Source organism: Antechinus flavipes, chromosome 4 (genome assembly GCF_016432865.1).
Source record: "Antechinus flavipes isolate AdamAnt ecotype Samford, QLD, Australia chromosome 4, AdamAnt_v2, whole genome shotgun sequence".
Taxonomy (NCBI): domain Eukaryota; kingdom Metazoa; phylum Chordata; class Mammalia; order Dasyuromorphia; family Dasyuridae; genus Antechinus; species Antechinus flavipes.
In genome coordinates this window covers 362267084-362339172 of record NC_067401.1, presented here as the reverse complement: position 1 = coordinate 362339172, position 72089 = coordinate 362267084, and the positions used below count along the sequence as shown (strand labels likewise).

Below are 72089 nucleotides of genomic sequence, written 5' to 3'. Positions count from 1 at the left end.
TTAGGGTAATCTTTATATTTATTAGGTGATAAAGAAATGTTTTGTTGAACTTCAGGTTAAATGTCTTTATGACCACCAAGAATGTAAAAATCAGGAATGGCTTACAGGAAATTAAATATAAAGGAAATGTCTCTTCTATTTATCTTGGGATTCTATATTTATCAGTGCAATCCAGAGTAAATACCTTCTCTATGTGGATGCTTATGTTATCTTAGTCAACTGATCCCTGGCAGCAGGACAAGATGCCTTGGAGGGAAGAGAGAAGCATGGGTTGACAGTGATTAGTGTGGGCAGTATCAATATGAACATTGTGTATAAACAAGTTTTGTGGTTGTATTCATCTTTGAAAACTATTTCAAGGCCAAAGATTAACTGTGGCATGAGTATGCAAATTAATTCTCTCTCATTTAAATGCTTACTTGACATTTGGTTGGGTTAATTGATTAGTTAAAAAGATAAAACTTAACTTCAATTAGTTTATGTATTTTAATTTTTGCAAATGTTTTAAAATGTCAACTATTTAAAATATTTTAAAGCAATTTTAAAAAATATTTAAAGTTATAGTATTATACATTTTTAGATTTGGAAGGAATTTTAGAGATCATCTAGTCTAATCCTTTTGTTTTATGGAAGAGGAGTTTGAGGTTTAACAGGATTAAGCATTTTTTCCAAAATCTTACAGCTAGTTAGTGGCAGTGTTGGGGCTGGATTTCAGGTCCCTTTACTTCCATGCCAGTAGTATTTCCACTGTACCAAATAAGCTGAAATATTTAGAAAATAAGCTTTATAAGTATTTAGATGTATCTGGAAATACATTTTCTCTCTATTTGTCTTTGTGGAATAATTCTTCTTTACTGTACTTTGAGTATTTTTTTTTTTTTTTTGAGATTAGGAATTATACATCTTACTTTGAGGATGCTATAAGCCATGCTTTTTAAAGAGTGAAAATTCCTTTAAGACATGAATTAGACTATTTTGAACAAGGCTGATGGCATGCCAGGAAACATCTCTTGTGTCTGGGTCAAGACAAGAGGCAGAGATTAAAGAGTACTTGAATGAAAAGCTATAAAAATACTTTTCTAAGGCCATATTAAACTCAAAGATCCAGGACTAGTTCTCTACTCATTATACTACCTAGGTTGAAATCGGAAGATATGGGTTCAAATTTTGTTATTCGCCACTTCTGTTAAGGTAAGCAAGTCAATTTGCCTATCTTCCATTTTGTTCTTTAAAATGGAAAGAATAATAGCACCCATTTATCAGATTTGGGCAGGTAGGTGGTTCAGTGGATAGAGTGCTAGTTTTGTTAGAAATCATCTTTGTAAGCTCAAATTTGGTTTCATACACTTACTAGCTGTATGATATATATATATATATATATATTTTAAATTTAAATTTTATTTTATTTAATAATAACTTTGTATTGACAGAATCCATGCCAGGGTAATTTTTTACAGCATTATCCCTTGCACTCGCTTATGTTTCGATTTTTTTCCCCTCCCTCCATCCCCCCACCCCCCCGCTCCAAGATGGCAAACAGTCCTATAAATGTTAAATATGTTGCAGTATATCCTAGATACAATACATATTTGCAGAACCGAACAGTTCTCCTGTTGCACAGGGAGAATTGGATTCAGAAGATAAAAATAACTCGGGAAGAAAATCAAAAATGCAAATAGTTCACATTCGTTTCCCAGTGTTCCTTCTTTGGGTGTAGCTGTTTCTGTCCATCATTTATCCATTGAAACTCAGTTAGGTCTCTTTGTCATAGAAATCAACTTCCATCAGAATCCTCATACAGTATCGTTGTCGAAGTGTATAATGATCTCCTGGTTCTGCTCATCTCACTTAGCATCAGTCCATGTAGGTCTCTCCAAGCCTCTCTGTATTCATCCTGCTGGTCATTCCTTACAGAGCAATAATATTCCATAACATTCATATACCACAATTTACCCAGCCATTCTCCAATTGATGGGCATCCATTCATTTTCCAGTTTCTAACCACTACAAACAGGGCTGCTACAAACATTTTGGCACATACAGGTCCCTTTCCCTTTTTTAGTATCTCTTTGGGGTATAAGCCCAATAGAAACACTGCTGGATCAAAGGGTATGCATATTTTGATAACTTTTTGGGCATAATTACAGATTGCTCTCCAGAATTGTTGGGTTCATTCACAACTCCACCAACAATGCATCAGTGTCCCCGTTTTCCCGCATCCCCTCCAACATTCATCATTATTTTTTCCTGTCATCTTAGCCAATCTGACAGGTATGTAGTAATATCTCAGAGTTGTCTTAATTTGCATTTCTCTGATTAATAGTGATTTGGAACACTCTTTCATGTGAGTGGTAATAGTTTCAATTTCATCCTCTGAAAATTGTCTGTTCATATCCTTTGACCATTTATCAATTGGAGAATGGCTTGATTTCTTATAAATTTGAGTCAGTTCTCTATATATTTTGGAAATGAGGCCTTTATCAGAACCTTTAACTGTAAAGATGTTTTCCCAGTTTGTTGCTTCCCTACTAATCTTGTTTGCATTCGTTCTGTTTGTACAAAGGCTTTTTAATTTGATATAATCAAAATTTTCTATTTTGTGATCAGTAATGGTCTCTAGTTCATCTTTGGTCACAAATTTCTTTCTCCTCCACAAGTCTGAGAAATAAACTATCCTATGTTCCTCTAATTTATTTATAATCTCGTTCTTTATGCCTAAGTCATGGACCCATTTTGATGTTATCTTGGTATATGGTGTTAAGTGTGGGTCCTTGCCTAATTTCTGCCATACTAATTTCCAGTTATCCCAGCAGTTTTTATCAAATAATGAATTCTTATCCCAAAAGTTAGAATCTTTGGGTTTTTCAAATACTAGATTGCTGTACTCAACTATTCTGTCTTGTGAACCTAACCTTTTCCACTGATCCACTAATCTATTTCTTAGCCAATACCAAATGGTTTTGGTGACTGCTGCTTTATAATATAATTTTAGATCAGGTACAGCTAGACCACCTTCATTTGATTTTTTTTTTCATTAATTCCCTTGAGATTCTCGACTTTTTATTGTTCCATATGAATTTTGTTGTTATTTTTTCTAGATCATTAAAATATTTTCTTGGAAGTCTGATTGGTATAGCACTAAATAAATAGATTAGTTTAGGGAGTATTGTCATCTTTATTATATTCGCTCGGCCTATCCAAGAGCACTTAATATTTTTCCAATTATTTAAGTCTGACTTTATTTGTGTGGAAACTTTTTTGTAATTTTGCTCAAATAATTCCTGACTTTCCTTTGGTAGGTAGATTCCCAAATATTTTATGCTATCAACCGTTATTTTGAATGGAATTTCTCTTTGTATCTCTTGCTCTTGGATTTTGTTGGTGGTGTATAAAAATGCTGAGGATTTATGGGGATTTATTTTGTATCCTGCTACTTTGCTAAAATTATGAATTATTTCTAATAGCTTTTTAGTAGAATCTCTGGGGTTCTCTAGGTATACCATCATATCATCTGCAAAGAGTGATAGTTTGGTTTCCTCATTACCTATTCTAATTCCTTTAATCTCTTTCTAGACTCTTATTGCAGAGGCTAGTGTTTCTAATACAATATTGAATAATAATGGTGATAGTGGGCAACCTTGCTTCACTCCAGATCTTACTGGGAAAGGTTCCAGTTTTTCCCCATTGCATATGATGCTTACTGAAGGTTTTAAATATATGCTCCTGACTATTTTAAGGAAACGTCCTTTTATTCCTATGCTCTCAAGTGTTTTTATTAGGAATGGCTGTTGGATTTTATCAAATGCTTTTTCTGCATCTATTGAGATGATCATATGATTTTTGTTTGGTTGGTTATTGATACAGTCAATTATGTTAATAGTTTTCCTAATATTGAACCAGCCCTGCATTCCTGGTATAAATCCTACGTGGTCATAGTGTATTATCCTGGGGATGATTTTCTATAATCTTTTTGCTAATATTTTATTTAAGATTTTACTAGCTGTATGATATTGAATAGGTCATTTAACCACTGTTGTCTCAGTTTCTCATGTGTAAAACAACTAGGAGAAAAGCAAACCATTTCAGTATCTTTGTCAAGAAAACCCCAAATGGGATTACAAAATGTCAGATACAACTGAACTATCTGTTTTAAGATTTAAAAATCAAAATAACAATCTGCAGAGCTGAGTTTATCAATTAAGGAAACTTCTTTTTTTTTTTTTTTTTTTTTTTTTTTCCAAGCAAATGCTGAACTGAGTTGAGCAAATAAAGGGAAAAACAGAAACCAAATATGTTCGACTCATATCTCCTGATCAGCTGGGTGAAATACTACAAAGCCGGGTTGCTATTGAGTCAATCTGTTCTGTAAGCAAAAGTTCATGAGTTCCTTTCAAAAGGATTCAGGTTGTTGGTCACTTCTGACTCAACGTTTTAAAGGAGTCGTAGCATAGACACTTAGAATTCTGACAAAAATGTCCTAATTTTCTGATCAGAAAGATAAAATAATAGATTTTGGCATAATTTAAGGCGTTTTCCCAAACCACTGGAATTACTTTGTCAATCAAATAATTTTTTTTTGAGGAAAATAGTCAATTTTTATTTTTTTTCTCCTTTCTTGACAGTTGAACAACAATCTCAAAATGAGCAAGGGAAAGGGAACTTTTTGTTTCCTTTGGCAAAGTTCAACAATTGAGATCCCAGTATTTCTTTTATTTTGTACATAGCTTTCTATCCATTTATTTTGTCACAGAATAAAATACATCTGGAGAGTACTGCATATCTCATGTCCAACTCTGGAAAAAATACTGCTTTGTTCTTCTCTGTTACTATCATATCTCATCAAAGCCTTCTATTGCTTTTTAGGTACTTGGCCAACAGGTTCTAGGAGAGGTGATGGATTACTATCCTAATTCAATAATGTTCTATAAAGTTCCTTTGGCATACCTTTACTATTTCCACTTTTCAGAAACATGCATCTTTTGATCCTTTTACATTTCATCTTGTATCATTGTGTTAGACTTTCTTAACTTCTTGAGAGAATGGAAGGTGGTATATTTCATTTAACATCACCAGCATTTACTAACACTGCCTTGCATGTAGTAAAGCACCTAAATGTTTAGGTAACTCAATTATTGAATTTTCAAATATAGCACAGTGAATTCTTAAAATGTCAATGTGCTTTTGAGTTGCTTTGGAAAAAGAAAATGTTACATTTGAAAATTTAAAATTATTCTAGTGGAAAATTCAAGTGCATCCTTTGTTCTCACCAAAAAATTATGTTTTTTAACCAGTTAAGTAATTTGTTGTAGTTCAATTGTGTCCGATCTTTCATGACCCTATTTGGAGTATTCTTTGACAAAGCTACTGGAGTGATCTGCCATTTTCTTCTCTAGATCATTTTACAGATATGGAAACTGAGGCAAACAAGATTAAATGATTTGTTCAGGGTCACACTGCTAGTGCATTAAACAGGATTTGAACTCAGAAGATTAGTATTATTGACTCCAGACCTGCCACTGCCACTCTATACACTGTGACACCAGCTGCACCAATTAAATAATTACTTTTCATTTTACTGAATTGTTAATCAGTTAAACATGGGGATACTTTTAGTTCATTAATTTAAAATCTAATGCTGACTAATTCAATTATTCATCAAATTGATTCACTAAATGACTTCTAGAAACATTTAAAAATACTATTAACCAAAGAGATGAATTTCTGTCGCCCCCATTCTCCCCCCAAAACTCAAAACACAATAGGATGGATTTTCCTTCGATTAAGCTCATCACTTCTAAACTCAACACCAGTTTTCTAACTCAAGCTTTGATTAACCCCCACTTTCTTAGCCTTCTTTTCCTTCTGATTGGAGACAGGATCAGAAAGGTGAAGCAGAATATCAAACTCCTTCCAATGTCTTCCTTTATAGAGGGCTTATCATGGACTCTGCTCACTCTACATTGCAGTGTCAGTCTTCCTGATTTCAACTTTACTGAACAAGATATCCTTCTCAGAGAGTACCCCATCTGTTTATCTCTCATCCATTCTTGCCTCTTTTTATGTGTTATCTCTCTTTATTAGATTGCAAGCTCCTTGAAAGTAGAGATTGTCTTTTTTCAAAAATTAAATTATATCCCTAGTATTTAGTACAGTTCTTGTTGTATAGTAGCTGCTTAATGAATGATTATTGGATTGGATACAGGGATTTCTGCTAGTTGCAGATTTGTAGCTTATACCTACATTAAGACTTTTGCACACATAACTGATATGTTCTATCATATATTCTCTATGTAATACCACATAAATGAAATCACCTCTTATAAGGTCATTTGAGTTCTTTATTTGCTGATGCCAGATGCAAGATTCACTCAAATCCTACAGAATTATGGTCTATATTAGATATTTAATAAGATTCTAGTATATTAAACAAATCCCATGACTGACCATTTTTTCTTGCAAAATATGCCACATGGATATTGAAATTGATTCCACATGAAATATATCTTCTAAACTGGGATTGAATGTTCCAATTAAATAAATATTCAACTAAGATTGAGAGCACATGTTATTTTTTTGATTTATGCAACATATGCTGTCAAATATATTTGTAACTGTGGAGACCTTTGTGTAGATTTGCTATTCTGATAGTAACTTTAGAACTATTCCATTGTGTCAGCTCAGGATTTGGGGCAGGTTCCATTTCAATTGTCTACATGTTGCAGAAATTCCTTTGTTATGCTTTGTGGTCTTGATTATTGATAACATTCTTTCACTAATGTAAGGGTATTAACACAACTGTACTAATGATAAGACTCAGGCTTTGGAGTTTTGGATATATGTTTTCAGGTGATTTCTCTATTATGATCCAGATTTGTTTTGGTATAGCTATAATTTCACCTGGTTCCTCTGTGATCTGTGTGGTTTAGGCTTTAGTTTTGGTTGTGTAGATGCATCTTGTAGATGAAGGACAGACTTTAGGTGCCTAGAATGAAACATTGGGACCTTGGACTCTGCTCTGTTTTTCAGTCTTTAGGCACGCAGTGCACTATTGTCAGTGTTTCATGTGTGTTGGTGTGGACTGTTACTTTCCGGCTTCAATTCATCAAATATGTATTAAATACTCCCTATGTACAAGGAAAGAGGCTCTGTGGTATTATAGGGAGTAGGCAAATCTTGAATTCAGGAAGACCCGGAATTAAGTCTTGCCACTGAATCATATTGGTTGTGAAACCACAAGCTATCATTTAAACTCTTACTGATCCATTTCATTCTGAAACTTCAGTTATATATCTTAGAGAAATGTCCAGAATTTCTGATCACTTTGCACTGGTGTAGAGATTGTTCACCTGAGAATGCCCTGTATAGGTGAATCAGACTTCTGTATTATACCCTCTTCTCATCCCAAATATGTAAGGAACCATGATAGGTCCTATACATACAAATTGGAGAATAATACAGTCTCTGCCTTCAAGGGCTAGAAGGAAATTAAAAAATCATCTAATAAAGTAAAATCAAGTTGAGAAGCATTTATAAAGCTCCTATTTTGTATCAATCATTGAACAAAGCACTACAAAAAAGGTCAAAAAATAAATTATGTGCTCATGAACCTAACAATCTGATGGCTGAGACAACACACTCCAGGTATCTAGTTCAATTGCCTTATTTTTAAGATAAAGAAAATGAAATCTATAAACTATACAGTAAAATGGAATATAGACAGGATTCAAATCTAGGTCCTTTGACTCCCTACTTAGTCAGTGTTCTTTCCACCTTATTGTCTGTTTATAAAACTGATTTCTGAGCATATTTAAGATTATAAACTCCTTGAAAGCAGAGGCTGTCTTTCATCTCTTTTTGTATCCCCAATCCTTAGAATAATGTCTAGTGTATAGTAGGTATTTAATAAATGTCAATTAGTATATTTTATCATCTTTTACTGAGCATTCAGAAGACTGGACTTTTTTTCCTTTTGGTGCTATTTTTAGTTTGTGCTTGGTCAATTCATTTACTCTATATGAAAGTGTTTGTCCTGAAACCATGGCATTGTTATGAGCTCAGGCTAATCTATACAGGGTTCAAAACTGATATGAACTTTCTTTCTCACTCAGAGATCTCTCTCCCCCTCCATTTTTATAACATAAGGCTATCCAAGGAAGAGCATGGAAAAAATTCTGCTTAATTTCTCTGCCACTACCATGCATTTGCCTCAGGCACATAGTTTTGATCTGAAATCATGTTAATGTGGGCTTCAGGTATTGTTGACATATATTTTATGTCCATTGGAGGAAAGGACTGTCTGGTTTGGCCTAAGTACGCCTTGGGTTTATGTGCTCAGAAAAAGATGCTAAAAGCTCCATCTGTCATTTACAGAGGAAAAAACACAGACACCCAGAGGGAAATTTAAGGAATCTGTGGGCAACCTCAAGTAGACACCATTAAACATGGTGCATACTGTACATTCAAAGCTGTCATCAAATCAGCAGCTGTGACTCCCCATGTGTCTTAACCAAGAGGCCCTAATGAAATCTTTTGATAATGCTGAGCCTTCAGGATTTAGTACTTTCTGTTTGTATCTCAGAGCTGACATTTTAGAGACCACCAAGGTCTGACATCATGCCCTATCCATGCTCAAGAGAGATTTGAGACTGGAATAAAATTTGCTGCCTATGGAAAAGTCTTTAGCATGGAAGTTAATACCTGGGTACTATTATTTGCTTTGCCACCACCTTTCTAAGCTCTTGTGGTAAGTCATTTAATCTGCCTAAGCCTCAGTCTTCTCATCCATAAAATGAGAGATAATAGCTGATTTCTAAGGCTCCAGCTAGCTCTTATAGTCTGTGGTTCAATAAGAATAGAGGGGATTTTGCCAAAAGGTAAGTTTATAAAACATTATAATGTCCCTGACTAGATTATCACTAAAAAAAAAACCAAAAAAAAAAAAAAACAAAAAACCTATTAGTGATTTTCTCATTGCTAAAATGGAAATGATAATGTCTACATTATCAAAACCACTGCATTCTTATAAGAAAAGGATTTGCACACTATTAAGTGCAATATAATATGGACTCTTTATACCATTATCTTTAGAGCAAACTTCATTACAAACTCCAAATCAGTCAGTATGTGGTGCTTTGCTAAGTATCTACTCTCTAGAATGTCTTTACTAAAATTGGGCATACTCTTTCCATTACTTTCAAGCTTACTACTTTGAACATTTAACAAGTTTTGTACAAATGAGAGCAGGTTCTAGACAGGATTATAAAGCTGATCCTTTTCATATATGAACATTCTGCTTGCTAAAAAAAAGACAGAAAACAGGACTAGCAATCCTAATCTCAGACAAAGAAAAAGCAAAAATAGACCTAATTAAAAGAAACAAGGAATGAAACAACAATTTGCTAGAAGATGTTATGGACAATGAAGCAATATCAATGTTAAGCATAACATAACATATACCAAGAGGTACAGCATCCAAATTCTTAGAGAAGTTAAGTGAGTTAGAAAAAGAAATAGACAGCAAAACTATACTACTGGGGGACATCAATTGGTTCCTCTCATAACTTGATAAAGCTAACTGAAAAGTAAACAATAAAAAAAAAACCAAGGAAGTAAAAAAAAATTACAAAAAATTAGATATGATAGATGTTTGGAAAAACTGAATGGGAACAGCATTTTTCTCAGCAGCATGTGGCACCTACAGAATAATTGACTATGTAATAGATCAAACAATCTTAAAATTAAATAGAAAAATGAAGAAATATTAAATGTATTCTTCTAAAATCATAATGCAATAAAATTACATTTAAAATGCAATGAAAAATGGATTAAAATTAATTGAAAACCAAATAATTTAATTTTAAAAAATAAGTGGGTCAAAGAACAAATCATGGAAACAATAAATTTACTAAAGAGAATGACAGCAATGTGAAAACATGCCAAATTTATGGGATGCAATCAAAGCAATACTTAGGACAAAATTTATCAATCTAAATTCTTAAATCAACAAAGTAGGAAAAGAACAGATCAATGAATTAGGCATGCAATTAAAAAACCTTGAAAAAGAACAAATTAAAAATCTGCAGTCAAACACCAAATTAGAAATACTGAAAACCAAAGGTGAGGTTAGTAAAATTGAGAGAAAAAAATATCTACACTGAGATAATAAATAAACCTAGGAGCTGTTTAATGAAAAAAAAATAGATAAGCCATTGATTAAATTAAATTAAAAAACCCAAATATCCAGTATCAAAAATGAAAATGGTGAAATTACTATCAATGAAGAGGATAAAATAATTATTAGTAAATATTTTACCCAAATATATGCCAATTAACCTGACAATCTGAGTGAAATCGATAAATATTTGTAAAAGTATAAATTACCTAGATTAACAGGTAAGGAAATAGGAAAAATATGAATTATTTAGATTAACAGGTCAGGAAACAACAACTCCATCTTAGGAAAAAAAATTGAACAAGCCATTAATAAACTCCCTAAGAAAAATTCTCAGGGCTAAATGGGTTTCATAAGTAAATTCCAACAAACTTTTAAAGAACAATTAATTCCAATGATATGTAAACTGTTTGGAAAATTAGCACCCCCTCCCCAAATAGCCCTATCAAACTCCTTTTATGTCATAATTATGGTGCTGATATTTAAACCAGAAAGAGCTGGAGGAGAATTACAGACAACTCTCCCTAATGAATTTTGATACAAAAATTTTGAACAAAGTACTAGGAAGGTGATTACAACAATAAGGAATGCAAGGTTCAATATTAGGAAAACCATTGATATAATGAAAAAACCCAACAAAAATCATATAATTATTTCAGTGGGTGCTAAAAAAAAAAGCTTTTGGCAAAATACAGTACACATTCTTATTAAAATATGAGAGAATATGAATAAAGGGAATGCTTTTTAAAATGATAAGCAGAATTTCTCTTAAAATATCAGCAATCATTACCTATAATGGGAATAAACTATAAGCCTTCCCATTAAGAACAGGGTGAAGCAAGAATGGCCATTATCATCTCTATTATTCAGTATAGAACCAGAGATGTTAGCTTTGAAATAACAGTAGAATAAGAAATTGAAGAAAGTAGAATTGGCAATGAGGAAACAAAACTATCACTATTTACAGATGACATTATAATAGAGAGTTCTAGAGAATTAAATAAAAAACAACTTGAAATATTTAGCAAATTTGCATATTATAAGATAACCCCATACAGATCATTAGCATTTCATTATTTGACCAACAAAGCCAGAAAGAAGAGATAGAGAAATTCCATTTAAAATAATTGTAAACAACACAAAATATTTGGGAATCTATCTGCCAAGACAATCTAAGAACTTTATGAGCACAATTACAAAACACTCTTGACAGAAATGATGTCAGATATAAAAAACTGGAAAAATATCAGTTTTTCATGGGTAGGACAAGTCAACATAATACAAATGACAATTCTGCCTTAACTAATATATTTATTCAGTGTCACACCAATTAAACTATCAAAAATATTTTACAAAGCTAGAAAAAAGTAAAACAAAAAAAAACAGATGGAGAACAAAAGGTAAAAAATATCAAAGGAATTAATGGAAAAAATATAAAGAAATATGACCTTGAAATACCAGATCTCAAACAATATTATATAACAGTAATCATCAAAACTATCTGATACTGGCTAAGAAACAGAATTGTGAAGCAGAGAAATAGATTTGGTATACAAGACACAATAGTGACAAAATTAATCTAGTATTTGGTAAACCTAGAGATAAACCTAAGGTTTGATAAACCAGGTCCTATGATAAGAACTCACTAATTGAAAAAAAACCTTCTGGGAAGACTGGCAAATAAGGACATACACTAGGCATAGATCAATATTTCATACCATATATCAAGATAAATTCAAAATAACTGCATGATTTAGACATAAAGTATGATGTTGTAAGTAAATTAGCACAGCAAGGAAAAGTGTAACTGTGAGATCTATGGGAAGGGCAAAAATTCATGATCAAACAAGAGATAATATTATAAAATGCAAAATAGTTAATCTTGATTATATTAAATTAAAAAGTCTTTGTACAAGCAAAAACAATTCAATCAAGATTAGAAGGAAAATAAAATGCTGGGAAGCAATCTTTACAGTAAGTATCTCTTATAAAGGCCTCATTTCTCAAATATGTAGATAATAAAATCAAATTTATGAGAATATAAGCCATTCCCCAATTGATAAATGATCAAGGGATATGAACAGGCAGTTTTCAGCTGAAGAAATCAAAGTTATTTATAGGCATAGGAAGAAATTCTCTAAATAACTTTTGATTAGAAAAATACAAATTAAACCAATTCTGGGATACTATCTCACATCTATTATATTGGCCAATATGACAAAAAAGGTAATTGATAGATGTTGGAGAAGATGTCGGAAAATTGGGACATTAATAGAGTTAGTGGAGTTGTGAATTGATCCAACCAATCTGAAAGGTAATTTTGGTCCATGCCCAAAGAGCAATCAAATCGTGCATCTCCTTTGATACAGAATGCCCCTACTAGATTTGTTTCATAAAGAATTTTTTAAAAAAAAGAAACAAGGACCTAGATGTTAAAAAAAAATATTTATAGCATCCCTTTTCATAGTGGCAAAATGTTTGAAATTGAAAACATGCCCATTAATTGGGGAATGGATAGACAAGCTGTAGTATATGAATGCAATGGCATATTATTGTGCAATATGAAATGATGACTAGGCAGAATTAGCAAAACCTGAAAAGATGTGCAGAAAGTGATACAAATGAAGTGAGCAGATCCAATAAAACACTGTATACAGTATCAGCAACATTGTATTATGATCAACTATGGTTGACCAAGCTTTTCTGAGCAACACAATGATCTAAGACATGTACAAAAGACTCACATAGGAAAATGCTATCTATAACCAGATAAAGAACTGATAGTCTTGGAATGTAGACTGAAGTATATATATATTTCACTTATTTTAATCTTTCTTTTTTTTTTTTTGATCTTCCTTCACAGTTGTGACTAATATGGAAATATGTTTTACATGCTAGTGCATTTATAAACTATATCAAATTGCCTACCAACTTTGGAACAGGGAATAGGAGGGAGAAAAGGAAGATGAAAAATTTGGAATTAGAATATGGTAAAGATGAATGCTAATTTTTTTCTTGACATGCACCTGGGGGGGGAACTATATAAAATTTTTTAAAAAGAGGCAGACAATTTTGAATGTGTATGGTAACTGATAAAATCATATGAAAAGGAAATCCAACCACTCAAATAAAATATCAAAGTGTGCCTCTCAGATGGATGCATTGAGAGGATATATTTGAAGAGAGGAAGTTTATTAAGTAATCATGACTGCAGGAAACTGTGATCAATTTATTTGTATGCAACTTTTCAGGGCTTCATAGGATATAGTTAGAAAACTTGAAGTCAGATAATAATTTATAAAAAATTGTATCAGAAATGTTAATGACATACATACAGAAAAATGGAATTTTTGAGTTTCATATCATAATTAGAGCTGAGAGGTACAAATTCAGGATGCCAGAAGGAACTGACCCTTGTGGCCTAAAGCTATATTGAATGGAAGAGAGGTATTACACTGTTGATAATCCAGCATAAGTAGAGAGCATGAACCCTGAGGATTGAAAGAAACAAGATATTCTCCAGACCCTATCAAGGCTAGATATGTGAAAAAAAAGATATCACTGCTTCAATGGCCTATCAATCAGAAGAGCAGAGAAAAAGCTTTTCCTAATAAGTAGTGTGGAATAGTCATGTCACTAATATGAAATTTGCAGTTTTAGGGATATTCTTTTACTTTTCTCTACAATATCTTGAGCCCTCCATATATGTACTTATTTATACAAAATAATCACAGTATTTTTCCCCATTGAATCTTAAATATTAAACAATTATCAGAGATGAGACAAAAATAGAAATAATTATAAATTAAAATTATAGAAAGAGAAAAAACAAGCAAGCAAACAACAACAATAGGTGAAAAAGCTATGTTGTGATCCACATTCAGTCCCCATGATCCTGTTTGTGAATGCAGAGACTCTCTGCATCAAAAGTCTATTGGAATTAACCTGAATCACTCATTGTTGAAAAGAGCCAAATCTATCACAGCTGATCATCACATAATCTTGTTTTTGCTGTGTACAATATTCTCTTGGTTCTACTTACTTAGCATCAGTCCATGCTTTTCTGAAACTATCCTGCTGATCATTTCTTATAGAAAAAAATAATACTCCATAATGTTCATATATCAGAATTTATTCAGTCATCCACTCAGTTTCTAGTTCCTTGCCACTACAAAAAGGGCTACTACAAACATTTTTGTACATATGGGTCCTTTCTTTCTTTCTTTCTTTTGCTGATGATCTCTTTGGGATACAGGCCCAGTAGACACTGCTGAATCAAAAGGGTATGAATGGTTTGACAGCTTTTTGAACACAGTTCCAAATTGCTTTTCAGAATGGTTAGATCAATTCACAACTCCACCAACAATGTATGTGTCTCCCATTTTCTCACATCCCCTCCAACATTTATCATTATCCTTTCTTGTTATTTTGGTCAATCTGAGAGGTGTGAAATGGTATCTCAGAGTGTCCTTGAGTTTCTCTAATTATAAGTGATTTAGATTTTTTAAAATATGACTAGAAATGTCTTTAATTTTTTTATTTGAAAATTGTTCATATTCTTTGAGCATTTATCAAGTGGAGAATTATATATATTATAAATTGGAATCAATTCTTAATATATTTTAGAAATGAGGTCTTTATCAGAATCTGTGAATGTAAAAATCTTTTCCCCATTTTTCTGCTTCCTTTCTAATTTTGGCTGCATTTGTTTTGTTTATACAAAAACTTTCCCCTCTATGGATGTTAAAATGCAATTTTATTATGAATGTAAAAACTTTTAAAAATATTCAAATCAGGCCATGTACAGTCAATTATCAAACCACTTGTACAAAATGCATCAAATTCATGTCATCTCATGGGCTTTTTTTTTTTTTTTCAAAACATATGCAAGGATAATTTTTCACCATTGACTTTTGCAAAACCTTGTGTTCCAATTTCTCTTCCCTTCCTCCCCTCTCCTCCCCTAGATGGCTGGTAATCCAATATATTATGATAAATATATGTAAATCCAAAAAGGTATATACATTTATACAATTATCTTGCTGCACAAGAACAATCAGATCAAAAAGGGAAAAAAAAATGAGAAAGAAAATAAAATTCAAGCAAACAACAACAAAAGAAGTGAAAATGCTATATTGTGATTTACACTCAGTTCCCATAGTCCTTTCTCTGGGTGTAGATGGCTCTCATTATCACAAGATCATTGGAACTGGCCTGAATAGTCTCATTGTTGAGAAGAGCCATGTCCATTAGAATTGATCATTGTATAATCTTATTATCACCAGTATACAAACCCTTTTTAATTTAACATAATCAAATTATCCATTTGGCATTTTATAATGTTCTTGAGTGCTTTTTTGGCTATGAATTTTTTTTTCCACAGATCTCCTAATTGGCTTATGATATCTCTCTTTATGTATAAATCATGAACCTATTCCAACCTTATCTTGGTAAAAAGTGTTGTGTTGGTCAGTATTGTTGCCATACTATTTTCCAATTTTCCCAGTATTTTTGTCAAATAGTGAGGTTTCATCCCAGAAGCTAGGGTCTTTTAATTTATCAACACTAGATTGCTATAGTCATTGGCTACTATGTTTTATAAACCTAACTTATTCCACTGATGCATTAATCTATTTATTAGTCAGTACCAAATGATTTTTAATGACCACTGCTTTATAATATAGTTTTAGGTCTTATATAGTCAGATCATCTTCATTTTAGTCTTTTAATTTCAATATAGAAAGACCCAAGTCTTTTAAAATTAAATGAAGAAGGGTGTGGGGTATGAGCTATGAGAAAAAGATTGACAGAGTCCTGCTCACTAGCCTTATTTTAAAATGGCTCATTTCCTGTTCTTGGCTTATTACCTGTTTTTAATCAAGGGCAAGATCCAGGTAGAGAGATTACATGCTTGAAGATCTGGAGCAATAACAAAACATGGGAAATGAGAGCAATAAAGTGAGATTCTATAAACCTGTGACTATGCTTAGACTCAGGACTTTAAATTCAGCTCCTTTTCTTATGTTGCCAGCCAACAAGCTTATTGTGAAAAATAGGCAATATTTTCTTATGTCGACAGGGAAAGCTGGTAGTGAAAATCCAGCAAGTAGCTTCTTCCTTCTGCCATTTTTGGTCTGCCAAAGGATTGAGCCATCCTCATGAGAGCCTGCAGTTCTGAAATTCAATATTAACCTAATAATATAGTCTGGGAGGAGGAAAATTAGAAAGCAAATGTTTATACTCAGAAGCTGAGTGATGTGTCAGCAGTTCTACCAGTCTACTCTATATTAGGCAGATGACAGTTTCTCTTAGAAATGTATTCCTTTTTTTATTTTTTCACAAGAATTTATATTGGTTACAATTTTCAGAACTGGGAACTAAAATCTGATTTACAGTTTCCTGCTTTGCTTTTATGAGGTCCAATTTTTTTTTTCTTGCCTGTCATCTTAGCACTGTGTGTGACTGAATGCATACTACTTTCTTAGGCATGTCTGTCTCCTAGTAGAAACCTTTGGGAAAAGGCTGTCTTTTTCAAATGCCATTATAGTAAGACCAAGTACATTTAGAAAGGAAGGGGCCTAATTTTTGGAAGCCAAGAGTCCACTGGAAATTATTTTCTTCTTGGAGTTCAGGTATCTTAATATAAAGCAGCTGTACCTAGGCACTGTTATGGAGATATTTTCAGTTTTAGCTCTTTACCCTTTCTTATAGAATATAGGTTTTCAATGGTCTAGTCTCCACATTGTGCTGAACTGGAAGGTAGTGAAAAATATTCCTTTCTTACCATGTGTGTGGTTTGAGGGGGAAAAGAAATCACATTTGAAAAAAAAAAGTCACAGCATTTCTTTGAGTTTGTTGAAATGGGAGTTTTTCAGAGGCTGAAAACACGTTGGATGTAATTAGAGCCTCCAAATGTTAGACATTAGGAGAGATGTGCCTCAATTTCCCTTACCATGCCATTTTTCCTTCTTGAAAATCAGATCCAGGAGGAAACTCTTAATTGGCATTTTCAACTCTTTTCACATTGTTTGCTGTCTTCCCCTCAGAATATGTGCTGGCAAAAAATATAATTGCCTTCTTTTCCTCTATTTGTTCAGATGCCCTTAATTTAGTTCCCAGACCATAATTCAAAAGCAAATCAATACAATGATGTTTCCATTAGTTGATACACAAATATAGTCTGGTGGCCTCTAAAATAAAATGTAAATTGGTCCATATACTGAAGGCCTACAGATTTTCTTTCAATAGGATTAGTTAGTTATTTCTTCAGCACTGTATTTTGCCATTATTCATTGTCAGTAGTATCTTTAAATATGATGCATATACATAAGGAAGAGAAGTATGTAAGAATAAACATCCAATAAAAAGAAAAAAATGCATTATGTCAAAAAGGATGCCTCTTAGCCATCTTATCTATGTCAATATGAGAAAGCCATTAGGGGATTTTCCCCTTGTCATCATGAACACAATCACAAACAGTTTAATTGAGTCATATTACATTGTGCCCTTTTTTCTTTTAACTTCTACAGGCTCTTTGAAAAATGGTCATTAGACATACCATTTCATGGATTTGTTATATTCTAGAGGCCAAAAGCAAATAAACAAAAACTGCAATGATCAATAAAAAGGAGGAGACACATACATTATCTTTTAGACCAAATCTTTCAAAGTCTCTAAGCAATGAGTTAAATTCTTATGCCTGGGAAAATGCCAGCCACAATAACCAAAGAAAAGTTATTTTTATCTTGATGCATATGAGGTGAAGCTATAGTAATTATGAAACAAGCTCATTATCTTTCCTCTTAGACCTATTTCTGCATCTACCCTCCTTGTGAGTTGAAGCATTCCACCCCCTTTTCTACTGTAGGCCCTTAGCATCTTAGAAGATCTAAGTGCAATAATGAGCAGCAACCAATGTTTCATGTGTACCCATTCTGGCCATTGGCCCTGGAATACCCTACTGGAGGAGGCTCTGACTGAGGAATGAGGAGCCATGATAGAGATGATTTTACCTCAGCAATGGGTTTCCAGTTTGTTTCTTCATTTCTTTCAGACATCTGTTATCTGTGGTGAGTCTGGTCATCTTGCCAAGGATTGTAATCTTCAGAAGAATGCCTGCTATAACTGCGGTAGAGGGAACCCAAGAGAGAAAGAGAGTAGTGTTGCTACAACTGTAGCAAAGCTGGCCATTTGGCTCATCACTGTGACCAAGCAGATAAGTACAAGTGCTATTTGTGTGGAAAATTTGGGCACATTCAGAAAGATTGCACCAAAGTGAAAGGCTATATGTATGGTGAAACTGGTTGTGTAACCATCAACTGCAGCAAGACGAGTGGTCAACTTAGTATTGTGGTGAGTCAATGCATCTTGCACTGGAATGCACAATTGAGGCTATAGCTTAATTATCTTCCTTTGTCACCCTCCTTTTCCTGATTGATTATTTTTATTTATTTTCTCTGAAATTATTTTATCTTAATCCTCCTCACTGGCCAAAGGTTGGCAGATAGAGATTACTTCCAGGCCAGTGGGCTTTACTTGCCCTGTAAGGAGAAAAGGGATGGAAAAATCAACTGTCTGAATTTAACTACTAAAAAATGTTTATGTTTAGTTTGGTAGAGGTGTTATATATATAACTTTTGATTTGTTAATGCTTTGTTAAATACTTTGTTAAAGAACCCCCTTTCCACAATAGGGATTAATGAAAGGGAATAGTTGAGTCAGACTAGATCCCATGCAGGAGGTAAAAAAGATTCTGGAAGTATCTTTGAACTTCCGTAAATAACTTAAATTATATCGTAATGGCCTTGGGTTGTCTGACCTCAGTAGCTGTTAAATTGCATCAAATAACATCTGTATCAGGCCCTACAAAGACTATCTAATCAAGTGGAAGTAAAAACCTGTATTTGCTTGTTAATGTCCATGAAAGAGAGAGAAATTAGGATAAAAACCTAAACAGTAACAACTCTGTAATGTTCTTCATTTCTTTCTTGGAGATACAGATAGTGAAGGCAAGGTTTGGAATAAATTTTTCCAAAAGCTAAATCTAAAACCCAGAGTAAATGTCAATGCTCAGAGCAAGCTCAATTTGGAACTATTCAGAAGTGGCAGAGAAATGCATTTTTACAGAAATCAAGATGTTATTTTTGTATACTATATCACTTAGACAACTGTTGAGTTTCATTTGCTGTTATTTTTTAAAAGTCTGATGGTAAAAGCAACTGAAGTCCTTTAATATAGTAATAATTTTAAACGATCAATAAACCTGGAGAAGGAGGAGGAGTTTGGCTAAAAAAGAAAAAAAAAGTATTTCTTTGACTTCCTTACTTCTGACGTAAGTACTTTTGTTTACCACCAATCCTTCAAGTTCAAAATCTCAATATTACCTTGTGGTGCTTCCTTCTTTTTCATCATTTTACACATTTAAACAATTAGTAGTTCTGCCAATTTTATGTCTACAATATTTTTCTCATCCACATCTTTCTTTCTATTTGTACTATTATTACTCTACGATATAATCTTATTATTGCTTATCTAGTTTATTGCAGTAACCATAAAAAATATCTTCCCAAATCTATTCTCTTTTTCATTCAGTTCACTCCTTACATGGTTAGCCTCCTTTATGTATTTATATAAAGACATGTTTCATCAGTTTTCTCCTCTAAACTTGCCATGACTCCCTATTGCCCAATGAGTAAAGTTAAACTCTTTTGCTTGGTATTCAAGACCTATTATATCTATATCTCTATATATTTTTTGGTGGTAAAAAGGTAAGGTTGGTATTTTATCAATTATCAGAATATAATTATATTTTAAATCAATATCTTCTTTTATTTGTGATGGTACCCAAATCCCTTTTCTGAGATTAATGTTTATTTTGATGGGGTATGAGAACTGAGGGCTGAGAGATCCCCTCTGATCAATGTTGCAGATTCTTTGGAGAAGAATTCTCAAACCCGAAGTTTGTGTTAAAAGGGGATTTATTTACATTAAGAAGACAGCCTTCTTAGTGGGCAAAATCCTGGGAGGAAAATTTTTGGGAAAGTCTAGGTATATAATATGATTTTATGGGGTCCCTTTGACTCCATGCCAAGGGCCAATTTCCATATGTGAATAAAGGACTTATCTTCAACTCAATAGAGGGACTTGGCTATGCCTCAGGCTGAAATTGACAATTGAATGAGATTACTTATCCTGTTTTTTTCTTATAGGGTGTGCCCCTCCCAGAGGCCAGCAGGATTTGAGACCCAATCTCGAATCACCCTTCCCCCAAAGATTCCTTTCAGACCATTTACCCACAGATTAAAGGGGACACAATTTACATCAACTTTTTATTATGTAGTTTGGCTATATATTTTCTATATACCATTGGACCTCATGAGGTTCAGTTTCTTTATGTGTAAAATGAGACTATTATTATTAATATATTACTATGATCACAAATAATCTAAATTATTTTCTGTAAAGATTTCAGAGAGGATTACTTTTATTCATTTGTGTTCATTCTTGTTAGTTGCCATTTCAGTGATGTTTTTTGAAAAGGGGCCCAAGTTCTCCTTTACTTGAGTAACTCATAATATGCACTAAACATTTAAATCTATTGGCATTTAATTTAATTGGCATAATTTAATACTTACTAAATAAGAATTAGATGTAATGCCTGCTTTTAGGGAGCTTATAATATTAACTGGTTAGTCAATAATACACATGAAAGAATTAGAGAAACACATGGTATACATATAATCACATAAAATATGTATAAATTGATTCATAATTTAATGATTTGTGATCTCATTGAAATGCATATTACTTTTACTCTTATACATCTCAGTCCAACCATACCTTCTCATCCTGTGTATTTTTGTCCATATTCTCCTATAAATTCTCCATAGATAGCTATCAGACATATTAGTTGTTTTTGTTTTGTATCTTAACATTTTTTGATACTATGCCATGTTGTGATTATCCATCTGCTATTCTATAATTTATATCCTATAAGTTCCAAATAACATAGGGATTCAGAGAATGGAGAGTTTAGTTAGAGCCAGAGAAATGAGGAAAATCTTTCTGGAGAAAATGATATAAGCTTTGAAATACAGTCAGTTTGGGATAGATGGAAGAGAGACAGAAGATCATCCTAAGTAAAGAAAACAGATTGGCAGAAGCAAGAAAATGGCAATGAGTATGATGCTTCCAAGATGCTGAACAGATCAATCTGTTCTCATGAAGTGGAACATTTGGAAAGTATAGTGAAATATGTTTATAGTATTAGCATACGTAGTGATGAGGTTTAGCTCCCCTGCAACCCCTTAGGATTTGGCACAAGGATAGGGAGTTTTGGGGACTCCCTTCTGGTGGTGCAGAGGTTCTCTGTAAAGGAATTTACAAACCTGAAAACCTAGATTGATAAAAGAGATTTATTATGGGGATTGGAAGCTTAAAGTCTGGTTAAGGAAATAGGTGAAGATAAACAGAGGATAGCACTGGAAAAGAATATTATTCCAGCAGGCAGATCTATGGAAAATGGAGTTTTGCATTGAGAATGCAGTTCTCAGTGGGCAGAAAGTCCTGGTAGCTGTGTAAGCCACCAAGGCCCTTAGTTGATAGAAGCTCATTATATTAGTTGTCTCGGTGGGGGTTGGGAAACCTGAGCAAATCATCAGAATGGGCACTGGGACTACTAGAGCAGATCAGAACCAGTCAGGGCTAAGAGACCAAGTTGGCTCGATCCAGTGGAAGCTGGGACAAGCTGGAATCTCCTATTGGAATTCAAAGGGTTGCTTTTGACCAGGATTTGTGAATCAAAGGCCCTGGCTTCCTGGACTGATATATCTCAGCCAGGAGGGCCTGGGAATCTGGAAGGAATCACAGATCAAAATGAAAGGAATCACAAATCAATAGAAAATACAGGGACCACAACCCGCTTCAGTAGGACCAGCTTTTTGAAGCCCTATAAGTCAGAGGAGTTTGGAATGAATATACTTAGCACATAGAGTCAATGAGGATTTTGGAAATAAAATGGTGAAAAATAGTATTTAAGGAAAGAAAATAGTAATGTGCAGAATGATTTGAAAAGGGAGATCCAGGAGATAGTTAAATGGCAAAACAGACAATTCTCAAAGTAAAAGCAAACTCTTAATCATTTGAAAATACTTCAGATGACTAATGACAAAAAAGTACATGTCATTGTTTTGAAGTGATGGAAGCCTAGGCTACAATGGTTGATTACTAATGGAAGGAAAAAAAAAAGAGAGGTTTTTTTTTTTTTGGAAGTTAATCATTAACCAAACAGATCCAACATTCATTCATTCATTCATTCACTCATTTATAGGAGGTAGGTGATATAGGGAATAAAATGCTAGACCTAGAGTGAGGAATACCTGAGTTCAAACTTGAATTCAAAGACTTCCTAGGTGTGTGATCTTGGACAAGTCATTTAATTTCTTTCCTCAATTTCCTTATTTGTAAAATGGGGATGACAATTATATTTCCATTCCAAGATTGTTGTAAGGATCAAATAAGATAACATTTATGAAGTGTTTAGCATCGTGCTTGGCACATTGTAGGTGCTCTTTCTATAAATGTTAGTTATTATTAATGTATTAAGCAACAATATTTGGTTGTTTTTTTTTTTAATATTTGGTTGTTAATGTTTAATAGTAGACACCATTTAGTTCATTAAACATGAGGATTTATCTAGTCAGGCTTTAGGATCATTAAAAATGAACCATATCTTCATGTATCCCTTTCCTCCCCTGTCTCAAGAGCCAACAATATGACAAATAATATTTTTTTTAACTAAGAAAAACAATCAGCACAACTGATTGATACATAAAGAAAGCCTAAAAGTATGTGCAATGTCTAATACCTGTGGACCTCTCACTTATATGAAGGCATGAGTTAGGTTTGCCTTCTCATGTCCCTTTATATGAGTTCCATTTCATCTTTATAATTTTGTTACATTTTCTTTTTAATTCCTTTTTCAGTTTTTTATTTTAAATTTAAATACAAAATAGGAAAAGGAAAAAAAATTGCCATATACATAGCAGAACAAAAGAGAGGGTTCAAAGTATCAAACAATACATTTTCATTTCAAGAAAAACCTATATAATAAACACTACATATTATGTTTCCAGCTGTTTGTCATTTCTTTGCTTCAATGTAGGTTTTCTTTTGCTTTCTGCTGTCTACTTTTTACTTTATTCTTTTTTCCCACTTCCAGCCTCCTCCTTCTCCAAGAAAGTTATAATTAAGTGGGGACATGTAAATGTGTATATACATATATTTATTTATACATACATACAGAAACAGATAGACACACATACAAATATATCTATAATCACACACACACACACACACACACACACACACACACACACACACATATATATATATATATGCATATATGAATTCAAAAACATCTACATAAGACTGTACTATGCTTGGTTTTCCTCTTTTTCTTTGAAGGTGAATGTCTTCTTTTATAAGTCCAAGTGTTTCTATATTTTTCTAACTCCACCAACTCATCATTTCCTATACCACAACAATATTCTAACCGCATACTCTCTAGTTATTTCAAAGTCTAAAATATTGATTAATATGGGTTAACATATATTGCGGTTTTTCTACTTTTCTCTTTGATTAAAAACTTAGTTTAAAATCACAATTACTTACCCTGCTTTTTCTATAGAACAAATTCTACTCTTGATTTTTATTTCATGTTTGTGTGTCTCTTACTTTCTAACTCTTCTAACCTCTTCTGCTTTACTTCTACCTATTACATTGCCCTCCTATTACTTAATCTCTCTGCTTCCAAGGATTCTTTACTTATCTTCTCCCTGAACTTATCACTTACTCTTTTGTTTCTATCTGAATTTAGAAGACTTTTATATATATATATATATATAGTTTCCTCTTTGTCTTATACTACCCAATCCCATCCTATTCTCTCACCCTCTTATTTCTTTATAAATTTAGAAAACTTGTATGTATTGTTCTCTCTTTAATAATAGGTCGAAAACCTATGGATCATGTATGTGTGCTCATGTCCTTTATTTGAGTCCCATCATATCTTTATAATTTTGTTATATTTAATTTTGATTATTAGGTTTGTCACTTCTTTCCATTTGTAGTGTTGTAGGTATTTGGTGTATTATTTTCATGACTGCTTACTTCAGTGTGCATTTGTTCATATAGATCTTTCCATTTTTCTCTGTATTCATGACACACACAATTTCTTGCATTATAGTAGTATTACATTACCTTCATGAACTACAATTTGTTTAGACATTCTCCAACCAACGCAGAATTATTTCCAATTTTTAGTTATAACAAAAATGTTTTTCTAAAAATATTTTAGAGTATATAAGCATTGTTTCTTTATTAATGAATTCCTTGAAGTATAAGCCTAATAATGAATTCTCTAGTTCAAAGAAAATAGATATTTTAGTCATTTATTTTCATAATTCCAAATTATTTCTTTAAAGGATTATGTTATTTCATAGGATCACCAGCAATGTATCAGTGTACTTATCTTCCCACAAACCTGCTCACATTTACTTGACATTTCCTCTTTTTTACAATAGTATTTTATTTTTACAAAGACATATAAAGATAGTTTTCAATATTCATTTTTGTAAAACATAGTGTTCCAAATTTTTTCTCCCTCCCTCTCTGCTTTCCCCAAGACAGAAGCAATCTGATATAGGCTAAACATATGCAAGTCATTTAAACATATGTCCACATTTGTCATGTGCAAGAAAAATTAGACCAAAAGGGGGAAAAAAAACAGGAGTAAGAAAACAACAACAAAAAAACAAAAAATTCAAAATATTATGCTTCAATCCACCTTCAGTCTCCATAGTTCTTTCTCTGTATGTGGATGGCATTTTCCATCCCAAAAATATTGGAATTGCCTTGAATCACTGAATTGTTGAAAAAAGCCAAGTCCATCACAACTGATCATCACACAGTCTTCTTTCTATGTACAATGTTCTTTTGGTTTGATTCACTTCACTCAGCATCATTTTATGTAAGTCTTTCCAGGCTTTTCTAAAGTCAATCTACTATCTAAAACCTATCTACAAACATCTAGATCTACAATCTACAAATAAAGATCTAAAAACAATCTATAATCATTTCTTATAGAATAGTAATATTCCATTGCATACATATACCATAACTTATACAGCTATCTCAGCTAATGAGCATACACTCAATTTTTACTTGCTTGCCACTGCAAAAAGTGCTCCTACAAACATTTTTGTACATGTGGTTGACATTTTTTCTATTTTTCTAATTAATAAAATGTGAGACAAAACCTCAGAATTGTTTTAATTTTCATTTCTCTTATGACTAGTGGTTTGGAAAGCTTTTTCATAGGTCTGTGAATATTTTTCTTTGATAAAGTGAAAATGTCTTTTAAAAATGGAACCATTTCTCAAAACAAGGTGAGAAGTGAATAATGTTTGTTGATGTTCTTTGACAATGTATGTATTGGGGAATATCTAATACACAAGCATACATGTAAACAATATTTATTTATTAATTTAGTTATTATTTATCTAATTTTGATAGAAAGTTTTTTCTCCAATTCAAACACTTCCATTTTATGTTATCTATTTAGACAATATTTGTTAGGATTCTTAGAAGGTATTAAGACAATGGAATTGATAGAGACAATGATTATGTACTTAGTACTTACTAGAGTTCTACAAGATTCACACCTTTAAGAGAGCATATATAAGCTAGGAGCCTCAACCAGGATTCACTCCAGGAGATTCACAAGCCAGGATTCAGTTGAGGAGATTCACAAGCCACAGACAGTCAAGCAGAACTAAGGAAGATGATGGCAGGCTGTCCTATGGACAACACTGAAACCAAGATCCAGAGGGCCTCCAGAAAAACTAGCCAAACCCCAAATGAAGGAGACAAAACTTTGAAGGGCATAATGAAGGATTTGGACTCTAATCCCTGACTTTAATCAGTGGGTGATTACACTGAATTGAAACTAAGGCTGCCTCCAGAAACTCCAAGGAAACCTGCTCCCAGAGAACATTATATTTTAGAGAAGAATATTATGAATATTAAAGTTATCTATTTTATCTTATTTTAATTTCTGTTGTTTGGTTAAAATACATCTTATCCATATCTGTGAGAAAAATATGATATTTCACTTTTAATTTTTTATAATATGACCTTTAGTATTAATATCACATGGCTATTGCAAATGTATTGTGTAAGATGTTGAGAAAATGAAACATATTGTCTTTTGTGTATTTAATAAGTATTTGTAAATTTGATGAATTTAACTCATTTCAAGACGGCTTCTTCTACAGTACAGATTAATAAGTATGTAATATGCTACAGATGGCCCCTTTTAGGATGTGTTACATTCCACACAACCAAGACTGTAAAGCATCAAATTTAAAATGTAAACTAAATCCTGTGTCTAAGATGAAAGCATCTATTAAACAACTTAGTCATCACATCATAAATTTTAGAAACTACATTTTTTTCTTTCTAAAAAATATGTTAATGCTTCCTAGCTGTGTGACCTTGGGCAAATCACTTAACCCCAATTGCCTTAGCAAAAAAAAAAAAAAAAGTTTAGAAGATGGTAACAACGTTCATAGAGACAACAGATTATAGAAGAAAGAACAATGGATTTGTACTCAAGAAGCTTGATTTCAAGACTTGACCCTGTCACCAATCCTTAGTGATATCAGGCACATGATTTAATCTTTTTGACCCTTGCTTTTCTCATCTGTAAAACTAGTGACTATATTTATTCCATTTACCTTCATAAGGATGTTATGAATCAAAGAGTACATATAGCTCAATGACTTTTCAGATAGTTTCAAACTGCTTTCCAGAAAATTTATGCCACATTAACAACTATATCTATAATGCATCAATGTGCCTGTATTCTGATAGCTCTTTCAACAACTGCCATTTTCTTTCTTTCTTTCTTTCTTTCTTTCTTTCTTTCTTTCTTTCTTTCTTTCTTTCTTTCTTTCTTTCTTTCTTTCTTTTTCTTTTTTCTTTTTTGTCAATTGCCAATCTAATGTTTCTGAAGGAGAATCTTTGATTTTTTTAAATGTTATTTGTTATTAGTGATTTGGTGCATTTTAAACATCTAGTTTTTGATTGTTTTTATTTTGACAATTGCCTATTTCCTTTGCTCTATTATCTCTTGAGTAAAGGCTCACATTCTCATTTTTTATATATCTTTGATATATATATGTGTGTGTGTGTGTGTATGTATATATATACATATATATTAATAAAAACAGGAGTATCTACTTTTTAATAGTTACAGTGTAGTTTTGTGCATTCCTCCAAGAAATGACTGGCTGGTTGAAACAACTTTGTTTCTAGTTTGGATAGGTTTGGAGAATTTTCTTTTAAGATTGTATTAAATATGGTCACCAAATTTTTGGTGGTTCATCAACATATTTTTAAAAAATATTGTACAGTGATTTCTTAAACAGTCTTTCATCAAGTAATTGTTAATAGTAGATACCTTACATTTTCTTCCATCTTTAAAATCTTTCACATCTATCCTAATATTTTTGTTGTCATATGATCTCCCTGAATTGTTTGTTCCATCTATTTTTTAAATGAGTCAGTTATTTTTCTTTTAACTTTTTCTCCACAAATCTAATTTTATTTATAATTTAATATTTTGTTATTTTATTTCTTCCAGTTACTCTTTTAGTCCTTAAAGACAAATACTTTCAGTTTTTTTCTCCGAGGTTCTGCTTATTGTTGTGAATTGTTTTCTTCTTTGAGTTTGCTGCTTGGATTTTTTAAAAGTCATATTGTTTCTTTACTGCATTCCATATTTTCTTTTGTTTACTCATATTTTGCATAATTCTCTGGCACTCTTTTATGAATCAGAAGATTTTGTTTGGTTTACTTGTATAGTCTGGATTCTACTGCCACTATTTATAGAAACAGGGGTGGTTAGTCTTTGTTTTCATTTTCTGGATCAATTATTAGCTTCTGTCTCAATTGCTGGGTAGTCATGATGATTTCTGCCCTTAGAAAAAATATGTCTTCTTGAGCTTCTTGGACTGGAGCCAAGATGTTTGAGTAATGAAAGAACTGGCTTGAAATTGCTCATCATCTCCCTCTAAACAACTTTAAATAATGCCTCAAATTAAATTCTGAAGCCACAGAGCCAAGAAAAGAAAGAGACTTTTTTTGCTTTAGTATATGTTTTTAATGGTTTTTGTTTTTCTTTTGATCTATATATTTAAGTTGGGATGGAAGGGAGAGGGAAAGGATTTTTGCTTATTGAAAAAAAATCTTCCCTAAATATCTTCATGAAGCAGTTACTTTGGTACAGGGTCAAATTCCAAAACAAAATGATTACAATAGAGATAAAATACTTCACATAGCTGCCTCATTTCTCTATGTACCACCATTATATTTCAAACCAGGTTTCTTGTATACAGCAAGGACATTCACTTCTAAGACTGAGATAACAGAGTTTCATTATTCAGCATGTGATAGCACTCACTTACAATCACAAAAGATGAGACTTTTCACCACTAAGCTTCTGCTTTCATGGGGGAATCTCTTTTGGAAATACATAGGATTTCTTCATATCTTATGCTTATGCTTGATTTTCTTCAAAAATGTATCACAAAGTATAGTAATCAAGAAAGTTAACAATAAGACTCTCCCAGTATGACATATAAGGAACTCAGAATCATGTTGACTTCATCATTGTTGGCAGCAGGAGCAAAATGGCACAGAAATGATGTTAGCTACACACATTTCTTGGTTCCTTTTTCTCTGTCAAATGAGATTCTTTTCTTGATACTTCTTTAATGCCTCTGACATTCAGCTGTGATTCTGGAGTAACAAGATGGATTAAAACAAAATTACTTTTTAGTCAGAGTTTGAACTCTCATTGGACTTAAATGTGTGCTTTTTATTCCTTTTTCTTTTTCTTGTCTTTTCCCTTTTCTTCTTTCTTTTATGTGTTTCTTTGCATTCTGGGGAGCTGAAAGTACTGCCATATTCATCTGAGGTAAAATCCTTTAGTAGCTTTTTTACTGTTTTATCCATATATATATATATATATATTTATGATGCTTATTCTCCCTTATGATATCATGCATGCGATCTTCATGTGCTACTATGAATTGGTCTAATTTCTGATTGACTTAAAGATCAGACAGTCTTTGTCACCTGTTCTGTGTCCATAATATTTACAGGGTCAGCATTGCATAACCTTTACTTCCTTCCCCAGGTGTATCCATAGTTCTTCAGTTAGAGCATGAACCAGAAATTCTTTGACATGTTCATTGACTGGTGCATCTGGTATGCAGTCTTCTGGCTTGGTTTCATATTCCTTGATAAGTCCAGGGGAAGGTTTTTCACAAAAGCACTTGAGGTGCTGCAGCTACTTCATGTTGCAATCAAAAGAACTAAGCCTGCAGCCAATATGGGTAAAAAAACTGTGGTGGAACCAAGTGGTGGTGATGGAAGCAACAGCAGCTTTGGGAGCACTCATGAATGAAATAGAAAAGGGACCTTGAATCTGGACAAAAAGAGACTATAAGGGACTCTGTGTGTCACTGGATGCAGAAAAAAACATTATTTGGCAACTCCATTGCTAATATTCATTTATGTATCATAGTTTAAGGGAGAAGAGGAACATTTTTGGTCAAGAGGAGGGAAGCCCTGAGGAGTAGTATCACTTGTAATGATAAGGGAAGCCCAAGAGGAACAGTATTTATCACAATCCCAAATACAGGGACTTTAACATTAAAGTTGGTTTCTATTCCCAGGTATATAGAGTTAGTTCAAGGGGTATGGAAGTCTTCAGTGCTTCCAAGTGTTATCTAGAGAAAGGTGGGGTCACTACCCTTCTGGTATGCATTGTTCTTTACCAGGAAGGGTCCCTGTATTTGGGATTGTAAGGAGGATATGAAAAGATTTGCCTTTTCAATGCCCAGCGTTAACTTAACTGAGGCTTATAAAAGATATGAATGGACAGTTTTGCCACAGGGAATGAAAAATAGCCCTACTATGTGTCAAATGTATGTTGCTGCTGTTCTTACTCCAATAAGAAAAGCATTTCCAAAAGTAATGTTATTATGTTACATGAATGATATATTGGGATGTGCAAGTGAGGAGCAAATGTTAGAAACATGTCTACAAAAGACCATGGAAACACTAAGGAACTACAAATTGCACATAGCTCCAGAAAAAATTCAAAGACATGCTCCTTTTCAATATTTAGGATATGAAGTATACCCTAAGGTGCTTACAAAAACTTGTTAAGAACAGAGAAAATTAAGAAATTGGGTGGGGAAATGAACAAAAGCAACAAAAGAACCTGATCATAAAAAAAAAAAATCAACCATGGTGACAGAGAAGATCAACACATACACTCAGAAGAAGACAATAAAGTCAAAATAGATTCAAGCAAAGGCTCAAAGAAAACAAACCTAACAAGAATTCCTTGGAGAAGTTAAAAAAATTCAAAATTAAATAAGAGTGGTAGAGAAAAAATAGAAAAAGAAAGCAAAGGAAGACAATTAAGTAAAGACAATTAATATTGGTTAAAAGAGGAACAAAACTATTAAAGAAAATAACACTTTAAAAAACAGAATTGAACAAATGGAAAGAAATACAAAAATTAGTTAATGAAAACAACCCATTAAAAAAGCACAATTGGCCAGATTTGATGGTTGTGTCAAGGTAAAAAGTTGAGTGAAGAAAATAATTTTTTAAAATTAAAATTGATACAAGATTTTGGTAGGTGGAGCCAAAATGTCAGAGTGAAGACAGGAACTTTCTTGAACTCTCCTACTTTTGTTCAGAAAGAACATGAAATCAAGCCTCTTAACAGTCTGGAATAACAGAACCTATAAAGAGATGAAATGAAACAATGTTCCAGTTCAAGACAGCTTGGAAGAAGTTCAGATAACATCATTCTCATATGGCTAAAAATGGCATGCAGCTCAACTCAGAAAGTGTCAAGGAAAGTTAGAAGAAAAGTCTTAATCATAGCCCTTTGATCATGTCTTAACAGAACAGTAATATTGCAGATCAATGGGGCAACCTCTACACTCAGCATAGGAGACAAATTGGTAGCTCAGAAAACCAGGAAACAGCAGCTTGACTAAGTTGGATTATCCCCAGTCTTGTGAACAAATCGCCAAACACAAGGGGCCACTATGCTCAAAGCCAAAGCTCAGAGAGGCACAAGAAACTTGGGAGAATACCTCTTGTGGTCAGGAGCAGAATATTTTAAAATTCATGAAATAGGAAAAAAAAAAGAAAAAGAAAAAGGAAGAAAATGAGCAAAAAAAAGAACCTTGATCATATAAAGCTACTATGATGATAGTGAGGGCAAAAATACCAATGCAGAAGAAGACAAAATAATTATCTGCTAAATCTTAAAGGAGACTATGAATTGATCTCAAGCCAAAAGAGCCTTCTTGGAAAAGAACTCTTGGAAGAGTTCATAAAGAATTTAAAAAATCAAATAAGAGAGGCAGAAGAAACATCAGATAAAAAGAAGAGGTATGTGAGAGATAGTCAACTGCTTGGAAAGGGAAGGACAAAAACTGACTGAAGAAAACAATTCTTTAAAAAATACAATGGACCAAATTGGGGAAAAAAAAAACATCCATTGAAGAAAACAAAGAAAATATTTTAAAAGCAGAATTAGTCAAATGGAAAAGGAGACACAAAAGCTAACTGAAGAAAATCATATATTAAAAACTAGAACCATGAAAATGGAAGTTAATGACTCTATCAGACATCAAGACTCAAGACTAAAAAGAATGAAAAAAGAAGAAAATATAAAATGCATCACTTGAAAATGTAACTTGAAAAATTAGAATTGGCAAGTGTGAACTGATGACTTTAAGAGACATCAAGATAAAGCTTTAGGTCACTGATTATAAGAGCTTGCACTCATTTTCAATCTTCTTATTCAGAATATTCTTTAAATGTTCAGTCTTAAATTGATTAAGAAAATCATTGAATTAATTTTTGTCACTTTGTGTGTTGATGTCTGTGTTTGTAGCTTTCCTTATAGCTACTCTTATTTTATTAAAAAATTTCACCAAAATTAAGACAGAATATATCTAATAATATCATTATACAATCATTGCAAAAGTAAATATTAAGCCAATTAATTTACAAGAAATATAAGACATGGTCCCTATTTTCAAAGAACTTACTTTCTAGTAGGTGAGATGAGGCTAGCATATTCAGAATTTTGTTTTCTTAAGAAATTAAGAAATGTGGAAGAAAATATATATTACTGAAGGTAAAAAAAATTGAACTAGAGCATAAATATGGATAGAATTAGAAAGGCAGAAAGGAAGAAGAGTATAATCTAGAGGAGAACAATAGCATTTTCTTCCCCCTTTCCAAATTCTGGAAAGCTAAAAAAATGATATGTTTAGCAACAAATTTCATCTTAATTGTTACTCCAATGTGAATGACTGAGAGTATATTGTTATATTCTAGTTTTCTTCCTAAAGTATCTTCCCTCAATTTTCTTTATATCCCATTCATATTCTGAAAAGGTTTTTTTTTTTTTTTAATTTGCTTTTATTTGTTTTTTAAATTTTTTCATTGTTTTTGGATTTACTTTTTTTTTTTTTAAATTAAAGCTTTTTATTTACAAAGCATATGCATGGGTAATTTTTCCAACATTGACCTTGCATAACCTTTTGTTCCAAATTTTCCCCTCCTTCTCCCCAATCCCTCTCCTAGCTGGCAGGCGGTCCAATACATGTTAAATATGTTGAAATACATGTTTGATCCAATATATGTATATATATTTATACAGTTATTTGTTGCAAAAAAAAAATTCAGAACAAGAAGGAAGAAAAACTTAGAAAGAAAACAAAATGCAAGCAAATAAAACAGAGTGAGATTGCTATGTTATGTTCCACACTCTTGTTCCCATGGTTCTCTCTCTGGGTATAGATGGCTCTCTTCATCACTGCACAAGTGGAACTAGGGTGAATCTCAATGTTGAAGAGAGCCATGTCTGTCAGAATTGATTGTCGTATACTCTTGTTGTTGCCATGTATAGTGATCTCCTGGCTCTACTCATTTCACTTAGCATCAGTTCATGTAGGTCTCTCCAATCCTCTCTGAAAACATTCTGCCGCTCATTTCTTACAGAACAATAATATTCCATAGCATTTATATGCCACACTTTATTCAAACATTTTCCAATTGATGAGCATCCACTCAGTTTCCAGTTTCTTGCCACTACAAAGAGGGCTGCCACTGTAAAATACGGGCTAGCTTCCTAGAGGGCTTTAGGGTCAGCCAGAGTCAGGATAAATTAAAGTCCTTGGTCTTTAGGGGGAGAAGTGAAGGAAGCAGGCAAGCTGCCATGAGACTTGCCAAAGATGTATCCTGGATTTTGGAATCCGGAGTCACCAGTCTCTCACTTTCTTGTCCTGCTGCCAAGACAATCTCACTTCTCTCCCTCCCCCCATCCAGTCCTTCCTATGGTTATCTTACTTCTAAACATTCAGCAAGCACCAAAGATGAGGAGGGCCAGGATCCAAACATATGCTAATAAAGCCATTGTCTCACATGGAATAGATAATTAGCTTTAAGTGCTCTGCATTCTCACATTCAAGTACACCTATTCAGAGTTTCAGTCCTCTACATGCCATAAACATTTTTGCACATGGGGGTCCTTTTTCTTTAGGGCCTTTAGGATCTTTAGGATCTTTTTGGGATATAATCCCAGTAGAAACACTACTAGATCATAGAGTATGCACACTTTTTGATACTTTTTGAGCATAGCTACAAATTGCTCTCCAGAATGGTTGGATCCATTCATAATTCCACCAATAATGTATCAGGATCCCAGTTTTCCCACATCCCCTCCAACATTCATCATTATCTTTTCCTGTCATTTTAGTTAATCTGACACGTGTGTAATGGTATCTCAGAGTTGTCTTAATTTGCATTTCTCTGATCAATCATGATTTGGAGTACCTTTTCAGGTGGCTACAAATAGTTTCAATTTCTTCATCTTAAAATTGTTTATATCCTTTAATCATTTATCAATTAGAGAATGGCTTGAACTATTATAAATTTGAGTCAATTCTCTATATATTTTAGAAATGAGGCCTTTATTAGATCTTTTGGATATAAAAATGTTTTCCCAGTTTATTGCTTCCCTTCTACTCTTGTCTGCATTAGTTTTGTTTGTACAAAACCTTTTTAATTTAATATAATAAAAATTATCTATTTTTAAGATCAATAATGATCTCCAGTTCTTCTTTGGTCACAAATTCCTTCCTCCTCCACAAATCTGAGAGGTAAACTATCCTATGTTCTTCTAGTTTGTTTATAGTATCATTTTTTATATCTATATCATGAACCCATTTCGAACTTATTTTGGTATACAGTGTTAGGTTTGGGTCTATGTCTACTTTCTGCCATACTAGTTTCCAAGTTTCCCAGCAGTTTTTGTCAAATAGTAAATTCTTATCCCAAAAGGTGGAGCCTTTGGGTTTGCCAAATACTAGATTGTTACAATTGGCTATTTTGTTCTGTGAACCTAATGTATTCCATTGATCAACTGCTTTATATATATATTTCTTAGCCAGTAGCAAATAGCTTTGATGACTGCTGTTTTATAATATAGTTTTATATCTGGTACAGCTAGGCCACTTTCATTTGCTTTTCTCTTTATTAATTCCTTTGAAATTTTTGATCTTTTGTTCTTTCAGATGAATTTTGTTATTTTTTCTAGGTCAATAAAATAGTTTCTTGGGAGTTTGATTGGTATAGCACTAAATAAATAGATTAAGTTAGTGAATATTGTCATCTTTATTATATTCGCTCAACCTATCCACGAGCACTTGATATTTTTCCAATTGCTTAGTTTGACTTTATTTGTGTGGAAAGAGTTTTGTAGTTTTGCTTATACAGTTCCTGACTTTACCTTAGCAGATAAATTCCCAAATATTTTATATTATCAACAGTTATTTTAAATGGAATTTCTCTATGTATCTTGCTGTTGGATTTTGTTAGTGATGTATAAGAATGCTGATGATTTATGTGGATTTATTTTGTGTACTGCAACTTTGCTAAAGTTGTGCATTATTTGTAATAGCTTTTTAGTTGATTCTCTGGGGTTCTCTAAGTATACTATCATATCATCTACAAAGAGTGATAATTTGGTTTCCTCATTATCTACTCTAATTCCTTTAATCTCTTTTTCTTCTCTTATTGCCAAAGCTAGTATTTCTAATACAATATTAAATAGCAATGATGAGAGTGGGAAACCTTATTTTACCCCCAATCTTATTGGCAATAGTTTATCCCCATTACATATGATGCTTGCTGATGATTTTAAATAGATAATACTGATTATTGTCTCGTGTTTTTTATAGGAATGAGTGTTGGATTTTATCAAAAGCTTTTTTCTGCATCTATTGAGATAATCATATGGTTTTTGTTAAGTTGATTATTGATATAGTCAGTTATGCTAATATTTTTCCTAATGTTGAACCAGCCCTGCATTCCTAGTATAAATCCTATTTGGACATGACATATTATCCTGGACATGACTTTCTATAATTTTTAAAAATATATTTTATTTAAGATTTTTGCATCAATATTCAGTAAGGAGATTAGTCTATAATTTTCTTTCTCTGTTTTCATCCTATGCGGTTTAGGTATCAGTACCATGTCTGTGTCATAAAAGGAATTTGGTAGCAGTCCTTCATTCCCTATTTTTTCAAATAGTTTATATAGTATTGGGAGTTAATTGTTCTTTAAATGTTTGGTACAATTCACATGTAAATCCATCTGGTGCTGGGGATTTTTCTTAGGGAGTTGATTAATAGTTTATTCTATTTCTTTTCCTAAAATGGGACTATCTAAGCAATTTATTTTTTCTTTTGTTAATCTGGGCAATCTATATTTTTGTAGATATTCTTTCATTTCACCTAGATTATCAAATTTATTGGCATAAAGTTGGGCAAAGTAACACCTGATAATTGTTCTAGTTTCCTCTTCATTAGTGGATAGTTCTCCCTTTTCATTTTTGAGACTAACAATTTTATTTTCCTCTTTCCTTTTTCTAATCAAATTAACTAAAGATTCATCTATTTTGTTGGCTTTTTCATAAAACCAATTCTTAGTTTTATTTATTAATTCAGTAGTTTTTTTAGTTTCAATTTTATTGATCTCTCCTTTTAATTTAGAATTTTAAGTTTGATATTTAGGGTTTTTAATTTCTTCCTTTTATTTAGCCTTATTAGTTGCAAGTCCAATTCAATGATCTCTTTCTCTATTTTTATGCAAGTAACCATCTAGAGATATAAAGTTTCCCTTTATTACTGCTTTGGTTGCGTTCCACAAATTTTGGGATGTTGTCTAATTATTGTCATTCTCTTGGATGAAATTATTGATTGTGTCTATGATTTGCTATTTTACCCATTCATTCTTTAGGATGAGATTATTTAGTTTCCAATTTCTTTTTATCTATTTTCCCCTGGCCCTTTAGTGAATGTAATTTTTATTTCATTGTGATCTGAAAAAAATGCATTTACTATGTCTGCCTTTCTGTATTTGATTTTGAGGTTTTTACATCCTAATATATGGTTAATTTCTGTATAGGTTCCATGAATTCTGAGAAGAAAGTGTACTTCTTTCTGTCTCCATTCATTTTTTTCTAAAGATCTATCATATCTAATTTTTCTAGTATTCTATTTTTCTCTTTAACTTCTTTCTTTCTTTCTTTTTTTAGATTTATCTAGTTCTGAGAGAGCAAGGTTAAATTCTCCCACTATATAGTTTTGCTGTCTATTTCTGCTTGCAATTCTCTTAACTTCTTTTTTAGTAAGTTAGATGCTATACCACTTGGTGCATATATATGTTTAATATTGATATTGCTTCATTATCAATGGTACCCTTTAGCAAGATATAGTTTCCTTCCATATCTCTTTTAATTAGATCCATTTTTGCTTTTGTTTGATCTGAGATCAATATGGCTATCCCTGATTTTTTTTTTTTTTACTTCACCTGAAGCATAATAGATTCTTCTCCAGCCTTTTTTCCTTTACTCTGTTTGTATCACTCTGCTTTAAATGTGTTTTTTTGTCAACAACATAGGGTAGGATTCTGGCTTTTAATCCAGTCTGCTATCCACTTGCGTTTTATGGGAGAGTTCACCCCATTCGCATTTAGAGTTAAAACTACTAATTCTATATTTCCTGCCATCTTATTAATCCCAAATTATGCTTTTCTCTTTCCTTTTCCTCTTTCCCTTTTCCCCAGTCTCTTACTTATGAGTACTACTTGCCTAAAGCAGTCCTCCCCCTTTAGAGACTCTTGCCCTTTTTTATACCTTTCCCCTAATTTCTCTTTTTCCTCCTATTTAGACTACCCCCTCCTTTTTCCCCTTTCCCCTCTTATTTTTCTATAAGATGAGAGATATTTCCTGGTGAAACCAAATATTTCTAATATTCTTTCTTTGGCCCAAATCTGATGAGAGTAAGATCACACAATATTCATCACCCTCTCTTGTTTCCTTCATTTATAAATATTTTTTCTTTGCCTCTTCCTGAGATGTAATTTTCCTCATTTTACCTCCACTTTTCCCTTTTTTTCTGTTACAATCCCCTTTCCATCTCTAGTTTCTTTTCTATTATAGGAAAATAGGATTATACATGTACTCTCAGTGTACACCCATAACAGAAATACAGTTCTCAAGAGTTTTTTCTTTTTATGCTTTTAGCATAAATTATATAGTTAGATGCTATTATATATAGTTAGATGCTATTAGAGAACTATTGGACCAAGGAAAAAATATTACAAGCAGCCAGAAATAAATAATTCAAATACTGAGGAGCAACAATAAGAATTACTCAGAAAGTGGCAGCTTCCATTTTAAAGGATTGAAGGGCCTGTAATCTGATATTCCAAAAGGCAAAGGAACTTGGAATGCATCCAAAAATAAATTAACCTGCTAAACTGAACATTTTCTTTTAGGGAAGAAGTTGGACATTCAATGAAAGTGGTGAATTAATTTGGGGTCTCTTTCAGGAGGTGTTGAGTGAATTCTTTCAATGGTCATTTTACCTTCTGTTTCTATGATATCTGGGCAGTTCTCTTTGATGATTTCCAGAAAGATAGTGTTTAAGCTCTTTTTCATAGGGAGTTCAGTAATCCTTAGATTGTCTCTCAGATCTATTTTCCAGGCCAGTTGTTTTCCCAAGTAGGTAGTTTATATTTTTTCTACTTTTTCACTTTTTTGGTTTTGCTTGACTGATTCTTGTTGTCTCATTGAGTCATTCATTTCCATTTGTTCAATTCTGAATTTTAGTGAATTATTTTTTTCATTTTTAAAAAATTTTACTTCTTTTTGTATTTGTCCAATTGAATTTTTAAATGAGTTGGTTTATTCTATGGATTTTTTTCCATTTCACAAATTCAGTTTTTTAAGGAGTTATTTTTTTCCATTTCACCAATTCTGTTTTTTAGGGGAGTTATTTTCTTTTACTATTTCACAAATTCTGTTTTTCTGGGAGTTGCTTTCTTTTTCCATCTTATCAAATCTATCTTTTAATAAGTTATATTTTTTCCTTTTTTACTGTCTGTTTTGTAGTGAATTTTCTTCAGATAGTTTCTGTGTTGCCTTTTCCAAACCCTTTTGTGAATTTTTCATTTCCTTTCCCCAGTTTTCTTCTAACTCTCTTTTAAGATCCTTTTAAATTTCTTCTAGGAGAGCCTTATGTGATGGGGATCAAATTATATCATCTTTTGGGGGCTTTATCTGGAAACAATCTGCCTTTAGTCTCCTCAGGGTTTGAAATCTGTTCTTTTCTTTCACCATAAAAGCTGTGTATCATCAGAGTCCTTTTTACTTTTTTCCTCATTTTTTTTCAGTTAAGTTCTGCCTTTAGGCTGGGAAAGGTTTTTCCAAGTGGCTGCAGCTGCACTGAGTCAATGCTGATTCACTCCCTGTGCAGGGTGGGTGTGTCCAGGTCCTATGAGATTCTGGCATTTTGGAGTTCACTATTGATCTTTTGTGTTTGTGTTGGATGTTTTTCTAACTCCTCTGATGATCTACTGGCTTGTAAACAGGAGAGAATGACCAACACAGCTATAGATTCCTGTAGATTCCTCCCCATAGATTCTCTGCCACGTGGAGTCTGCACCACCCTGTGGCATCAGCAACACCAGAAGAGTCAGCAATGTCCCAGGACTCTGTGCTGTCCACACTGGTGTTTGTAGTCAGCTGTTTGTATTAGGCTGCCTCCCTCCTGTTTCCGAAAAAGGTCTGTTTCCTCCTGTAGATTCTCTGCCACAGGGAGTCTGCACCACTACATGGAGACTGCACCACTCTGGGACTCTGAGTTGTTTGTGCTGGCATTTGTACTCTGCTGGTTGCCCTGGCTGCCTCCCTCCCATTTCCAATTGAAATAGACCTTTTCTGGTGATCTTTGAAAGTATCTTCTGCTGATAATTTATTGCACTCCCAATCTTTGTAGGTTTTGGTGGTCCAGAGCTAATTCAGAGACTGGATCTCATAATTAGTATGAAGGTTATAGAGAAGGAAAGAAAAAAATTTGTGTCATCTCCACCATCTTGGCTCTGCCCCCAGAAGTCCTGAAAAGAAGTTTTGTATCATTTATTTCCTTAATTTTTTACTGATTATAACATCACAATAATGAATATAATGTTAGCTTTGAATAACCTCAGGAATTCAAAGCCCAGTTTTACTGCTTTCTACCTATGTATTCTTAGGCATTTTACCTGTCAACATTCAATTTTTTCCTCTGTAAAGTGAGGGGATTAGAATAGGAAATCTATAGTTCCCACTGTACTCTGTCTTAGCTAGAAATTTCTTTCCAGGACTCCTCATAATTTCACACCTCAGGAGTCATTCATTTGAAGCTTACTTAAACCTTAGAACCTACTCTGGAGACATTCCCTCTGCCTCTGCTGCTTCTTCAGAGCTTATCCAAGAGCTTTCATTTAAGAAAAGTGTTCAGAATTGCATGTTTCGCTTCTTTCCAGCATATGATATCTTAGAAAGACTTCAGGTAAGTCTCAATTGGGTGGGAGTTGGTGGGGGGGAACACCACCCAGTAGAGGTGTGCTGCAGGGAGGCCCAGGGTGAAATGGTCCTGTGAAAGGAATATAGTGAGAAACTCTTAACCCAAATATAGCAGCATTTACTATGTCCTAGTTCACTAGGCCAGTAGATCAGCAAACTAACTATGAGACCTCCAATGCAACTACATAAGGCAAATAGAGAGCCACTGAACCTGAGCTTAACAGATGGGACTCTGCCAGTACCTTTGAGCTTCAACACTGATTCCAGAATAGCATGAAGTCCCTGTCACCCTGTAGAAAAATCTTGGGATAATCTATATATCCTAGCACAGATCTCAATCTTTAAAAATGAGCAAAAAAGGAAAAAGAACTATGACCATAGATAGCTATTATGGAGACAGTGCAGAAGAGAATTCATGCCCTGAGGACACTAAAGGCAAAAGTCCTTCAGTTGAAGCCTCAATGGGGGATATGAAATGGTCTCCAACTCAAAAGGCTGTCTTGGAAGAATTAAAAAGGGATCTTAAAAGAGAGTTGGAAGAAAAATGGGGAAACAAAATGTGTGAAGACCAAGTTAGCACCCTGCATACCTTAGAATCAGCTAGAGTCAGGATAAGCAAAAGTCCTTGGTTTTTATTCTTGGTCTTTAGGGATAAGAGTGAATTGAATAGCTGCAGGAGCTCCACAACCTCTCCTCTTTGTCTCCCACTCAGAAGTGATGCTGGCTAGTCTTACTCCACCCCCTAGTCTCTCCTACAATTCTCTGTATACACCAATTATTGAGCCAGCACAAAACATTGGGAAGGGCCATTTTTCCAAGCATATGCTTATAGAGTATTGTCCAATTGGTAATTAGCCTTAAGTGCTCAGTTGTCCAACCTCAGTGAATTAACTCAAGAGTTTCAACCCTTTACATCTCCCACTTTCTTTTGTTTTAGAACACAGGTGGTCATGTCATCCCTGACTTTCAGGGAGGTGAGAATCCCAAAAAGGAGGTGATCACACCCTCCCTGACTTCTCAGGAAAGGAGGTGAAAGCACCAAAAAGGAGGTGATCATTCCCCCCACCCCCTGACTTCTCAGGAAGGGAGGTGAAAGCACTAAAAAGGAGATGATCACACCTTTCCTAACATCTCAGGAAGGGAGATGAAAAGCACCAAAGGGAAGTGGATTGCTAGCAGGTTTCTGGGCTGAAGGGTCTTACTAGAAACAGGTATGCACAAACCTATCAGCATGGAAGGTATTACACAAGCACATAGCCATAACGCACAGGCTATTAGTGATGACTCTCCCCACAGCCAGTGCAGGCTCAATATGTAACAAACATGAATTGTACATGCAAGTAGTGGTATAACAAACAATATAAATCAACATGGTATTATAAAAGATTTCCGGAAGTCCTAGAAGGAGGATATATAAACAACAGTCACACATACGCCTTCTTCAGCAGCCAAGAGATAGTCCAAAACCAATCTACTGTCCATTGCTTCACATGTCAGGGAATCCAATGATTCCTGCAAGTTTTTGAAGTCCCGCAACAATCTTACCATTTCTCAGAGAATGCAATGATTCCTGAGGATTTTGAAGTCCAACAGTTTTTGATGTCCATGAGTCAAATACCATAACTTCCAGGCTCTTTCAGTGATGGGCAGTCAGCAATGGAACCACCCAATGTTAACTGATTTGGTCCCTTCCACTCACCACTTTCTAAGTCTCTCCACATTATCTGGCGATTATCTAAAGATAGTGGAGCTGCTTGCACTGGACACTGCCCTTCCAGTGGGCTATAAAACCTGTCTGCTGGAGCCAGTGCATCTTTGTTCAAAATCAAGAAGTTAATAGTATAAAGAGCTTGATTTAGAAATTCTCTAGGGTTACTTTGGTTCCCCCTTTCTTTTGTTTTTGTTTTTGGAGGAGTATCTTAATGTCTGTTTTTCCTCTCTACTATTGCCTGTCCCTGAGGATTAAAAGGTATGGCAGTGTTGTGTAAAATCTTATACTATGCACAAAAGTGTGCAAAATATTTAGAAGTATATGCAGATCCATTGTCTGTTTTTATGGCTTGTAGCACATCCATAATGGCAAGTGCTCGTATAAGGAATTCAGGCTGTCAGACACTTGGACTGTCTCTTTCGCTGTTGGTATTGCAAAAGTAAATGCTGAAAAAGTGTCTGCTACAACATGGATACAAGACAGACAACCAAAAGATTTATAATGGGTCACATCCATTTGTCAAATTTCATTGGGTCTCAAACCACGAGGATTCTTCCCTGGAGGAAGTGTAGGAGTGTGGAAAGAAAGGTAATCTGTACAGGCTTTTACTATGATCCTTGTTTCCTTTCTTGTTATTCCAAATTGTAAACGTAAAGCTCAAAGCAGCCTGATTATATCTAGAATGAGATTCTTGGGCTTCCTGAAATAAAGGAATATTGGCCAACATAGAAGGCTATCTGCCTTTGAATTACCATCAAAAATAGGACCTGAAAGTCCACTATGAGAGTGGACATGCAATATATAAATCTTACCTGGATGCTTTCTCACTTGCTCTTGAAGTTCTTTAAAGAGCTGATATATACTAGAGGCTACAAATTTTATTTGGGCTGTAGCAATTCTTTATACCACACCTACTGAATAGACCGAATCAGATATTATATTTATATTTCCTGGATAATAAGTAAGAGCTAGAATGATTGCATACAATTCATTCTGCTGGGTGGACTTAAAAAGGAGTTCTTATTACTCTCTTTATAGTTAAGTCACGAGAGTATACAGCGCAAATATTATGTTTGGATGCATCTGTAAAGATAATTGGTCCTTTAAGAGGAACTTTGGAAACCTTTTCTTCAAGAATCCATCACCAATTATGTAACAGTCTGGTTATCTTTAATGGAGATAACCATTATCTCCATTTGTAAAATTTGGAGCCATGGGTAATAAAATTTGCCACTTTGAGATGGTTTCACAGCACACATTAATTTGTGTATTAGTGTAAAAGTTGTATATCTTGTCAGATCTTATCCCAGATAATAGTACTGCTCGCTTAATGGCCTTTAATAAAATTCTAGCCACAAGCATTGGGTAAGGAGTAAGGCTTTGTTCTGGTTGTGCTGGGAATTTCACCCCCTCTATCACACTGTCTCCTTGATGAAGGACTGTTGTGGGTGCCTCTTGTATGGCAAAAACTGATATTTCCAAGGGTTTTTGAGTGACTCTTTCAACCACATTGGATAAAGCCAATTCAACTTCTCTCAAAGTCTCTTGAGCTTCTTTTGTAAGCTGGCCTGGTGAGTTTAAAGCACTGTCTCCCCTTAAAATACCATATAATGTTTGTAATTGATAAGTAGTCAAGCCTAACACTGGATGCATGCATTGGATATGGATATCTCCTATTAATTTCTGAAAGTCATTTAAGATGTTTAGCTTCTCTGTTCTTAAAGAAAGTTTTTGTTACTGCAAACACCTTAGGATATAATTCATATCCTAGCAATTTGTAGTTCCTTAGTGTTTCCATGGTCTTTTGTAGACATGCTTCTAACATTTGTTCCTCAGGTGTACATCCCAATATATCATCTATGTAAGGTATTAACATAACTTTTGGAAATGCTTTTCTTACTGAAGTAAGAGAGCAGCAACATACATTTGACACATAATAGGGCTGTTTTTCATTCCCTGTGGCAAAACTGTCCATTCATATATTTTATAAGGCTCAGCTAAGTTAACACTGGGCACTGAAAAGGCAAATCTTTTCATATCCTCCTTATCTAGAGGGATAGAATAGAAACAATCTTTAATGTCTATAACTCAAAGAGGCCATTCTCTAGGCAACTGAATAGGAGATGGAAGTTCAGGCTGAAGAGTTTCCACAGTTTCCACCTGTTCATTTACCTTTCTTAAATCAGTCAATATCCTCCATTTTCCAGATTTCTTTCTTACAACAAATACTGGGGAATTCCAAGGATTTAGAGAAGGTTGTAAGTGTCCTTGGTCAAGTTGTTCTTGTACAATATTTAATAAGGCCTGAATTTTATTGCTACCTAAAGGCCACTGTTCTGTCCACACTGGTGTATCAGTTTTCCATTGGATAGGAACAAGTGACAGTGTGGGCAGGCCTTTAACAGCAGTCCTGCCTAAAAAAACTGAAATACTCATTTTCAATCCTACTTGTTGTAAAATGTCTCTTTCCCACAGATTGATAGCGATTTTTTCAACTATAAAAGGAGTAAAAATTTCTGTTTCCCCTGCCAAAAAAAATTCTGTTTCACCTGTTTCATCTCAAAGGGATAGCACTAACTTCAGCTGCTATTGATCCTCCTATGCCAGACATGTAGGTGTCTGCTTTAATCTTTGGCCAGTGACTGGGCCATTTGGCACCTCTAATGACTATATGATCTGCACCAGTGTCTACCAATCCTTCTAATGGCATGCCATTTATAAAGATAGTGAGCATAGGTCGATCAGCTGTCACAGCTGCTGTCTAGTATATTCCTGGATTTTGTTGCTTGGAGCCAGAATCTGGGCAACTATCACCAGATTGCTTCTTAGCAGTCTGTATCAGTAAACCTGATGCTACTATTTCTCCTAGTTGTTAAATCACACATTGTCTACCTGTATTAGTAACTGGGATATTATCTACACATTCCCCAGTTTCCCACATCAGTGTATGGATGGACACTGTTTTATAAGTACACTTAAGAGGTGAAATGTTCAAGCCTACTGTGCCTGGAGGCAAGGGATCCATCTGAAGAGGAACATATTTCACCTCTCCAGGGGGTATCTCAGTTGTCCCAGCTGCATACAACTCTATTCTCCCCTATTGTAAACCCTTTCTCCCATCAGGTTGCTTCCTGACTGATTGATTGTGTAATCCCTTTCACCCATCAAATTGCTTCCTGGCTGATTGGTCATGTCTGGGTAATGAACTTCTAGGCACTCTCTGGGTGTAGCATTGGCTGCCATCATGCCCCAAGTATATTTTGTCTTGGGCCCTGGGGCTGGGACCTTCATGCCATTTCCCTTAATCAGTCTACATTCTGAGGCCCAATGGAAGTCTCTGTTGCATTTTGGACATGGGATATTGGGTCTTGTTCTCCCACCTTGTTTTCTCACCTTGTCTCTATGCCAACATTGAGCTTTCAGATGCCCTACTTTACCACATTGAAAGCATTGACGAGTCTCTCTGGAAGTCCCTTGCCAAAAGGCATCCTGCCTTCCCATGTTTGGATTTTGGGAAGTCTGTATCATGGCCTGGTTATAAAAGGCATTTGTGCCCATTGTGGCACAGCATCTTATGATCTCTTCTAAAGGAGCATCCTTGCGTAGTCCTAGTATAATTCTTCTACAAATCTAATTAGCATTTTCTTTAGCACGTTGCCTTATCATAATGTCCGCTACTGTATTTTCACCATTAGTTCATATGATAATTGTCTGCAAACGTCCCACAAAATCAGCAAAGGGTTCATTGGGCCCTTGTGCAATTTTTGTGAAGGCCTCACCCTTTTCATTTTTACTGGGGAGAAAAGTCCATGCTTTGATAGCAGCTGCAGCAATTTGCTCATATGCTGCTATGGGGTAATTAATCTGACTGAAATTTCTGCATAAGAACCTTCACCTGTTAGTTGGTCATAGGTGATTGGAGGATTCACTCCACTATGACTATTTTGTTGGGCTTGTATCCTACAGAGCTCACTATAGTCAGAAATCCACAACAAGTTTTGTCCAGATTCTAAGCATGTCCTTGCTATAGATTTCCAGTTCCTAAGGGTTAAGACTTCATAAGCCAAATTCTGTAATAACGTCTTAACATAAGCTGAGGTAGCCCCATAAAGAGTGCAAGTCTTTGAGGATTTCTATATCAAAAGGAAGGTATCTTCTACTTTTTTGACCTGAAGAGTTAAACTGGTGAATCACAGGATACATTCCTATTTTCAAATCAGCTAAATCCTGCCCATCTTCTGTGGCTTTAAGTACTGCTTTTTGCAATCTAGTCATAGGAGGGGTGATTGCTGGCGGGGGTGGGGGGAATGTTGGTGTCATCACTGCCCCTCCCACTACTCCTCCTCCCTCCATCCTGGAGGGTGAAGTTGATGGGAGAGTGTCAATAACCTGCTCTGGTTTAGAAAAGGTTGAAACTGTCTTGTGAGAGCAAGAATCACCACATCCTTCGCCACACACTTCCTCCTCACCTAACTCCTCATGCCCTCAGGTGACATAATCATTACTCTGTTCATTGTCTTCCTCTTTTTCCTCACACTTTCTCATCTGGCTGTTCTTAATTTTTTTTTTCTCTATAACTTGCAAGATTCTCTAAGGCCAATTGTATTATTATGTTGTATATATAGAATGTTTCCTTGGAAATTGAACCAGGGCCTTTATCATTGTAGTATTCACATAGTTGATCTCCTACAAGTTTCCAATTATCTGGCCCTACATCTTCTTCCTTTAAGAACCAAGGGGACGTGTGTTCTAATGTACCCAAGAGTCTAGTGATCTGCAACCAATTTATAATTAAGCCTTGTCCCTTGATCAACTTAAGTATGCTTTCTATAGCGCCCCCTCAGGGCGGGAGGTAGGGAGGGGCTGGCACTGGGGAAGAATCTTTTCCTAATATCTGCCCCATTTCAGGTAGAAAAGGTTATTAGTTTAGCCCTTAACAAAGTAAGTTCCCTGTTTGTCTATTAAAATACTCACCCTATTTCCTGGTAACCAGGGACTTCTTCAGTGAAATTAGGGTCCTTGGTGCACATGTTGGTCACCAAATATGAAGACCGAGTTAGCACCCTGGATACCTTAGAATCTATAGGAGTCAGGATAAGCAAAAGTCCTTGGTCTTTATTCTTGGTCTTTTGGGATAAGAGTGAATTGGATGGATGCAGGATCTCCACAACCTCTCATCTTCATCTCCTGCATCAGTTCATGTAAGTCTCGCCAGTCCTCTCTGTATTCAACCTGCTGGTCATTCCTTACAGAACAATAATATTCCATAATGTTCATATACCACAATTTACTCAACCATTCTCCAATTGATGGGCATTCATTCATTTTCCAGCTTCTAGCCACTACAAACAGGGTTGCCACAAACATTTTGGCACATACAGGTCCCTTTCCCTTCTTTAGTATCTCTTTGGGGTATAAGCCCAGTAGAAACACTGCTGGATCAAAGGGTATGCACAGTTTGATAACTTTTTGAGTATAGTTCTAAATTGCTCTCCAGAATGGCTGGATGTGTTCACAATTCCACCAACAATGTATCAGTTGGACAACATCTTTCAAGAAATTATCAATGAAAACTGCCTTGATATCCTAAAATTTAGCACAGTGACATATAGCTAAGTGCTTAACAAATGTTTGTTGATTGACTAACCAAACTGTGTTTCAAGTATGTGTAGGACTACTTGATTTCTAATATCCCTTTCATCTCTGACATTTAAGATTCTGTTGTACATGTAACACTACATTAATCACTATAAAGAAGACAACTGAAGTAGAGCATAAAGTTCTTATTCCTTCAAGTAGTTTTAATTATAGTTTTGGAGTCGTCACATACTCATGAAATATTTAGAAAAAGCAAAAAAAAAAAAAAGCCTGGTTATGGAATGCTAATGTCAAGTGAATGTGAAATTAATTAGTAAATTTTCAATTCTAAGTGAAAAGAATGAAAATAAAGTGATCTTGAAGAGCAGGAGTTCTTTACCTGAGTTCACATAGCCCTTGGGAGTCCATGAGTCCTTACTGGGGCAGAGGGGTTATGAATTTGGATCAGGAAAGAAATTACCTATTTAATTTTTACTAACCTCTAGCTGAAATTTAACATTTTTGAAAAACAGTTTAAATACATTTTCTGAGGGAGGGGGAGATAAAGTCTTCACTATAGTACCAAAGAAATCTGTGACAGAACAACAGTTACCAGAAAGCCAAGGTAATGGATTTGCCAGTTACTCAATATGCTATCACTGTCCTTAAAATCAGGCACAAATAAAGAAAGAAGGCTGTGGAAACTTGTTTGGAATATGCTTCTTGACTCATATCAGTTTAAGCATTTCTGCTGAGGATATTGAGTTGTCTGGGGCATTTGCCATATTGTTCCCATCTAAGTTGTCCTATGAATGGTTCACCAAACTCAGAATTCCATCTTCTCTCTCTGCCTTTGCACACATATCTTTTTTTCCTGGAATTAATTTTCTTTTAACCTTTGCCTCTTGGAGTTTTTAGCTTTCTTCAAGGCTCAGTTTAGACATCTATTAGAAGTTTTTCCTGAAAAATAATAATGAATGTTGGAGGGGATGCAGGAAAACTGGGACACTATTGCATTGTTGGTGGAGTTGTGAACGAATCCAACCATTCTGGAGAGCAATCTGGAATTATGCCCAAAAAATTATCAAATTGTGCATACCCTTTGATCCAGCAGTGTTTCTATTGGGCTTATATCCCAAAGAAATACTAAAGAAGGGAAAGGGACCTGTATGTGCCAAAATGTTTGTAGCAGCCCTGTTTGTAGTGGCTAGAAACTGGAAAATGAATGGATGCCCATCAATTGGAGAATGGCTGGGTAAATTGTGGTATATGAATGTTATGGAATATTATTGTTCTGTAAGAAATGACCAGCAGGATGAATACAGAGAGGACTGGCGAGACTTATATGAACTGATGCTAAGTGAAATGAGCAGAACCAGGAGATCATTATACACTTCGACAACGATATTGTATGAGGACATATTTTGATGGAAGTGGATTTCTTTGACAAAGAGACCTGAGTTTCAATTGATAAACAATGGACAAAAGCAGCTACACCCAAAGAAAGAACACTGGGAAACGAATGTGAACTATCTGCATTTTTGTTTTTCTTCCCGGGTTATTTATACCTTCTGAATCCAATTCTCCCTATGCAACAAGAGAACTGTTCGGTTCTGCAAACATATATTGTATCTAGGATATACTGCAACATATCCAACATATAAAGGACTGCTTGCCATCTAGGGGAGGGAGTGGAGGGAGGGAGGGAAAAAAATTGGAACAGAAACGAGTGTCAATATAAAGTAATTATTAAATAAAAATTAAAAAAAAATTAAAAAAAAATAATTGTACAATAAAAAAAAAAAAAAGTTTTTCCTGAACCGAATCTGTCAGTGCCCTCACCCTTTTCTCATTATATTTACTTTTTTGTTTCCATATTATTTTTCCTGAGGTAAAAACCATTGATTTTTTTATTTGTTTGCTTTGTTTTTATTTGTCTTCTTTTCTCTTTGTATCCATAATGCACGGCATTTTGCAATACACTTTTTGGTGTTTAATGAATATTTTTTGTTATTGTTGCCTCACTGATACCTTCAGCTCTTAAATCAGATACAATAAAAGTCCATGATGTTTGTTTCTTTCTGTACCAATTACATTATGGTGGTGAATCATTGAAAAGTTAATGTCTCAGATGTCCTTTGCCTTTATTTTTTTTCAAATAGATCATTCTTCAATGAATTAGAATGGCCCAGAATCATAATGAAATTCAATGTATATATTATATCACCAAGTATCAATTGATAGATTTCAACTATGAAGCACTAATGCAAATAGTGATGTTTGAATAAAGTAATAGCAATAGTGGGAATAAAAAGCTATTTCAGGATGGTATTCCTAGTGTGTTGGAACTGGAAGATTTGGCTTCTAATCTCACAAGTCACCTGGGCCCTTCTGGTTCTAAATCTGTGATCCAAGGAAGGAAACATTTTTCCTTTTTAAATTATAGACTATTAAGTAGAGAAAGAAGAATTCAATAAATGCTATGATTCTAATTATCCTCATTTACTGAGGGTGAGTCTTTAAGAATACCCAATTTATGACAAATCATATCTCTGTAGCTATCTATATCTGTTTCTATGTATCTGCTATCTATCCATCAGACAGCAAAGTGATTTATTTTTCTTTTCTCCATAGGAATAATCATAGTGACATTTAAATAACAAGTTTTTTTTTTTTTTCCTGGATTTAAATGTTTATCTCCTTTAAATTTATCCTAAATGCTATGGCCATACTCATCATATTAAAGTTTAATTCTTATGTTGTTACAGCTCTGCTCAAATTTAAAATTTTTCTTCTTTTCCTATTGAAGTAAGTAGAAACCTACAAGTTTACCTGTCAAAACCCAATACAATATTGTCTAAACCTTCCTTCCAGGCATTATTTATATAGGTATTATAGCACAGTGGAAAAAGTCCTGAACCTGTTTTGGCATGATCCTCAGCAGTCACAAAATGTCCTTGATTAACACCCCTAAAATCATGGATTTAGACTAGATGGTCTCACATGTTTCTTCTTGGTCAAAATCTGTGGTTTATTATCTTGCCACTTTCACTTCCTGGTCTTCCATTTTCTCAACTGTAAAATGATCAGGTTGGACTAAGTGACCATGGAAGAATCTTCCAGCTCTTGATCTTTATCCTAAGATTCCCCTGTACTCTATTCTCCAATTAACTTGTAATAATCTTTATTCTCTGAAGATTGTATGAATTTTCCAATTTCTATGACTTTTCTCACTGTATTCCTTTCTTTTGAAATCTCTATCTATTAGAAATCTGGCACATACATTTTATATGTTGCCTTCCAAACAAAGTATTTCATAATACTCAAAACTGATTTAATTGTTCTTTCCTCTGATATTCCATAATTCTCCTTTTTGGCCCATGCTTCTTATGGCACACTATATTTTGGCTTTTTCCTTAGTTATTTTGTGTACTTTTTAGTTTTCTTTACAGATTCCTCATTCTTAATGGGATTCATCATCTAATGCCCCTCTTCCCAAGGTACCCTTCAAGGTTCTGTCTTTCTTGATAACTTAATCAATTTTCATGTATTCATTTATTATTTCAATGCATATGATTCCTAAATCAATATATCCAGACATAATCTTTCTTCTGAATTCCAGTCGCATATTGAGCATTTAGGGAAAAGAATCCCTTATTACAAAATTTTAGCTTACTAACTGACAATTTTTAGATCTCTGTAGTCAACTAACCCAGTGAAATAGTGTAAACTGATAGTTTTTTTTAAAATCAAAATTGGTAAGTTTACAAGATCTTTTTTGTCTACAGTTTTGAATAATTTAGTGCCTTCCAAATTTCATCAAGATCAGATGGACACATTATATTTTCCCCTGAACTAGCCCCTGCTCCTAAATGCCCTATTTCTATAAATGGTATTACTCTACTCACCATTACCCAGATTAAGAATTTTGGAATCATTCTTTCCTCTCTTTCTCATCTTATATTCAAAAATCACTGAGTTTTTTCAGTTCTCTCTAAGATCCTCTTCACTACACTAATAATGGTAACCCTCCTGGGTCATCAATCATCCCTCTCACTTGATTCTTATTTTGCTAGTGGAGTTTCTCATTACTTCTTTCATAAACTAATTGGAATTCTTGCTCTCTATTTCTCTCCACTGCTATAAAAATAATTTCCCTCAGGCAACTATCTTACCATGTCATTGCCCTGTTCTACAGCCTTCAGTGACTCTCTCTCTCTCTCTCTCTCTCTCTCTCTCTCTCTCTTTTTCTTCTTTCCTCCCTTCTTCCCTCCCTTCCCTGCCCCCCTCTCTCAGCAAAGAGTGGGTTATTTCCCCTTCTCCATAGGGAGTAATCATAGTGTTGTTTAAATGACAAGTTTTTTTTTTCTGTATTGAAATGCCTTTTTCTAACCTATCCTAAATGCTACTGCCAGAATCGTCATAATAAGATTTAATTATTATGATGTTACACCTTTGCTCAAATTTTTAATTGTTCTTTATTTCCTACTGAGGTAAGTGGAAACCTTTAAGTTTACCTCTCAAAGCCCTACACAATATTGTCTAAACCAGGGCCTGCAGAATAAAACCCAGACTACTCAGGATAGAATTGAAAGCACTTCACTTCTGGTTTAACCCTACATTTCAAGATTGATTTTATTTTATTATATTTTTTGAAAGCTTTTTATTTTCAAAAATTTTCAGCATTGACCTTTGAATTTTCCCTTCATTCCCCCATCCCCTTCCCTAGATGACAAGCAATCCAATATATGTTATACATATTAAATATATATGTTAAATCTAATATATGTAAACATATTTTTATAATTATTTTGCTGTACAAAAAAAAATCAGATCAAAAAGGAAGGAAAATGAGTAAGAAAATGAAATACAATCAAACAACAACAAAAAGAGTGAGAATGTTATGTTGTGTTCCACACTCAGCTCCCACAGTCCTCTTTCTGGGTGTGGATTGTTCTCTTCATCACAAGATCATTGGAACTGGATTCAATCATTTTATTGTGGAAAAGGGCCAAATCAGAATTAATTGTTATATAATATTGTTATTGCTGTGTACATTGATCTCCTGGTTGTGCTCATTTCACTTAGCATCGGTTCATGTAAGTCTCTCCATCTTCCTGATTTGTTTCTCATAGAACAATAATATTCCATAACATTCATATATTGTAACATAGTCAGCCATTCTTCAACTGATGAGCATCCTCAGTTTCCAGTTTCTTACCATTACAAAAAAGACTGCCACAAACATTTTTGCACATGTAGGTCTCTCCCTCTTTTAAGATCTCTTTGGGATATAGGTACAGTGGAAATACTACTGGATCAAAGGGTATGCACAGTTTTATAGCCCTGTGGGCATACTTCCAAATTGCTCTGCAGAATGGTTGGATCAGTTCACAATTCCACCAACAATGTATTATGTCCCAGTTTTCCCACATCCCCTGCAATATTAATCATTGACCTTTCCTGTCATCTTAGCCAATCTGAGAGGTGTGTAATGGTTGTCTTCATTAGCATTTCTCTGATCAATAATGATTTAGAGCATCTTTTCATATAACTAGAAATGGTTTTAATTTCTTCATTTGAAAATTATTTTTTCATATCCTTTGACCATTAGTTCTCTATATAATTTAGAAATGAGGCCTTTATTCCTTAAATGTAAAAATGTTTTCCCAATTTATTGTTTCATTTCTAATCTTGTTTGCATTAGTTTTGTTTGTAACAAAACTTTTTAGCTTAATATAATCAAAATTATCTATTTGGTGTTCAATTATGAGTTCCAGTTCTTTGGTTACAAATTCCTTTTTCACAGATCTGAAAGGTAAACTATCCTATGTTCTTCTAATTTGCTTATAAGCATTCTTTATGTCTAAATCATGGCCCCATTTTGACCTTATCTTGGCATATAGTGTTATGGGTGAGTCAGTGCCTAGTTTCTGCCATACTACTTTTCAATTTTTCCAGCAGTTTTTGTGATATAGTGAATTGCTATCCTAAAAGCTAGAGCCTTTGGCTTTGTCAAATACTTGATTTCTATAGTTATTGACTATATTGTCCTGTGAAACTAATCTATTCCATTGAATAGGTGGCAACTCTATTTCTTAGCCAGTACCAAATGGTTTTGATGACTGCTACTTTATAATATAGTTTTAGGTCTGGCACAGCTAGGCCACTTTCAATAGCCTCTTTTTTCATCAATTCCCTTGACATTCTTGTTTTTTTGTTCTTCCAGATGAACTTTGTTATTATTTTATCTAGATATGTAAAATAATTTCTTGGGAGTCTGATTGGTATGGCACTATATAAGTAGATTATTTTAGGTAGTATTGTCATTTTTTATTACATTTGCGTGTCCTACCTATAAGCACTTGATATTTTTCCAACTTATTAGATCTGACTTTATTTACATGGAATGTGTTTTGTATGTGTGTTCATATAGTTTCTGAATTTCCCTTGGCAAACAGATTCACAATATTTTATACTATTGACAGTTATTTTGAATGGAATTTCTCTTTGTAAATTTTACTTGGTATCTCTTGCTGCTAGACTTTGTTGGTAATATATAAAAATGCTGATGATTTACATAGATTTATTTTGTATCCTGCAACTTTTCTAAAGCTTTTAATTGTTTCTAGTAGTCTTTTAGTTGATTCTCTATGGTTCTCTAAGAATACCATCATATCATCTGCAGTGTGATAATTTGGTTTCCTCATTAACTATTCTAATTTTTTAATCTCTTTTTTTTTCACTTATTGCCAAAGCTAACATTTCTGATACAGTATTGAATAGTAATGGTAATAGTGGGTAACCTTGTTTCACTCCTGATCTTATTGAGAATTGTTCTAGCTTGTCCTCATTACATATGATGCTTGCTGATGCTTTTAAATAGATGGTACTATTTCAAGGAAAAGTCCATTTATTCCTATAGTCTCTATTGTTTTTAATAGGAATGGGTATTGGATTTTGTCAAATGCTTTTTCTGCATCTATGGAGATACTCATATAATTTTTGTTAGTTTTGTTCTTGATATAACCAATTATTCTAATGGTTTTCCTGTATTTCTGGTACAAATACTACTTGGTCATAGTGTATTATCCTGGGAATGGCTTTCTGTAATTTCTTTGCTAATATTTTATCAAAAAATTTTGCATCAATATTCATTAGGGAGATTGGTCTATAATTTTCTTTCTCTATTTTCACCATATCTGGTTTAGGTATCAGCATCATATCTGTGTCATAAAATGAATTTGGTAGGAGTTATTCTTTCCCTATTCTTTCAAATACTTTATATAGCATTGTAATTAATTGATCTTTAAATGTTTGGTAGAATACATATGTAAATCCATCTGGCCCTGGAGATTTTTCCTTAGGGAGTTGATTAATAGCTTGTTATACTTCTTTTTCTAAAATGAGACTATTTAAACAATTTATTTTCTATTCTGTTAACCTGAGCAATCTATTTTTTTTTTTAATATTCCTCCATTTCACTGAGATTGTCAAATTTATTGAAATATATTTGGACAAAATAGCTCCTAATAATTGCTCTGGTTTCCTCTTCACTGGTGGAAAGTTCTCCCTTTTCATTTTTGAGACTAATAATGTGATTTTCTTTTTTCCTTTTTCTTATCAAATTAAGTAAAGGTTTTCTATTCTGTTGGTTTTTTCATAAAACCAGTTCTAAGTTTTATTAATTAATTCAATAGTTTTCTTATTCTCAGTTTTATTAATTTACCTTTTTATTTTCAGAATTTCAAATTTGGTATTTAATTAAAGGTTTTTAATTTGTCCTTTTTCTAGCTTTTTTAGTTGTAAGACCAATACTTGATCTTCTCTTTCTCTATTTCCTGCAAGTAAGCATCAAGAGATATAAATTTTACCCTAATAATCACTTTGGCTGCATCCCACAAATTTTGGCATATTGTCTCATTATTGTCATTCTTTTGGATGAAATTATTGATTGTGTCTAAGATTTGTTATTTTACCCATTCATTCTTTAGAATTAGATTATTTCGTTTCCAATTAATTTTGGTTCATTTTCCCCTGGCTTTGGATTTTTATTGCATCATGATTTGAAAAAAAATCATTTATCTTTTCTGCATTTCTGTATTTGATTTTGAATGGTCAATTTTTGTGTAGGTGCCACAAAGCATGGAGAAAAAAGTTATCTCATTTATGTCTCTATTCAACTTTTTCCAAAGATCGATCATACCTAACTTTTCTAACATTCTGTTTACCTCCTTAACTTCTTTCTTGTTTATTTTGTGGTTTGATTTATCTAGTTCTGAGAGATTAAGGTTGAGATCCCCGACTAGTATAGTTTTTCTGTTGATTTCCTCTTGCATCTCTCTTAACTTCTCTAGGAATTTGGATGCTATACCATTTGGTGTATATATTTTTAGTATTAATATTGCTTCATTATCTATGGTACCCTTTAGCAAGTTATAATTTTCTTCCTTGTCACTTTTAATTAGATATATCTTTGCTTTTGCTTGATCTGAGATCAGGATTGCTATCCTTGCTTTTTTATTTTAATTGAAGAATAATAAATTCTGCTCCAGCTCTTTACCTTCATTCTATATGTATTACTATGTTTTACATATGTTTCTTGTAAACAGCATATTGTAGGATTCTGGCTTTTAATTCAGTCTGCTATCTGCTTCCATTGTATGGGAGAGTTCAGCCCATTGCCATTTATAGTTAAAATAACTAATTCTGTATTTCCTGCCATCTTATTTATTCTAATTTATGCTTTTTCCTTTTCCTTTCCCTCCTTTTCTGTATTTTGTTTCTGATCACCACCTCTCTCAAACATCCTTTCCCCGTTAGAGTCCCTCCCTCTTTTTTACATTTTTCCCCTACTACTTCTGTTTTTCTTTATATTAGTTTTCTCCTTTCTTTTCCCCTTTCCCACTTTCCTATAAGGTAAGACAAGTTTCTTGGGGCAATCAAATATATCTGATAGTCTTTCTTTGAGCCAAATCTGATGAGAGTAAGATTCCCTCAATGCTCATCCCTTTTTCTTCTTTCCCTCAATTATAATAGATTTTCTTTGCCTCTTCATGAAATGTAATTGTCCTTTTTTCCCTCTTTTCCCAATATAATCCCCTTTCCACCTCTAGGTTCTTTTTCATATTATCATAATAAAATCAAATTATACCCACACCCTTTAAGTATATCCATAACAAAAATATAGTTTTCAAGAGTTCTTTCCTTTTTACCTTTTTATGCTTTTCCTGAGTTTTGTGTTTGATGATCAAATGTTTTATTCAGCTCTGGTCTTTTCATCAGACATAGATAAAATTCACCTGTATGATGGAATGTCCATCTTCTTCCCTCAATGATAATGCTTATTTTAGCTAGATTATTTATTCTTGATTGCAATCCACATTCCTTTGCTTTTCAGAATATCAGATTCTAGGAGGAAGCTGCTAGGTCCTGGGTAATCCTGATTGTGGCTCCTCATTATTTAAATTGTTTCTTTCTGGCTGCTTGCAATATTTTTAACTTGATCTGATAGTTCTGAAATTTAGCCATGATATTCCTTGAAGATTTTCATATTGGGGGCTCTTTGAAGAGGTGATCAGTGAATTCTTTCAATGGCTATTTTACCTTCTGATTCTAGAACATCAGGGTAGTTTTCCTTTATGATGTCCTTTTAAAATAATATCTAGATTCTTTTTTTCATCATGGCTTTCAGGAAGTCCAATAACCCTTATATTGTCTCTCCTATATCTATTTTCCTGGTCAGTTGTTTTTTCCTAGGAGGTATTTTATATATTCTTCTATTTTTTTCACTTTTTTTTTTGTTTTGTTTTGTTTGACTGATTATCGAAGTCTCATTGAGTCATTTACTTACATTTGTTCAATTCTAATTTTTAGTGTATTACTTTCTTCAATTACCTTTTTAAGCTCCTTTTGTATTTGGTTAATTGAATTGTTGTGTTTATTGCATTTTTTCATATATATTTTGTAAGGAGTTACATGCTTTTTCAATTTCATAAAATCTATTTTTTTTTAGGGAATTATATGCTTTTCCCATTTCATCAGATCTATTTTTAAGGAGTTTTCTTCAGATAATTTCTACTTTTCCTTTTCCATATCCTCTTGCATAGACCTCATTTCCTTTCCCATTTTTCTTCTAACTCTCTTTTAAGATACTTTTTGAAATCTGCTAAGAAAGCCTTGTGAAATGGAGACCAGCTCATACCTCCTTTTGGGACTTCAACTGGAATTGATTGGCCATTAGGAACCTCAGCGTTTGAGGTCTATTCTCTCTCTCCATAAAAGTTGTCTATGGTCAAAGTTCTTTTTGTTTTTATGTTTATTTTTTAAATGGTTGAAATCTGCTTTTAAGCAACAGAAGGACAGCTACTTTAATTTACCCCTAGGCCAGTGTTTCTTTGAGTGCTGGGTGCCCAGTTTTTTGGGGGTTTAGAGGCTTACAATTTGCCTTTTGTATTCCCTTTTGGGTATTTTTCAGAATGTTTGCTAATACCTCCTTGCAACTAGGGTAGAGTAGCCTAAGACCCACACAATGTAATGCTGGAGAAACTGAGCAAGACAGAGATTAAAGAACAATTTAATAGTTTATTAAATGGGCCAAATGATCCATGTTTGGTCCCAGGGCTGAATGAGACTGTCATCTCAAAGAATCCAGCCCTGAGTATCAGACAGCAAGTTTTCTTATAGGATAAAAAGAACAATGACATAATGGGGGAAGTACCTGGATGGGGATAACCTAATGGGAGGAGACACCTAGGATGACATAATGGAGGGAGGTACTGGAGAGGTTACTGATATTCTAATGATATCTAAAATGAATAGACCTTTATCCTGTTAGACATTAAGAAGGAATGACTATAGCCTAAAGATATAAAACCTTTATCTCATCAAACATTAAGAGGGAAAGGTTATAACCTGAGGCAGAGTAACTAAATAGGACAATTGGAAAGCTGAGTCAGGACATTAAAAGGGAACTGTGGCACAACAATAGAAGATTCCCTGGAATATGAAAGCTGCAGTGTTCTGACTCCTCACCTCCTTGCCCTGGGCTCCCTGTGCTGTGCTCTGGGCTCAGCAGACCATCCCTCTGCCCATTTGAAACAGAACTATTCTGAAGTTCTTCCAAGGTATCTTCTTCTGGGAATTTGTTGTACTCCAGATATTTATAGGTTTTGTCCCTCCAAAACCAGTTTAGAGGCTTAATGTATTGTTGATTTTAGAGAAGGGTAAAGGAAGTCACAGAAAGTTGTGTCTGCTGTCCACCATCTTGGCTCTGCCCTTTACCCCTCCCCACTTGATTTTATAATGTTATTTTTCATGCATTCTGCATGGCAAACAAAGCTACAAGTTCTTCTTTTGGCTTGGTAACCTGCATTCCACCTGTATGAATACGGATGAAGTCTTGTCCCATGTCTAGAATGCACTTATTCCTTATCTCTACCCATTAGAATACTTATCTTTCTTAAAAGGTTCAAGCCAGATTTCATCTAGTTCATGACATCTTCCCTTAATCCCATTTCTTTCCCAAGGTACTAATGTTTTTATGCTACAAATTCCTTAGTTGTTGCTACTTCACCTTGTATGTCCAATTTAATTTAATTTAAAATCCTTGAATGAAGGAATTGTTTCCTTCCTATTTTTGCATCTGAAAGAGAAACACTGAGCCTTGAACATAATAGGTGATTAATCAATGCTTGTTCACTTATCCTTTTTATTTAGGCTCTACCACTAAATTTCTGATTTATATTGAAAAAGATACTTTATTTCTCTGGATTTCAATTCCTTCATATGTAGTTAAGGGTTGTGAACTAGGTGATACATAAGGTGTATAAAAACTTTGACTTTCCAATCATTAGTGGACTTCTGTAGCTAAGAAGTCAACAAGCATTTATTCAGTATTTGTTATATGCCAGTACTCCTAAGTATTGAGAATACAAATGTACTCTTTCCTCCCCCCAAAAATTACAATTTACACTTCCCCCATTCTTCATTTACAAAATGGGAATAATTAAACAAATACTTCTTTCTATCAAATGAGTGCTGCAGGAATCAAAGGAGGTTCAGAACTTTGAAATTAGAAGGCATTTTATAAATGTAAGCATCTGATATTGATATCATTATTGTAAGCTACCTAAGACAAAGATTGTGTCCTGCTCATCTTTGCCTCTCTTAGGATGCCTAAAATAGTGTTAATAGAAGTTCTCCAGGTCTATCAGTTCTCAAATCTCTAAATTAGATTCCTAATTCCCTAAATTCCCACAAAGCTAGTGAAAGATGTTTTGAAATGTGATGCAGTGAAGTTAGATATGGAGTCAGAGGACCTGATTTTGAATTTCACCTCTGCCACTATCTTCCTATATAACCTTAGAAATTCCCTTTTATCTCCTTAGTGTCAGTTTTTTCCTGTGTCAAATCAGTGTCAAATTCTATGAGGAGATCTCTAAGGTCCCTTCTATCTTTTTGCCTATGATTCTATGGCATTAGCCATTTAGAGGTTGTTTTCTTTTTCTTTTTTTTTTTTAAACAGATGTTATTTTAGCAAATATCTCAACAAATGAAACATAAACAAATCTCCTTGTAAACAGGTAATAGGAAAAGAACTTACAAATGTGCTGCTTATTACCTTTATACCTGGATAGCTTTTGGCAAGTTACTACTTCCCCATTCTGAGCTTCCATTATTTCATCTATAAAATAAGAATTTTGAATTAGATAAGTTCTAAAACCTCTGAGAACTTTTACACAGTGTTTTATAACTAGAATAAATACTGATTACTTTGGAAAAAATTTAGTTCCATTTATATCAAATGCTGAGAGATTTTAGATGGATGTGGATTTTATACTTTTCCCAAGTCCATAGGGCAGGTGATAGAAACTTCTTAAGATTGGATTGTAGTGATCTGCTCAGAGATAGTTTCTCTACTTATCTTCCTTGCTTCACCTCAACCAGACAAAAGAAAAGAAAACTGAGGGAAAATATAAGAGAGGCAGGTATGTACCTCCCTTCTAAAAATGCGATGTAGAGGAAGCTTGGCTTACTCATCTTTGGAAAGGTATTAGACAAGAGATAACACATCCCTGTTTTAATTTGACTCATTCTAGTCTGGTAAAGGTTGCACATATATGCATACATACACACATAAATACAGACCCACCCCAATGTTTATGTTCTTTTCCTTGTCAACACTTCTGGAAGCTTATGTAGTGTGGTGCAATGGAAAAGGTTCATGATTTGGAGTTTGAGAAAATAGGTTCAAATCCTGTCTTTCCCATGTATAATATCATAGGAAATGACTTCACTTTCAGAGTCCTAGTTTTCTCATCTCTAAAAATGAGAGTCTTGGACTGGAATTATATCTAAAGTTCTTTTCAATCCTAAATTCAAAATTCTGTTTTTTTCCTCTGACTTTGAAGGTTGACTACATAGAGTCTATGGCTTATTGCCCTCCAGCTCCTCCCAGAGATTAGTAGATGAGTCAGCATTTCCTGCTCACATTCCATCCAAGCTTGTCATTATAGCATTCTGGGTGTACTCTACCCTGTCAAAGGCTAAGGCCAACAAAGAGTAGAAAAATTATTCCTTGTTCTGATGGAAAACCATTCTCTGATTCATTTCTAGGATCCCAATGTATCTTTTCTAGGACCTTTGTTTTAATTTAATTTGTTCTTTTGGGTACCTTACAAATTAGCTAGAAGAGAATCAGATGTCAGTCACTCTAAATGTACAGCATGAGAAATTTAAATATAACACCTTGTACATAACAGAAATCCAATAAATATTTTGGAGTACTTTTTAATTACATAGATTTAGCAAAAATTATCACAAAAATTTTTTGGGGGGAACACATTATATAAAGAAAAGGATGATAGAAGCAATTTTTAAGAAAAAATTTCATAGGAATATATCTCTAAAAGAAAATGCTATAGGAAGAATTTTGTGTTAGTGGATACTTTGCATTCATTAACTAGCAGGCAAGTTGGAGCTGGGTACCCCCTGTGTTATGTCAACAGAAATAGCCTTACTATCTCCGTCTTGCTTAGGCCTTTGAAATCAACTTAATAAATAGTGTTTTTATTAAGAAAAAGATCATTGATGGGAACCATCTATTTGAGAAATAGCTTATTTTGGTTGTAGATTAGATTTAAAAGATTTATCATAAAGAATTCATGAAACATGGGGATGTTTATGATAACTCCAATCAAACTTCAGTTCTGTTTTCTTTTGATTCTTTAGTTTAACTGATTCAAGATTGTTATTAGTGCTAGAATTCTCTTAATAGGAATCAGTTTGTACATAGTGTTCCTACAAATGTTTTCAACCTGAAACACCCATAGTAAAAGATCTTACCAGCTAAAAAATAAAAGTATCACCTAATATGCAGTATTATATTCAAACAACTGAATAAGAGCTATTAATTAAAACTGCAGTCACTTAAATATGTCTTGGTGTGACTCAGATGAAGTTCCTAGCTAGAGCTATTGTCTATTCATAGTAACTTAATGACACAGCAATTAAAAACAATATTATCATTAGGTAGTTCAAATAGTTGTTATATAGTTGCCCAGTGTCTCAAAGAAACAGTGGCCATTATTTCTTTCAAAGCAATGATGGGATTTAGAAATTTATAAATCTTAGGGAAAAACATAATAAAGAACATTTAGTTGAAATTAATAGAAAAGAGAAACATAGATGATATAATGGAGAGTAGAATATTTTCCATGGATATTATCAGGAAGTGTTAGGGAATCTCAGAAATGGGATTGAATTTAGCAATTTGAATGCATGAGTATTAAGTACTTTCAATTATTATGAAAGCAACAAGTTATTATGAAGGCTCTATAGTTTTTACTAGACTCCCAAAGAGGTCCACGACATAAAAAAGATTAAAATCTCTGTTTTAAGGCAATATGTTATAGATGAGGTTTTTTCCCATACTATATCAATAGAAATGTGTTGGAGGGAGAGAGAGAGTATCTTTCTAGGAAACTTCAAAATATTTGGAGGAGGGAGATTTTCTCTTTTATATTTGTATGCTAAATACTTAGCCCAATATTTGTCAATTGACCATTGCTTTACTGCATACAAGGGGAAAGACATAAGCAAAATCTCTGTCAATGAAATGACCAGGGGCAGCAAGAGTTTGAGCTGTGATAGGATAGAACAGTGGGATTTGGAATCAGAAGACTTGAGTTTAGATTTTAGCTCTGTCTTTTGTGACCTTTGTAACATTAGGAAAATAACCTTTTGGGCTTTAGTTTCAACTGTAAAACTAGGAGGTTGGACTAGATTATTTCTAAATTTCCTTTTAATTCTAATCCTATGTAAGAAGGCTTTGATCTATGAATTAAGATTGAGGGGTGGCAATTTACATGGAATTAAACCAGACTGAACTTTGGTTATGGTCATATGAGGGTGGCATATAATGGGGAAGGATAGAAGAAGAGTAAACTGCTTGCCCTGACAGAAATATAAATTGGTCACCATAAAGAATTTTTAAAAATAGTTTTAGTTGCCTTATGAGCTTTCAAACCTAAGAAATTAGAGCTTTGCAAGTATCCAGAAAGAAAGCATTCAAGAATGGAGGAGAAAGAGTCAAGATCACACAAGATTTGGTCACTGTCGTCATAAACAAGTGAAGAATTAATAATATGGCATTCCAAAAGACAAATGGCATAAGCTTACAATCAAAAATGACATTCCAAAAAACAAATATGATCTTCCAGGAGAAAAAATGGAGCTTTAATGAAATAAAGGATTTCCAAATTTACCTGATAAATGGAAACTGAAATATATTTTGATTTTCATGGAGTACATAATTTAGATAAAATTATTTTTTGTTTGTTTTCCTATTTTATACTAATCCATTAATTCTTCCAGGTCTTTCATAAGTATTATAATTTCATTTATATACTTTTCATTTGTTTTTTAAAAATCTTGCTTAATTTTTTTTTCTTTCAGAAATTCTGTTCGTCTTATGATTACATTCTATTTTTCTTTGAGGATTTTCTATAGACATTTTGGAATTATTCTACTTTGGGGATTTGCCTCTTAGGTAATCTTTCATTGATCTCTTAAGTTTTCCAAATAAAAATAAAATTTTATTTGGATTTTCTCAAGAATCAATAAGAATTGAGAAAATGGGTGTAATACCTTGGGAATCAATACTCTTGAGGGCATTCTTGCTTACCATATAATTTTAACATTGCCAGAGACTAACAAGAACAAGTGGGGAAAACTTATTTTATTGCAAAATTTTCTGGTTCACATGTGAACTTAAGGAAGCATTCCAGTTTTCAGAAATAAACAACCCCACATCATTTATTTGGTTCATTTATTTTACATCTGTCCTCACCAACTACCATGTCACTTATATTATGATCCCTACATTGCCACTCCTGGAATCCTTCTCCTCTTGATTGGTTTCAGCATTACTCCTATTGCTTTAAAAGACATATATTTATTTAATAACTTTCTTTGATGTCCTCATTTTTGATAGATATTGTATGATGCTTATCTACTTCCTAATCCAAATCCTTCCAAACCCTAAGTGGCAAGTGCTGTGGGTATTTCATTTTTATATCATTATGTTTTCAAGTCTCCTCTGGGGAGTCAGAACACTTCAAAATAGTTATCATTCCTCCTATTTTACTAACAAATAAAAATGAATTCTGAGAAATAAGTAGCTTTTCTAAGATCTGTCTGCAGGGAGCCTGAAAAAATTTTCAAGATGATTCTGAGTCTTGCCTTCTGTAGTCTATACAACACAAAGTAATTTATTCTTTGTCAGTGTTAAACTTTTCACCCTTTTTATGGTAGTCTGACTCAATATGTTTGGAAATTAGAACCAGCCCAATCCAGATGTCTTCTCTATGCATGCACATGATAAGAAGTGAGGGGAATGTGGCTCACGCTAAGTAATACAGGGATAACATTACATAAAAACACATTTACTGTGCCTTAAAATACCACTAATCAATGTGATTTGAAATCTTCTCTCAGAAATTCAGTGCTGTTATTGTGACCTTAAAAAAAAATCCACACAATTTTTGCTGGCACAGAGAAACTGTAAAAAGTTAGATTATTTGGGCCAAAGAGTCTCTGTCTGTGAATACACACTCGTTCCTTATTTTTCACTTCAAATCAACAGCTTCTGTTCTGGTCTACTTTATCTCTTTCTTTTCTACTATTGCCTATATTTGGAAAGTTTCTTTTCCCCATGACAGTTAAATTTTTCTCCCTCTTTTATTTTCCTGCCTGAAATACACTAAATATTTTAAACTGATAGGCCTTTGTTTTGCTATAGATTTGAACCACAGGTATAGTCCAATATATGTGTGTCTTTTGTGCCATATCTGACATCATTGATATAGAGAACTCCAGATGGTAACTTCCCTCTACTAATGCACCTACTCTTCACTTTATCGTCTTTGTGATTTGCTTGTGATATTGAAGATTAATGTGTTTGCCCAGGATCATAAAACTTGTATGTATCAGAGATGATATTTAAACCCAGATTTTTCTGACTCTGGATTTGCTTATGCAAGATGAAACTGAAACTAGACTGAGATAAATGAACAGAAGTTGTTGGGAAATGAGAGGTGAATTGATCAGCCTATCCTGTTTATATTAACCATATTGATTTCACTTTCCCTGGCTGCGACATTCAACAATTTCTCAGTCCTGCTCAACCTTTTAATGACATTTGACTGTCTTAAATGAAATCTTTCAGAATTTTCTAAACCTTTTTTGTCTCTTGTAGAATTTTCAGAGAGGATTTTTTTTTTTTGAGTGAAGGACATAGTTGACATTTTTTTTTTTTTTGTGCTTTCAGTTTGGAATCCAATTAAGTTTATTTTTCCTTTATTAACTACTTTGTAGCAGGTGCTAGGGAAGGAAGCAGGAACAGTATGCTTCATACTTACTCCTTCTATTCTGTCCAAAATTTTTAATCACTTTAGTTCAGGCTCTACTCACCACTGACTTGGAATGTTATAATACTCTTTTAACATGTCTTTCTGAATCCGTTTTTCCTTTCTTGAAGATGAGGTATTTAAGTAGTCTTTGCCTTCAAGGATCTTACTTTCTGCTGGGGGAATGAAAATATATAAAAGAATGGCATTCAGGGAGGGAAGTGACTGGGTATCATGAGGGGAACTATGAGAATATATTGATCTGATGTTTCCAGTATTGTTTTGATTGTGTTTCTAGACTGGGAGAGCAAATTGGAGGATATGTACATGGTGAGAGGATATATGGCAAAAAAGATGATCAGTGTAAAATGTAAAGTACAGCTGGGGATTGGTTAGATGTAATAGGACATTTGATACTTACCAATTGGTCATTGTGGGATCCATAGAATGGGATTTCAAAAATTAGGTTCACCACTGTAATGTCCAGGCTAGCTTTCTGGAGGGCTTTGGGACCAGCCTTGGGACAAATAAAATAATCACCAGGAGAACAGTCAGGAATAAAGTCCAAAGTCTTTATTGTCTCCTTCAGTTTCCCAGTCTGAATCAGTCTGCTCCACAGTCTCTTCCAGCAGTCTGACTCACAGTCTGACTGACTGTCCCCAGTTTCTTCCAGCAGTCTGCCAGTCTGCCAGTCTCCCACATAGTGCAGGAGGCAGGAGAGCCATGAAGACAATAGCCTAAGATGGAATGTCTATCTTCCAGTCCTTGTTAGCCCTTATATACCTTATTCTAATTACATCATTATAGCATACTCTTTATGTGTGAACTTAGAGAACCATTACATCACTGTACTAAGTATATATGTGAACTAGAGAATAATCATCTCATCAATTCCACTGACTTAATACCTTGTTTCAAGATACTTCTTTTAAGTATACTTCTCCAAAGTTCCACCCTCTACACCCAGGAGGGAGCTAAGCATATGGTAAAAGCTTGTGGAGTAGAGGTTATAATAAATAATAAATAATAAGAGGCAGAATAGCTAGAAAAAGATGAGAAAAATACAATCTGAAGCATGGATTCAGCAACCTAAAAAGAGTAAGTTTTCTATATGCTTAATTTTATTATTACTGGTCCAAAGGCTGTGATTCTATTTCCTCCCTTAATATTTTGTGCCACCCTATCTTCTCAGTATGATCTTATTTTGCTCTTCTATCTACATTCTAAGCATCAGCTAAACTGGCTTAGTCTCTTGCCTTCAGACATGTTCTTCCCTTTTCTGTCTTTGTTCATATGATTTCCTTTTTTTCTGCAATGTTTTCCTTGCTCTCTTTTCTAGTTTAATTCTCATATATCCTTGCTTTTTTATAGTTTGTTCTTTTATTCTCTTTTGTGCACTTTTTTAACTTTATTTTTTCCTCTTTCATTCCCCCCCCACTTCCCCAAAGCAGGCTATAGTTAAGCACAGATTTATTTAATTGAACACACACACACACATACACACACACACATACACATAAACACACCTGCCCATAGACACACAAACTCAGACACACACATACACATATAAATACATTCACATCTATCCATAGACCCACACACATGTGCATATTGCTATATACACACATATCTATATATACTCAACACACACAGAGATGCATTTACCCATGTAAACTACCTAATAGTTACATATTTGCCTATGTAAACATGTAACTAAAATAATGTTAGTATGGCTGACATATAATATAGATTTCTCTCTTGATTGAATCTTTGTTTGATTTTGTCTAAGATCTATGATTACTAGTCATATTTTTTTTCCTAATAAATTCAACTCCTGATTCTTGTTGTGGTTTTCATAATGTTGTAAAAAATTACCCATGCAAATGTTCTATCAATAAAAAGTTATAATAAAAAAAGAAAAAAAAAGAATAAATGGGTGAAACATATAATAGACACAATGAACAATTTCACCCAAGAAAATGACAATAATGAGACAATATACCAAAATGTGTGGGATGCAGCCAAAGCAGTAATAAGGGGAAATTTTATATCTCTAGAGTCCTACTTGCATAAAATAAAGAGAAGATCAATGAATTAGGCTTGTAACTAAAAAAGCTAGAAAAAGAGCAAATTAAAAACTCCCAATAAAAAACTAAACTTGAAATTCTAAAAATAAAAGGAGATTAATAAAATTGAAAGTAAAAAAAATATTGAATTAATAAATAAAACTAAGAGTTGGCTCTATGAGAAAATGAACAAAATAGATAAACCCTTGGTAAATTTGATTAGAAAAAGGAAAGAGGAAAATCAAATTGTTAGTCTCAAAATGAAAAGGGAGAACTTGCCACTAATGAAGAGGAAATTAGAGCAATAATTAGGAATTACTTTGCCCAACTTTATGCCAATAAATTTGATAACTTAAATGAAGTGGATGTGTGTAGTGGTATCTCAGAGTTGCCTTAATTTAATTTCTTTCATTAATAATGATTTGGAGCATCTTTTCATATGGCTAGAAACAGTTTCAATTTCTTAATCTGAGAATTGTCTGTTCATATTTTTTGACCATTTATCAGTTGGAGAATGTCTTGATTTCTTATAAATTAAAGTCAATTCTCTATGTATTTTGGAAATGAGGCCTTTATCAGAACCATTGACTATAAAAATGTTTTGCCAGTTTATTGTTTCTTTCTAATCTTGTCTGCATTAGTTTTGTTTGTACAAAAACTTTCAATTTGATATAATCAAAATTTTCTATTTTGTGATCAATAAATGATCTCTAGTTCTTCTTTGGTCACAAATTCCTTCCTCCTCCACAGGTCTGAGAGATAAACTATCCTATTTTCTTTTAATTTCTTTATAATCTCATTCTTTATGCCTAAATCATGAACCCATTTTGATCTTATCTTGGTGTACAATGTTACATGTGGGTCAGTGCTTAGTTTCTGCCATACTAATTTCCAATTTTCCCAGCACTTTTTGTCAAATAGAGAATTTTTATCCCAAAAGTTGGGATCTTTTGGTTTGTCAAACACTAGACTGCTATAGTTATTGACAATTTTTTGAATAACTTTTCAATTTTTCAACTCTTTCTTTATTGTAATTTCCTTTATATGACATCTACATTTGTGTCAGCATCATCCAAATATTTAATATGTTTTATTGTTCTTTTTTATAGAATTTATTTTTCTAACTCTTCTGGATAATATATTGAAAGGCTGATGATTTCTCTATAGGGGAGGGAGTATATGTAGCATAGCATGCCAGGTCTTTTTGTTCTCCAACCTCTTTCAAAGTCTGTTCAAGTTCATGTTCATTGTTTTCATTATATTATTTATCCATCCTTATTTACTGCCATCTCTTCCTTTTTTCCTTTAATCTTTCCCAATATCAAGGCCTTTTCCAAAGATATCCACCTTGCTATTAAGTATTTTAGCTTTCAAGCCCAGTAAATGACCTTCTAAAAAATAGCTTGAACTGATTCTTTAAGAATTGCATAATTTTATCTCATTTACCTCTGATGATTCTTTTCCAGAACCAAAATTTGAAAAGTATCAATTCTGTGGTGCTCAACTTTCCTTATAATCTGACTCTCACAGTCAGACACTGCAACTTTTCCCTTCCTTCTCTCTATCCTCTCCCTTAGATGGCAGGCAGTCTCATATATGTTAAGCATGTTAAAGTATATCTTAAATACCATATATGTATACCTATTTATACAGTTCTCTTGTTGCACAAGAAAATTTGGATTTAGAAAAGTAAAAATAACTTGGAAAGAAAAACAAAAATGAAAGCAAATAACAACAGAAAGAGTGTAAATGCTATGTTGTGGTCCACACTCATTTCCCAGTGTTCTTTCACTGGGTGTAGCTGATTCTGTTCATTACTGATCAATTGGAATTGAATTGGATCCTCTCATTGCTGAAGATAGCCACTTCCATCAGAAATGATCCTGAATTAACAATTTCAAAATGCTTCCTTCACAACAATAGTCTTATGGGATAGGTGATGCAAGTAATATTGTTATTTCACAGATGAGATAATCAGTGCTCTCAGAGTCTACAAGTTAATTTCTTCTTGTTCTTTCCAAGACTGGGGTCTGCTTGAATTTTTAAAGAGAAAATCAACATGCTTGGGAATCAACTCAATTCAACATTTATTGAACTATACTATGTGCAAGAAAATAATGGATTAAATAATAACAATACTTATACCTGTCTCATTCCCTGACTGAGAGCCAGTGAATAACTTAAGCACTGCGTATATTTGACTCACTATGAAATGGATCTAGTTTAGAAGTTTAGATGCATGTTTTTCAAATATTTGCTGTTGTAAACGTCCTAATTCGTCATGTGTTGTGATCTTGTTTCTTAGTATAGTGTTGGTTGTGACCAGAAGATGAAATAGCAAAAACAAGTTGATTGATAGAATTATGCGAGAACAAATGAGCTGATTTGCTAAGGGAAAAAAAAAGAAAGAACAGAAAAAGAGCAAAAGCCTGTTTTTTGATCCTACTTCTAAAGGGATAGAATTGAAACAAACAAAATTAGTTGTGAATTTGTGAAATTTTCCTATGAGTAACTACTCATAATGTTTTATTTGTTTCTTTTAATAATGATCTAGTAATAAAAATGACCTTTTTTTTGTATTTTGCAAACTACCAGGTTTTATGAGTAATGTAGCCTATTTTAGGGCAGATTATAGGCACCTGGAAGATGTGCAAATATCACGTTAGACTTTCCTTTATAAGCTCTTACTTCCAAAAGCCATAGATGGTTTTAATTTGTGAAAGAGTAATCTAAAAATAGTAAGCTATGATGAATAAATATTTTTGACTAATCAGGCAGTGTGTAGTCTAATGAATAAGGTCAAAGAGATAAAAGGGGTGGAAATGAGTGATCTAGTAAAGGGATGATTTGGTATTATTTTCTTGATGAGGGGCTTTTTTTCAGCAAGATGGGTTAAGAAACTGTTATATTTAGCCATAATGATTGTAACAGGCCTTTTGAGATAAACTGTAAGTCATGATCATCTGGGGAAATGAAAGAGCAAAACCACTTTGAGTTCCAAATTTGTCTGCTATAGACAAAAACGGCTACTTAATTCTAGTATACTTTTTTCCCAGGAAGAAAGTACAAGAAGTGGGAAAGGGGGAGGTTTTTTCTTGTAGAGTTGAATGTCTTGACATACCATATCATGGAAACATGATAAACACGTGTGTAACAATAAGCAAAAATATTTTTGAATCATGTTGGAAAGGCTGTGGGGAGAAACTTTTCAAAGGGATATAATGTGAAAATTACTTTAAAAAATTTATCCCCAGTAACCCCACAATGACATTTGACTTATTAGTGGTCTATTCAAATTAACACTTTGATTTTAGGTACTTATTATGAGCAAGGTGTTGGGAATATAAATACAAAAAGAGAAAGTCTTCACTGTCAAGGAATTTATACTCTAAGGGTTTTAACACGTATATTGATAAATACAATAAAAACTGAACATTGGGGGGACTTCCAGTTAAGATGGCGGAGAGGAGGCTCACAGCTGCATAAGCTCCACGCTTTCTCTCACTATCCACTTCATTACAAGCCTCTGAATTAATGCTTGACTGAAAAAAACCCCCATATAGTTACCAAGAGAAGCCATCCTTGAGATTCGCCAAGAAAGGTCTGTCTTTACTGGAGGGCTGGGACAGTTTTAGATTGGGCGCAGGCGGGGGGCAGCGGCAGTGAGAGCACGGGAGCAGACTGGAGAGGAGGTGGGGAGTGATCGCGGCCGTCTCTGCGGGGAGAGCTTCGCTACAGGTTTGGAACCTGCAGCAAGTCAGCAGCCCAGCAGAGAAGCTAAAAATACCGGGGGTGAAGAATACAACCCCAAACAGCTGGAGTCTCTCCTGACCTGGCCGCCCCCCCCCTTCCTCCCCCCCACAGTGACTCAGCACGCTCTGGGATCTCAGCACGCAGGCGCAACACAGTCCTGCTAGTGCCTCACTGCTGCCCCCTGCAGTCTGGAGAGGAAGCTCGATAACACACCCAGCCCCTCCCCCAAAGAAAGACTCCAGTTTTTTCTGTTTTTCTTTGCTAGTCTGTCTCTGATTATTAGACAGAATGAGCAAGAAGCTGAAGAGGACTTTAACCCTTGACAGCTTCTATACAGATAGAGAGCAGACTCTAAATCCTGAGGAGACTAAAAACAGACAATCCCCAGGTGAATCCCCAAAGGAGGAGATCATCTGTTCCTCAGCACAGATGAACCTCATAGAAGTAATTAAAAAAGCTCTCACAAGGGAGCTAGAAGAAAAATGGGAAAAGCAGAGTGAGGCTTGGCAAAAGAGCCTGGAGAAGTCAGTTAAAGAGAGAGTGGATAAAGAAGTAAAATCCTTGAAAAATAGGATTGGTGAACTGGAAACAGAAAATAGCTCTCTAAAAAACAAAATTGGCGAAATGGAAAAAAATTCCACAGAACAAAAGAACTCAATTGGACAATTAGAAAAAGATTTTTAAAAAGTGAGTGAAGAAAATACTTCACTGAAAATCAGGGTCAAACAAATGGAACTGAATGACTCGAGGAGACAAGAAGAATCAGTCAAGCAAATCCAAAAAAATCAAACAATGGAAAAGAATGTGAAATACCTTC

General features: G+C 33.9%; 2 pseudogenes; one reads left to right on the top strand and one right to left on the bottom strand.

The window, feature by feature from the left end:
- Nucleotides 1–18071: 18071 nt before the first annotated feature.
- On the top strand, nt 18072–18573 carry LOC127559735 (CCHC-type zinc finger nucleic acid binding protein-like; annotated as a pseudogene).
- Nucleotides 18574–29068: 10495 nt separating this feature from the next.
- Nucleotides 29069–58954, bottom strand: LOC127561566 (retinitis pigmentosa 9 protein-like; annotated as a pseudogene).
- Between the last annotated feature and the right edge of the window lie 13135 nt (nt 58955–72089).